This window comes from Glycine max, chromosome 18 (assembly GCF_000004515.6).
Source record: "Glycine max cultivar Williams 82 chromosome 18, Glycine_max_v4.0, whole genome shotgun sequence".
In the NCBI taxonomy this organism is placed as follows: domain Eukaryota; kingdom Viridiplantae; phylum Streptophyta; class Magnoliopsida; order Fabales; family Fabaceae; genus Glycine; species Glycine max.
Window position 1 is genome coordinate 40,525,601 of NC_038254.2, and position 72,089 is coordinate 40,597,689.

A 72,089-nucleotide genomic window follows, 5' to 3' on the forward strand; every position below is an offset into this window, starting at 1 on the left:
ATAACACAATTAAAGAGAGCTTAAGACTTATTTTGATTCACAAATCCAGCCACAACTCAGCACCACAACTCAACTTCATCATAGGCATCATGTAGGAAACTTAGAAAGCAAAAAAAAAAGTTCAAGAACAAGACTACTTCTAGGAATTGATTTAGAACATGTTATGAACTAAATAACATGCATGAATTAGACTCAAAATTCAAAAGATAGGCTAAGAATGACAAGAATACATGAACAAATGTATCTAGAATTCAATCAACAAAATAAAATTCAACACAAACTTAGAACATAATGTGACAATTACTATGACTAAACATGACTCTAAGACAACATGGATTAAGTGATTTACACTTAGATTTTTGTGTTTTTTTTTTAATCAATATTTTGGAAGAAAATTTAGATCTAAGGTTCAGCACAAGAATATTATGAATGAAAAATGATAGAACCTAAAATCAACACAAAAACAAGATTCAAGAGTAGATCTACAAAATTTGAACCATAGAAATGCAAGAACAAGTGTAGATCTAAGATTTAATCGGTTTATTTTTTTTTGAATCTACTCTAAACAGCACCAAACCACAAGACAATGGAGGATATACATGGAGAATAAGATGAAGAACAAGGAATTAAAGAGAATTCACCGAACAAAAAGATAGAGGAAGCAAAAGAACATCACCTAGATGAAGATGCTCTGATACCACATGATGCAAGCTCCATTGGAGCTTGTAGGCCTAGGATCTTCTTCATCAATGGATTCCTTTGCTTCTTGGAAGATAAATGGCAGCGGAATGGAGAAGGAAGAGAGAGAGGAGACGCCACTTCAAGGAGAAGATGAGTCTAGAAGAAGCTCACCACCATAGGAGGCCATGGATAAGAGCTTGGAGGAAGAAGGAGATGAATGAAGGGAGAGAGAGAGAAGAGCACGAAATTTTGTGCTCAAAAGGAGCTCTGAAATCTGAAGTTAATATTCAAATGATCAAAGTTCAAAAAAATGCACACACATGACCTCTATTTATAGCCTAAGTGTCACACAAAATTGGAGGGAAATTCAAATTTCACTTGAATTTGAAATTGAATTTGTGGAGCCAAACTTTGGAGCCAAAATTTCACTAATTATGATTAGTGAATTTTAGTTATGGTTCAGCCCACTAATCCAAGATCAATTCCAAGATTCTCCACTAAGTGTGCTTAGGTGTCATGAGGCATGAAAAGCATGAAGGACATGCACAAAGTGTGACTATATGATGTGGCAATGGGGTGTAGTAAGCAAATGCTCACCTCCCCCTCTAAAATTTAATTGGATTGGGCTTCTACCAATTCAATTAAATTTATTTCCAACCACACACATCAAATATCCACTTAGTGCATGTGAAATTACAAAACTACCCCTAATACAAAAACTAGTCTAGGTGCCCTAAAATACAAGGGCTGAAAAATCCTATATTTCTAGGGTACCCTACCTACATTATGGAGCCCTAAATACAAGGCCCAAAAATAATGAAACCTTAATCTAATATTTACAAAGATAAGCGGGCTCGTACTTAGCCCATGGGCCCAAAATCTACCCTAAGGCTCATAAGAACCCTAGGGCCTTCTCTTGCATCTCTGGCCCAATCTACTTGGAGTTTTTCTATCCAATGCCCTTGCGGAGTAGGATTGCATCAATTTTGATGTAAAACTACTCAAGGTGTATGGAGACTCAGCTTTGGTGATATGCCAGTTAAAAGGAGAATGGGAAACTAGGGATCCGAAGTTGATACCCTATCAAACTCACATCTTGAGATTAGCCAAGTACTTTGACTACATTTCCTTCCACCACATACCTCGGGAAGAGAATCAAATGGCTGATGCATTAGCCACCCTGGCATCCATGTTTCAACTTGCCCCACACGGGAATCTGCCGTACATCGAATTCAAATCTCAAGGCAGGCCGGCATATTGTTATGCAATAGAGGAAGAGCGGGATGGGAAACCATGGTATTTCGACATCAAGCAGTATGTCGAGAACAAGAAATACCCACCAGGGATTTCTGACAATGACAAAAGGACGTTGAGGAGATTGGCTACTGGTTTCTTTGTAAGTGGTACCATCCTGTACAAACGAAACCACGACATGACCCTCCTACAATGCGTAGATGCCAAAGAGGTGAACTTCATGATTGAGGAGATCCATGAGGGTTCTTTTGGGACACATGCCAATGGGCATGCTATGGCCAGAAAAATCCTTAGGGCCGGTTATTATTGGCTCACCATGGAAAGCGATTGCTGTGCTCATGTAAGGAAATGCCATAAATGTCAGGCATACGCGGACAATGTCAATGTTCTGCCACATCCTCTGAATGTTATGTCCGCCCCTTGGCCTTTTTCCATGTGGGGAATAGACGTCATTGGGGCCATCGAACCCAAAGCGTCGAATGGTCACCGCTTCATTCTTGTGGCGATAGATTACTTCACCAAATGGGTCGAAGCAGCTTCTTATACTAATGTCACAGGGAATGTGGTAGTTAGATTCATAAAGAAGGAGTTGATTTGTCGATACGGACTCCCCAGGAAGATCATTACTGACAATGGCACCAATCTGAACAATAAGATGATGCAGGAGATGTGCGAAGACTTCAAGATCCAGCATCATAACTCTACCCCTTATCGGCCAAAGATGAATGGAGCTGTAGAGGCTGCGAATAAGAATATTAAGATTGTTCAAAAGATGACAGTGTCATACAAAGATTGGCATGAGATGTTGCGTTTCGCCCTGCACGGATATAGAACCTCGGTACGAACTTCTACTGGGGCAACACCGTATTCCTTAGTTTATGGGATGGAAGCAGTACTCCCATTTGAGGTGGAAGTTCCTTCTCATAGGATAATAGCAGAATCCGGCCTAGAAGAGTCGGAATGGGCTCAAGCACGCTACGACCAACTCAACCTCATTGAAGGTAAGCGTTTGACAGCCATGAGCCGTGGGCGTCTGTATCAACGAAGAGTAAAGAACGCATTCGACAAGAAGGTACGTCCGCGCAAGTTCAATGAGGGGGACCTCGTGCTGAAAAAAATGTCCCACACTGTTAAGGATAGTCGAGGTAAGTGGGCCCCGAATTATGAAGGACCTTTCGTGGTGAAAAGAGCATTTTCTGGGGGTGCTCTGATACTCACCGACATGGATGACGAGGAGCTGCCCTCGCCCGTGAATTCCGATGTAGTTAAACGATATTACGCTTGAAGTCTGGGGCAATCGAGAGGACCGTTGCATGTTTTTTATTTCTGAGTTGTTCTCGTTCTTTTTGGTTTCCTCTAGGGATTCCCATTCACTGTATTTGTCTCGTTTCTTTAAAGATGGGCGAGGTTTCAGTCCTCCCTTTGTTTTCAAACCTTGTGTTTTAGATTTGTTATAACTTGAGCCCTCTTCGCTCGGTGTATGGGGTGCCCCAAACGCTTATTTAAAATTGAATCTAACCAGCCTTCACTAAAATAAAATCATCGCATTAGAAACATTCATACATGCACATACACATGCATATCTTGTGATAGCAAGGAGCAGAATTGTCTCAAGCCACGGCCAGAAGTCAAGACAAGTCAATGGCAGAAATCAACCAAGGTAAGACGATGACCGGTCACGATTGGTCGCATATTATTTGGCTCCTACTTGCAGGTACTTAGGGATGGAAGCGAATGGAGGATGGGATCGCAACCGACCAAGCGTCACCCCTTCCCGGCGCTGGGCCAGCGGAGAACATCGCTGCAAGGCAGCCCAGTATCCTTTGAATTCGTAGTATTTTACTACTAATGTTTGTTTTTTTTTAATCGACGCCTAATTCTAACTTAAGTAAGTTCAAGTAGGCAAAGCGCTAACCCATAAGAGGGGGGAGGCATGGTTAATGCACCCTTAAAAAAAATGGCAGGTTAGCTCGCCTGGGCGAGCAACCCCTACACCCAAATTATAAAAACGAGGGAGGGGAACGTTTTGGCATCCAAAAAAACTTCCCCCCCCCCCCCCCTTATTCAAAAGAAAGAACACGAAGGCTTGCAGTTCTTGCTCCCTCAAGCCACTTTCGGTTGCCTTTTGCTTTCATTTTTGGTGTTATTATTCACTCCAACAAGTAAGTATTCAATCCTTGATGTTTTTAGCTTCCCATTGGTATATTTTCTTCATCTTTTGGTGCTCCAAATTGTGAGAATGTGCTTATATTTGTGGGGCAGTTTTGGTTTGTTTTTATGCTTGTTTTCTTGAGTTGAGGATTTGAATGAGAAGGCCTTAGGCCTATGCTGTATTCTGAAGCAATGGGGCATGCCACATTGTCCCCATCCTCTTACAATTTATGTCCAAACATGCGCTCACCAAGTGCTCGGTAAAATGCCCCAATGATGTATGAATATGATTTTGTAAAATTGGGAGAGTGGGACTGTTTCTTATATGTAGGTACAACATAGGAGATTCAAAATAGGTGTCCAAATGCAATTCCAAGCTTAGGAACCCAAACTTGTAGCTTCAATGCAAGGAAACATGCTTATGGCTAGGAATCCAAAATTTGGTTTTAGAATTAGAAAAAACATGAAAATTAGGATTTGCTTGTGAGAGTTTTTGCTCGAATTTGGGCTGCCCCATGTTTGATACTTTACATAGAGGTAGTGTGGAAAACACCTTGCAATAGTGTGTATACATAGGTAAATATAAGGAGCATGAAATTCCTAGCAAAGTGTGAATGATTGTCTTCCTAAATGAATGTATGATAGTGTGGAATGCCTTTTTGAAATGCAAATATGTGCAGGATGTAATTTGCTTTCCAATATGCATATAAATAAATATGAGTGAAACCGTAAAAATTTGTATGGTGTACTTCAAATGTATGTAAGTAGTTTGTGATAGCAAATGTTTAGGATATAAATTAGGTGTAAAGTTTGACACAACACTTTGAGCATGAAAGTGTGTTTTCTTTTTTCATAATGTATATAGGTGTATGGCAATTAGAATATGTTTGATGCTCTTGTATGTTGACATGAGTAATAGGATATTTTCTACACATGCGCGTGTGCATAAATGGGTTACATAAGTTTGGTCTAAATCAGGGGGGTTAGCACGACATTTTTGCGTTAAGATAAGCATTATCTTGTAAAACTAACTTCCAAATGTTTGTTCTCGCAGGAAATGGCCCCGAGGAAACTTGCCTCAAAGAGATCCAGGAAGGATAAAGTGGCCGAAGGAACTAGTTCCGCTCCCGAGTATGACAGTCACCGCTTTAGGAGCGTTGAACACCAGCAGCACTTCGAGGCCATCAAGGGATGGTCATTTCTCCGGGAGTGACGCGTCCAGCTCAGGGACGATGAGTATACCGATTTCCAGGAGGAGATAGTTCGCCGGCGGTGGGCATCACTGGTTACCCCCATGGCCAAGTTCGATCCAGACATAGTCCTCGAATTTTATGCCAATGCTTGGCCTACAGAGGAGGGCGTGCGAGATATGAGGTCTTGGGTGAGGGGTCAGTGGATCCCATTTGATGCAGATGCTATCGGCCAGCTCCTGGGATATCCTTTAGTGCTGGAAGAGGGTCAGGAGTGCGAGTATGGCCAGAGGAGGAACCGGTCCGATGGGTTCGATGAGGAGGCCATCGCCCAGTTGCTATCTATACCGGGGCAAGATTTTGCCGAGACAGGTGCGGATCATGCGCACCATCATGACCACCCTGACTCAGATCTGGATGACTTTGCTGCTCAGCAACATCCAGCCCAGCGACCATAATTCCGACCTCCCCCTGCCGAAGTGTCAGCTGGTGTACGCCATCCTGACGTGGATGAGCATTCACGTGGCTCAGCTAATCGCTGATGCCATCTATATATTTGCAGGTATGGCGCCTACCAGGCACCCTCTGGACCCGGATAAGTCCAACAGGGCCCTGGGATTTCCCGCCTTGATCACAGGACTCTGCCAGTCGTTTGGAGTCCCTGTCGCACCTAGCAAGGTGATTCGGCCGCCCATCACCCGAGCTTTTATTGAGAAGTATTGCACGCAGAGACAGGCCCAGGGGGGATGCTCCGCAGGCCGCAGATGCGCCGCCACCTCATCAGGCCGATCCAGCCGGATCGTTTGATACAGAGCAGTATTTGTGGCATTTGGTTCGCCAGCAGGCGGCCAACCACCGGGCACATGTACAGACCCATGATTGTCTATATCAGATGAGCCTCAGCCTGCAGAGCCAGGGCTTTACTTCTTTTCCGTGCCCTACTCCGGACCAGTTCAGGGCAGAGGTCGCATGGCCTGGAGATTGGCCTGAGGCCCGGGCAGGAGAGGCACCTGCAGAGGCACCAGCAGAGGCTCCCGACGAGGCAGATGAGGCCCGCGAGGACGAGGAGATGGCCGATTTACTTGATTTCTTAGGAGGAAGCGGGGCCACATGATTGGGAGATCCCTTGGTCCATATTTCTTTTTGTTTCCATTTTTCTTGGTATATATCACCTTATTTTTGTTTGACTAAGGGACTAACGTTTGTTTCGTTTTGATTGACTTTTGTTTTGTGCATACATGTCGTTTGAATTGTTATGTTAGTATTTATTTCGTTGTTGTCAATAGTGTCTGTTGAAATTCCGGAATCGCGTAGAATTTTTCATTTAGGAACGTTGTCCTAAAAGTAAAATGAACCAAAAATCCTAATAAAAAGAAAGAAGCGTTGTGAATAAAAGTCATGTTCATAAAGAAAAGAAAAAGGTTTTTATTTATACATATGTGTAAAAAGAAGGTGTATAAAAGGTTTTTTTGTGTATAAAAAATACGTGTAGAGAAATTCTTGTGTGTGAACAACGAGTGTATATAAAGAAACTTTTGTATAAACCATAGGTGTGTGTTGGAGAAAAACGAAAAAGATATTTGAATGTAAATAGGGTTTGACCGTGTGACGTAAAGAGAGAGAGTTCCAATGCGTGTACAGAAAAAGTTTGTCATGTATGAAAATATAGATGTACAAAGAAAGGTTTTCCTCATAAAGGACCATAGGTGTATAATTTTGTGAATATATAAAAATGAAACAAAAAGGAAAAAGAAAGAAAGACCGCAAGTTCGACATGTTATAGTTAAGAAGTATAAATCATTCGTAAAGAGCAAACGTATCTTCTGGAAACAAGGGACTGATGCTAAGAGTTTATTTTCCGGAATGAACCGAGATAAGGATGGATGAATTCATTGAACTGATGAAAGAACATAACTTGGAAACGTTGGGTCTGTCTGTGTAAATTCCCAACCGTAGTATCACAATGCCATAAACAGGATGCTTGAGTGCCCACCTGGCTGTAGCCATGACTAATTTTGCACGTTGTTTTCAAATCATCATTGTCACGCGTGCCTTATGGAACAATATGGAAGTTCGGCCCGAGACCGACACCTTGACATCCAAATTTGTTTCGCCCCAGATATCAAGATTGGGTTCCCACGATAAAAGACCCCATTGAAACATAACCTTATACTTTTTTTAACCTTGGCCTATCAAAAGAATCCTCCTCCTTTTCCCCAAAGCAAAGGACAGCGGAATCTCCTCAAGGGAGAGCAAATAGAATGCTAAACCCGATTTCCCAAACAAAGGGATGGGAAAGGAGAAGTGAAAAGAAAGAAAAGGAAGAAATGGAAAGAAAGAAAAAGAAAAAAGATGAAAATAAAGAAAAGAACAAAAAAGAAGAGGAAAGATTCCCGGTCAAAGGTCGAAGGGAAGTGAAAAGGGAAAAGAAGCAATTCTCGATTAATGAAAGAAAGAGGACAGAAATTCTTCAAGCCAGATTGCCACTCGAAATCATTCTCGACTGGCAATATCCCACCCCACATGAACAAAGAGGAAAAGACCGAAACACCCAGCTTCCTCTCCAAAAAAACCACCCTCGAGAAAATCCTATTGGTCCGTGGTCGTACGTTTGATCTTTGATTCGATAGGAAGTCGTGTGCAAAATAGAGTCATGGTGCAGTTATGGTTTGGGAATAGGATAAAACACTTGCCTTGTGAGCTTTATACACTATGAGTGATTTATTTTCAGCTTAGCCCGATGTTTCCCCTGCATGCTCATTTAAAAGCTAAAAGTTGACATCCTACCCTTCATTCTCGATTACAACGAAGATTACCCTTAGCACAAGTATATTGTTTCTCTAAGATATGGTGCTCTCGCGAATGATTTATTTTTCTTTGCAAAAAGCATGTTTGCTTTTGTAGGTGGAAAGACCTGGTGGATCGTTCGGTCCTGCCGACCAATCTTTTTCGGAGCCCCATGAATTGCGTTTTCGTTCATGTGTCATCCACCTTCGAGTTTGGAGCCATGCGTAGTGATTGCTTAGTGCAATTCTCCATTCTCACCCCTTTTCCGGAGCCCCATGAATTGCGTTTTCGTTCATGTGTCCTCCACCTTCGAGTTTGGAGCCATGCGTAGTGATTGCTTAGTGCAATTCTCCATTCTCACCCCTTTTTCGGAGCCCCATGAATTGTGTTTTCGTTCATGTGTCCTCCACCTTCGAGTTTGGAGCCATGCGTAGTGATTGCTTAGTGCAATTCTCCATTCTCAACCCTTTTTCGGAGCCCCATGAATTGCGTTTTCGTTCATGTGTCATCCACCTTTGAGTTTGGAGCCATGCGTAGTGATTGCTTACTGCAATTCTCCATTCTCACCCCTTTTTCGGAGCCCCATGAATTGCGTTTTCGTTCATGTGTCCTCCACCTTCGAGTTTGGAGCCATGCGTAGTGATTGCTTAGTGCAATTCTCCATTCTCACCCCTTTTTCGGAGCCCCATGAATTGTGTTTTCGTTCATGTGTCCTCCACCTTCGAGTTTGGAGCCATGCGTAGTGATTGCTTAGTGCAATTCTCCATTCTCAACCCTTTTTCGGAGCCCCATGAATTGCGTTTTCGTTCATGTATCCTCCACCTTCGAGTTTGGAGCCATGCGTAGTGATTGCTTAGTGTAATTCTCCATTCTCACCCCTTTTTCGGAGCCCCATGAATTGCGTTTTCGTTCATGTGTCCTCCACCTTCGAGTTTGGAGCCATGCGTAGTGATTGCTTAGTGCAATTCTCCATTCTCAATCTTTTTCGGAGCCCCATGAATTGCGTTTTCGTTCATGTGTCCTCCACCTTTGAGTTTGGAGCCATGCATAGTGATTGCTTAGTGCAATTCTCCATTCTCAATCTTTTTCGGAGCCCCATGAATTGTGTTTTCGTTCATGTGTCCTCCACCTTCGAGTTTGGAGCCATGCGTAGTGATTGCTTAGTGCAATTCTCCATTCTCAACCTTTTTCGGAGCCCCATGAATTGCGTTTTCGTTCATGTGTCCTCCACCTTCGAGTTTGGAGCCATGCGTAGTGATTGCTTAGTGCAATTCTCCATTCTCAATCTTTTTCGGAGCCCCATGAATTGCGTTTTCGTTCATGTGTCCTCCACCTTCGAGTTTGGAGCCATGCGTAGTGATTGCTTAGTGCAATTCTCCATTCTCAATCTTTTTCGGAGCCCCATGAATTGTGTTTTCGTTCATGTGTCCTCCACCTTCGAGTTTGGAGCCATGCGTAGTGATTGCTTAGTGCAATTCTCCATTCTCAACCTTTTTCGGAGCCCCATGAATTGCATTTTCGTTCATGTGTCCTCCACTTTCGAGTTTGGATCCATGCGTAGTGATTGCTTAGTGCAATCCTCCATCCTCGCCTTTTATCCGGAGCCCCATGAATTGTGTTTTCGTTCATGCATCCTCCACCCAAAGAGTTTGGAGCCATACTTCATGATTGACTAGTGAGGACCCTCTAGTGCAATCCTCCATTCTCCAGAGTTTTTCATCGTCAAGGGCGGATCCTCTTGACTGGAAAATGTGATCTTTGTTATGTTCCCGATTGTTTCCTTTCCCAAATGTGTATATGTATAGTTTGTTGTTCTTGTTGTTGTTTGTATTTTGTTTTGTGTTGTGCAGAAAAGAAGAAGGAGTAGAGACGAGAGTCGTCATCATGAAAAGGGCAGGACGGACGAAATCAGTGTCTTATCTTTGTTTTCCTCTTATCTCCGATAAAAGGTAAGTAAAGAGGGGCAACTGTCATACCCTAATTTCGTCCGGGGATTATTACTTGATAACATGCAACCTTTGGTTAGCCGCTTTGAGATACTTGGCGTCCTTTGTTGCACAATAAATGAAGTCCCGAGACGTGTCAGGAATCAAAAGGAAGCAGGCTTGCGCGATCCGTGAAATTCCGTAATGTGGCGGAAATTGAAAGGAGGTGTTTTTGGGCAATGCGTGAGTTTCCGTAATTTCTTTGAAAGCTAAAAAAGAGTAAATACATAATCCGTAAGGATTCGTAACCTTGCGGAAGGAAAATAAGTATCGTTACGAAATTCGTAAAGTTTCGTAACGTTACGGAAAAAGAATTACGAAAAAAAAATAGAAGGGGGTGCATTTAGTAAAAAAAAGGGTACGAATAGCAATCTGGCCCACTTGGGCCTTCCAGATCCTTCCTCCAGAAGGCTGTTGCTTCTAGAGGAAGCAACCTTGCTCGCCTGGGCGAGCTGGGTGACAAGCTCCTCCCCTATTTTGCTATAAATAGGGGGAGGAGTGAAGAAGAAAAGGGTTCAACCTACTTGGCATTTCGTATTCTCTTAAATTTGCTGAGGAAAATTGTTTCCGTGAAGAAAATCCAAGCCGAGGCGCTTCAGTAACGTTTCCGTGAGTAATTACGCGAAGATTCTCGATCGTTCTTCAAATATTCATCGTTCGATCTTCGTTTTCTTCAGTCTTCAATGGGTAAGTACTTCAAACCAAGCTTTTCAATTCATTCTATATACCCGTGGTGGTCCACATTTTGTTTCATGTATTTTTATTCTCATTTTCATTCGCTTTTTATACCCCCTTTTGACGTGCTTAACCCATTTATTTAAGTCATTTCTCGCCTAATCTAAAAATAAAATAAATTTCCACCGATCGTTTGAATTGTATCATCCGTTAATTTCGGTTAAAATGAATTCCAACCGTTCGGTCATGCCGTAACCACGTTGGAAATCAGAAAAAGAGGTAAAATAATAATATAATAATCAAAAAATGCCTTTTAGTAAAATAAAAGCGAAAAAAAATAATCGGACGTTTTCTCTTTGGGATTTCTCATTCTTAATTGAATTGACTAATAACTAAAGTGAAACTAAGGTTAAAATCAACTCGCCTAGTCAAGCTCGTCCACAAAAATAGGGTTTTGAAAGTTTATCATTTCAGTTTCTTACCAAGTAAAATGGATCATTTTTAAGGTCCAACGCCTTAAAATGATCACCTTTCAAGTAAAAAGAATCGCTTGATTCACGCTTAAGAAAGAACTACGTAGGTCTGATTTCCTCTCCAAAGGAGGGTACGTAGGAGCAAAAGCCCCGCTTTTGTCGACCTCAAAAAATAAAAAGAAATAAAAGTTAAGGTAACACAATTTCCACAAATCTAAAAAATAGGCTGTTGTCCTTTGAGACAAACGTGAGAGGTGCTAATACCTTCCACAAGCGTAAATACAAATCCCGAACTTAGAATTTTCATTTTGACCAGTTTCCTTCGATTTTTCCGACGTTTTCCACAAATAAACGTTGGTGGCGACTCCGCGCATCTTTCCTCCTTTGGAAAGCGCACCCGTGAGCCTCGCCCTCGCTCGCCCGCAAAAGGGCACGTTGCGACACATAGTGACCATGAGTCCCTCAAATATATCAAGGGATAAGGCAAGCTTAACGAAAGGCATGCCAAGTAGGTGGAATTCCTAGAGCAATTCCCTTATGTTATCAAACATAAAAAGGGAAAAGGTAATATTGTAGCCGATACTCTTTCTCAGCGTCATGCATTACTTTCTATGCTTGAAACAAAATTGATTGGTCTTGAATGTTTGAAAAGCATGTATGATATGGAAGCAATGTCTTCCAAGGTTATTTTGATGATGCCAAAGAATCAAGAGTTAAGCAAAGTTTCAAGCAAAGATTCAAGATTCAAGAATCAAGTTTCAAGTTTCAAGATTCAAGATTCAAGATTTAAGAATCAAGATTCAAGAAAAATCAAGATCAAGATTCAAGAATCAAGAGAAGACTCAATCAAGATAAGTACTAAAAAGTTTTTCAAAACATTGAGTAGCACATGAAGTTTTCTCAAAATCTTTTACCAAAGAGTTTTACTCTCTGGTAATCAATTACTAAAAGGTAGTAATCGATTACAGTAGCCAACATTGTTTTTCAAACTGATTTACAAAGCTGTAATCGATTACCATAATCATGTAATCGATTACCAGTGTTTTAAAACGTTAAGATTTTCAAAATTCAAAATGAAGAATAACATCTGTTGATGTGTAATCGATTACACCTTAATGGTAATCGATTACCAGTGACTGTTTTCGAAAAATTCATTTCCAAAAGTCACAATTCTTCAAGTGACTTGTTTCTGAAGATTCTTTCAAAAGTCATAACTTTTTAAGTAATTAGTTTTAAAGGAATTGCCAAGAGTTACAAGTTTTGACTTGAGTCATCAAGAAATTATAAATATGTGACCTTGGCATGAAACAAAAAGATTGATCATAATCATCTATCTTTCAAACTATCTTTCAATCTTCTCTCAACATCATTCAATATCTTTCAACTTTGTCTATAGAATTTTCTGATTCTTTTTTCTCTTCATCTTTCTAAAAGTTTTTTGTTCAAAACTTTCTCTTCCAAGAAAAATTCTTTGTTCAAAAACTTGTGCTATTAATCTTTTTCATTCTCTTCTCCCTTTGCCAAAAGAATGAAGGACTAACCGCCTGAATTCTTTTGTGTCTCTCTTCTCCCTTTCCAAGAGAATTCAAAGGACCCCGCCTAAGAATTCTTTTCATTCTTCCCTTTCCCTTAAACAAAAGATCTAAAAGGACTAACCACCTGAGATATCTTTTGTTTCCCCTTTATAAAGATTCAATGGACTAACTGCCTGAGAATTCTTTGTCCCAACACATTGGAGGGTACGTCCTTTGTGGTACAAGTAAAGGGTACATCTACTTTGGGATTGTTATATTGAGAACAAGAAAGGATACATCTCTTGTGGGTCAGTTCAAGTGGAGGGTACATACTGTTAGACAAGTGGCCTCAGATATCTTAAGAAGGGGGGGGGGGTTGAATTAAGATATTCCAAACTGTTTCCCCTAATTAAAAATCTATTTCACTTTTTACTCAAGTTATGAATTCCCTTAATGACAATCTTCTTAAATATTAATTCAAATGAAACAATTTGAATATGAATATAAAGCAATAATAAATAAAGGAGATTAAGGGAAGAGAAAATGCAAACTCAGTTTTATACTGGTTCGGCCACACCCTTGTGCCTACGTCCAGTCCCCAAGCAACCCGCTTGAGAGTTCCACTATCTTGTAAATTCCTTTTACAAGTTCTAAACACACAAGGACAATCCTTCCTTTGTGTTTAGAGATCCTTTACAACAAGAGACTCACAGTCTCTTAATCCCTTAGAGAATGAGAAGAAGAAGAAGAACAAATCTCTCTAGAAAGAGATGGATTTTACAGATTGAGCACTCAAATAATTCCTTAATGAATTGCAATTGAATTGGCCAAGGAATTCTTAAGAGGATAAAATGAATTTGCTCTTTGAGAGGATAAACACTTTGTTGTTCTGAAAAATCTCTGAGCAATTTCGTGTTTAAGTCACATATATATAGACCATTGGTGGTCATGAGTAAAGCCTTTGAAAAGTTGTGACTCTTGAAATTATTTTTCTGAAAATCTTGTCTGGTAATCGATTACAGTAATTGTGTAATCGATTACAACTTTTAAAATTTGAATTAAAACGTTTACTAACTGCTGGTAATCGATTACCAAAATTGTGTAATCGATTACACAGTCTAAAATTTCGAATTCAAATTTTGTAGCTGTTATAAAACGTATTTGGCCACTGGTAATCGATTACATCCTCTGGTAATCGATTACCAGAGAGTAAAACCTTTTAGAAACACTTTTTAATATAAATCACTTGGCCAAACCTTTGCTAATTCAATTAGGAATTCCCTTCCTAATATTCTAGTGATCATCTTGATGTTGTGACTTGTAATCTTGAAGTATTGTCTTGAATTTTAATCTTGAAAAGCCCATTTGCATCAATTGCAACACATCATCATGATCATCATCAAAACATCAAAGCCAATTGTATCTACACATACACTTGGGTTTTCAAAGAGAACAAGGGAGGGTACATCCCTTGTGGATCTTTGGCTTGTAAAGGATTTTACAAGGTTGAAAGAAATCTCAAGAACCGCAGGTTGCTTGGGGATTGGATGTAGGCACGGGTTGTTGCCGAACTAGTATAAAATTCTTGTGCCTAAATGGTTTCTTTAGACATGAAGGCTTTCTTTTCAAAGAAAACAAATTGCGTGTGCCTAAATGTTCTACAAGAAACTTGCTTGTTTGTGAAGCACATGAAGGAGGTTTAATGAGGCATTTTGGGGTCCAAAAGACTCTAGAAACATTACAAGAACATTTTTATTGGCCTCATATGAAAAAGGATGTGCAAAAAATTTGTGAACATTGCATTGTATGTAAAAAGGCAAAGTCAAAGGTAAAGCCTCATGGATTGTATACTCCATTGCCAATTTCAGAGTATCCTTGGATTGATTTATCCATGGATTTTGTTTTGGGGCTGCCAAAAACAAGCAGTGGTAGAGACTCCATTTTTGTGGTCATTGATAGGTTTTCTAAAATGGCTCATTTTATTCCATGTAAAAAAAGTTGATGATGTTTCCCATGTGGCTGATTTGTTTTTCAAGGAGATTGTGAGATTCCATGGTTTGCCAAGGAGCATTGTTAGTGATAGGGACTCTAAGTTCCTAAGCCATTTTTGGAGGACTTTGTGGGGCAAGTTGGGCACTAAATTGTTATTTTCAACTACTTGTCACCCACAAACCGATGGACAAACGGAAATCAAAGGAAAGAGTGAAATCAAAGCTTCAACCAAGGGGAGATGGACCATTTCAAGTGCTTGAAAGAATCAATGACAATGCTTAAAAAGTTGAGCTACCCAGTGAGTATAATGTTAGTTCCACCTTCAATGTATCTGACTTATCTCTTTTTAATGCAGATGGAGAATCCGATTTGAGGACAAATCCTTCTCAAGGGGGAGAGAATGATGAGGACATGACCAAGAGCAAGGGCAAGGATCCACTTGAAGGACTTGGAGGACCTATGACAAGGGCTAAAGCAAGGAAAGCAAAGGAAGCTCTTCAACAAGTGTTGTCCATACTATTTGAATACAAGCCCAAGTTTCAAGGAGAAAAGTCCAAGGTTGTGAGTTGTATCATGGCCCAAATGGAGGAGGACTAAATGGCGCCACTTCATCTCAATTTTAGAGTGTTTAGTTTGTCTAAATAATGGCTCAATCCATGTAAAGTTGGCTGACCAAAAATATGTTTTGGGTTAATAAACTAAAGGGGCTTTAGTTTGGTTTAGTTCAAGTTGTAATAAGGGCCCAATTGGCAGCTTAGGCATCAGCCTTGGGGTGACTTTTGGTTGCCACAATTTCAGTTACACTCAGCCATTAAGTTCTTTTAATTCCCTAGGTTAGTGGATCATTACTAAATTTAAGTGGATTGTAATTGCCTTTAATGAAGCATATGTAAAATCTAATGGTAAAGCTTCTTTATAAGCTGAACCATTTTATCAATAAACACAAGTTGAGTTTTATTCAGAAAAATTAGAGTTTATCTCTTTTATCTTAGTGAGAGTGATTCTCCTAAGTTCTTGAGTGATTCATGAACACCCTGGCTATATCAAAGGTTTTTCACATCCTTTGTGTGTTGCCCTCGCTGGAAAGAGTGATTCTTTCCTTCCACCATTTCATCTTCAACCTTGTTCTTTCAAACCACAATTCCAGAAAATCCAATTCTGCCCAGAATTATCTTGTGTCCATAACTCTTGTTTTACTCGTTCAAATTAAGTGATTATTGGCCTAAATTGAAATTGAAAATGAGAGCTTTCACCTCGTTTTGGAATCACCTCATTTGGAGCCCTGTAGCTTGAGTTATAGCCATTTTTATATTTTTGTCCAGTCACCACTTAACCTACGTTTTTACCATCTCATTCATCCATTTTATGTCAAGATTCACCTTATTAAGTCCCAGGAAATTAGCCACTACCCAACCCTTGAATCTTGCCAATTTCCCATACTTTTCTTAATCAATTTTCTGAATTTTCCAACAAGGTTTAATCCTAGATGATCCTAAGTCAGCCCTTGTGCCATGAGGGTCATATTAGTTTCTTATGAAGAAATGGATGATAAATGGATGCAGTTCAGTGACTACATTGCACCTGTAGGACAAATCTGTGTAGTGCCTAGCCAGTGTTCGTCAGATTACATGGATTGGTTCTACATGATTTCACACCCATTCATGAGTCCGGCACAACCAAGGGATCTTCCTAGAGTTCGACTAGTTCAGCAATATGACACATTTGTTGAACCAGATGTCCATCAGCAACCGATGGCGGCAGTAGCACCTGATGAGGCAGGCGCTGATGTGCATCATCTTGGACATGCAGTGGTAATATATTTTTTTTGGTATTTTGTGTTTTTCTTTTCTTTTCTATTTTATTACTAACAATTTTTATATTTGTTTTTTTTCACTTGCTAGGTTGCTTTTGGGGAAATTATTGATAAGTTAGAGAGGCTATTGAACCTAAGGATCTTGACCGAAGGAACAAAAGCCTATATTGTTGTTGAAGAATGTGTGGGCATTGCAAGAAGATTCATTCACCAACCAGTTGTAGGTCACAGATCCAGGCGTAGGCGGCATATGGACGATCATTGAAGTTGTTTTTTTTATTTGCCTTATACATGTCATTTGTTATTTTTAGGATAATTTATTTATTTAGTACATTTATATATGGACAGTAACATTTGGTAGGTTTATAATTTTGGTGCCTTAACTACGGACACGTTTTTTACTATGCGATACAAATTTTTGTCATCCGTTTATCGTTAATTAGCTGTTAATGTTGATTTGAGGATTAAATTAATTCGTCCATAACCAATTATGAATGTATGTTTTTTGTTACATTAAAGCATTGTAAATCGTTCTCAAAGTTGACAACACACTGTGAATTGCATGCGTATGTTTAAAAAAAATGAATACTACATGTAGGTACTGACATAGAAATGACTACTCACTTGTTTTAGTTCTGATAATAGCAATGCATGTCTGATGCAAAATTAAAGCATGACACAATATTGTTGTACTTGACAACACAAACAAATTTGCACCCGTCTATTTTTAAAAAAATAATACAAGTAGTCTTAGTGAATACCATCTATATATACCATACCAACACTCTAAAAAATCACACATTCTCGCCCAATCCAACTTTAGAAACCAAATTTTAGAAGAAACTATGTCATTTTTGGGGGAAACAAGTAGTCAGACCATTGGTAACTCCAGATTAGGTTTTATTTTTCCAAATGGATCGATTATTCACAACGAATCTGGTGTTTATTTCCAAAGTTCCACTCTGATACCCATTTGAGTACCTAACGATTGTGGTTTTGAAACGCTAAAAAAAAGAAAGCACAATATCCTTCAACTAACTGACGATCAATATTTGGATGAAATTTACTACCGAAAGTCATTCATAGATGTAGGTAACCAATTTGGCATTCAATCTATGCAATTGAAAAATGATGATGATGTTAACACAATGTTAACGTGTAATGATCAATACTCATGTGTTGACCCGATTGAGTTATTATGCGTTATTGGTAGAACACCGAATGGTATATTAAACTTACTTCAAGCCACTATGACCCCTACTCATGATGCCCTGCTATATTGCAACGGGAGGTGGAACATGCCATGCCAGCACAACTTTGTGGGTTAATGTTCGCATCCTGGTACTACTTGTTTGTGGATGTGAAATCTAACCGACAAGTGCACCGGGTCGTCAAGTAAATAATTAAAACGGTGTGAACTGAGTATCGAACTTAGAGAACTTGTTTTACTTGACAGAGCATCATTCAGTAAATAAGCATTTGCATAAAGAATTGATTATCATGAAGTAAAAACAGAAGTAATTCTATTATAAGTAAAAGCAGTAATTGTGAGCAAGTGAGTGTGAAAACAGATATGTAAAAGCGTTGGGTCCTTCTACTGAGATACTTGATGCAATTAGGGTTTTTCTCTATTTGAAATTATTTCTGTGTTCCATGCTGAAGGCACAAATACCAAACACCAATGTCTCATGAGTTTGACCTAATTCAAATTAAACTTCGTTCACAGATGTCTCTTGTTGAACTTAGCCTAACCGAACAACATTACAATCACAACATGATAAAAACTAAATTACCGCACTCTGTGTTCGGCAATTCGATAACCTAGCCCTTCCTTATCCAGTTCTAAGGATGCAGTACATTTTCCAATGCTAAAGCTCCTAACCTTACACACAAATGGGTGATCAAGCCACAAGCATGCATAACATGAGCATAGATAGAAACATTGAACACATAAAAACAACTTCAAATAGATAGTAATAATATTTACAACAAGTACTCAGCGGAATTTCCCAACAAAGGATTCTAGCCCTCCATTACAAGGGAGTACCTTCCACAAATAGGAGAAGGGTTTAAGAGAAAATACCAGATTACAAAGCAATGGGGATGTCTCCTCCACCTCTAGGAACCTAGGAATCACTCCTAAACCTAAAATCTTCCTAAAAGTTAGGGCCTTTTTCTTCCTTGCTCATCTTTTCCTCTATTCTTCGTTCAGCACTAGACACACACAGTCTATTAAGACCTCCTCCCTCCATTCTCTGCAATTCAGGCTTAAAAAGGGATTTTTTTTTGCAAAGGCACCCTTAGCGCCAACTTTGCGCTTAGCACGAGTAAGTGAAATTTGGCTTAGCGCCATTATTGCGCTAAGCGCAGAAGAGACAATCTTCTCGCTCAATGAGCTAATGACACGCTGAGCGCATGATGACATGGAAGATTCTATTCAATATTCATCTCACTGGCTAAGCGGCTGATGTCTCGCTTAGCGGTTGAGTCTTGCTAAGCGCACGGTCCAGGCTTAGCGAGACAACAACTTTTGCACCTTCAAGTTTTCTCCTTTTTACCTGAAATTGAAGTGAAATTTACATTAAATTCATATGGAAAGCTTCCATTGAGCAAATATAAAAACTAAACAAGAAATATTTACAATCCTACCAAAAAGAACCTTAAATTGGGAGAAATATCTATATTTTTTGAAAAAATTTCTATACAAAAGTTAGTCGTAAAAGACGACTAACAAACTCCCCCAAATTTACAGATTCGCTTGTCCTCAAGCAAAGAAAAAACAATTCACTTATCCTCAAGTGGAAAACTCACAGTGGTTATTCACAAGGTGTTTGTTCCAAAGAATTCAATCACATGACATGAATGGTATACAATGTTTCAATCAACAGCTTCTCACAAGACATGCAGCTTTTCAAAGATATGAACATGATTATTAAGCATCACAACTAAAATACGCTAGCAAGAATGACAGGTATCAAGGAAGGATCATCAACCAAAGTCTCACGGTCATTGTTTCACTCAAGCACAAGTTTTAAGGCTTTCCATCAATCAACAAGCAACATAAGTCTCAATCTTTGTATTTCATCTCATGCCATATAGTCCAAAACACAAACTGAATCTGAAGGACTTCAATAGGCTTGTAATGAGGCTGGGCTGCAAATAAATCATGGTTTTGCTTGGATGCAAAGGCTCAAGTTCTATGAGAGCATTCATCCTTAGATAAACTCTTTTCCTTTTTATTTCCAGCTTCAATTACTTGCCTTAAAGCACTTAGCTTCACTTCTTCTTAGATAACAACACACACACTTTTATTTTGAAAACTTACAGTTTTTTTAGCAGCTCTTTACTTGCTGCTTATTGACTTATTGTGTGTGCTGATATTTTCTTATCATTAGAAGCTATCACCCAATAAACTCCTCCAAATTTGGGAAAAATTTTCTTTGAACCATAATGCTCTCCTACAACCTAAGACAAGGTAGATGGAGATGTAATCCAAAGGTTCAAGGTTCAATCAAACAATTCAGATTTTCAGCTCAATCATGGATGCAAAGGATATGTCATTCATTCACAAGGTAAGCTTTTTGGCTAAGTGGTTAATTCACACAAAACATGGCCTTCGTCATCTTCAAACTCATGCATTCATTCCATAATCAGAGATTCATGCAAAAATCATTACTTAATGCTAGTCGTTCTCTCACAATACAAGATCACACACTCACCAGGTTGTGGTTAATGAGTATCTTCACAATCAAACTGTTAAACTAACTAACATTTTCATTCATGATCCTAATCCATGTTTTTTCTCTTCTAATCACTGCATGCTTATTCAAAACATATGATTTACACATTCCAATTCACTCAAATCATGTAATCGATCAATTCAAACCAACAAACCCTGAATTTTTCAAAATCAAACATCAAACCACTGGATAAAATGAAATATACTGTTCAAACTAGCTTAAAGCAAGCTACCATGCAATCCAAAAACTAAAGTAAAACTATAAACTGAATTTTAAAAAAAAAAACTGAAACATAAATATAAAACCAAATTAAAAGTGTACTAAAAACAAAATAATAATAAAAGTGTTCAAAAGACAGGAAAGTATAAATCCTGTCACTGGTCCTGCGGTGGGTCCTGATCCATGGCCTCATCATCAGTCAAATGTAGCACAGGCGTGCCTGCTGATGATTCTTGCAGGGTGCTCAGCTCCAGCACTGGTGTCGATACTGGTGATGTTGTGGGCTGGCCTCCGCAATCACTGGATCTGCCTCTGGATCAGTTTTTGGTACAAATGACTCTGGGGGAGTGGTCTCTAACTCATCCTCCTGAGCAGCAGGTGTAGTCTTCGGATCTGGCTGTGGCTCCTGAGCTGTGGAGGCCTCACCTCCTCCATGAGAAGAAGGCTGGACTCTTGGCTGTAACGACCCACCTCGATGATTTCAATTTTTTTTATTAAAAGAACTTCCTTAATTTTTTATTATGAAAATAGAAGTGATTTTGTGACAACATAAATTCATCCAACAACATGCCATTACTTAAGTGAATATGCATAATTACATAGAAACAATAATTCGATACACGTCATACACATAACAAAAATTAAATCTATTCATAGATATAATTAAAATCTCAGTTTTACATCTTTAACTCAACAAAATAAAACTTAAAAACCAACTACGGAGGAGTTGATTACAAAACACAACTCTCTCCCAAAATAACGCCAACGTCATCACGTCGGCTCGGCGGCTCCTCACCAGAATCTTACTCCCTGCACCCTGCCACTGTCATTCTGCTCCCACGAACAAGGTTCGTGATCATCGCAGGTATCAACCACACGATACAAAATTGCAAGGGTGAGTTTATTATAAAAAGAACCAATACCAATTCCAAATAACCACAATTAGCAAGGAACATAGGCAAACATGATGAGCATACACAACAATCATTATTCAACACTCATATCCAACAAATATTCATCATCCACATCCAAGAATTACTCATCATCCATCCATGGACCCAATCAAGACTACACAGAATGATGCATGCACCTGACTCAACACTCAGATGCAATGTGGTACGTACCAATAACAACCAAATCTTAGGAAATAGCCTAAGCGTGTCCACACGACACTCTCACTTAGGGAACTGTGCTGAGTTTGTCAAGACCACCCGGTTGTGCACGTAACAGCCGCCCTCCCATAGGTGATCATCCTGGGAGCCCAAAGGTGTTCCCTACCAGGTGACAAGCCCCCTAGTACAAAGTAAACTTGGCGACAGTTACTCTATTTCTTGTGTCATATGAGCTATGATCACGGCCAAAAGTAAGTGCCAAAGACCATGGACCAATTAAAGCGCCTAAGCATCCCCTCAGAAAATGCTTAGATTCTTTAACCACGCTAGTTACCCACGTATGGGCCATCCGACAAGGTCAGTGCACTCTACCCCCCATGACATACACTCCGTACGATGTATGATCGTGACCAAAAGCTAGTGCCAAAGACCCTAGAAGGTCAGTGCACAATGCCCCCCACGATCATACACAACATCAAATGTATGAACGTGACCAAAAGCTAGTGCCAAAGACCCTGGAAGGTCAGTGCATAGTGCCCCCCATGAACATATACAACATGCACATACCAATGCATTTCCAACATCAATCAACATTCCATTTCCATGTCATTCACAACATAAATATCATCTCATCTCAATGACGTTATCAACAACAACAACAACCTCATTTCATATTCACATATTCATCAATAATAACAATTCATGTTGACATGGTCTTTATTAACAACGTCATCTCAAATCAATATCATCATAATTATCATTATCATCACATATCAATTAAAATCCTTAATAGCGACATCAACAACAAATCGCATTTCGCACACACACACACACACACACACACACACACACACACACACACACACACACACACACACATATATATATACACATATTGTCATCAAAGCTAGTATATCCGCAAACAGGACCCACTTCTCTTGGCTTGCGATATCCCTTGCCTTGCCTTCCAAGTATTTCCGCGGCAGGCCCACTACATCATTTCGAGTTTGCTTCATGCGATCCAACTCTTTTGCCGAATCTCCGACCACAGCTGCAATTTTTCTCAAGGAGGGAAGAAACCCGAAGAAAAGGTACGGTTTTCTTCCCCCAAGAGGGCATCCTAATATCTCCTCAAACTCTTCAACAGTTGGTACCATTTGCAAGTCCCCAAACGTGAAGCATCTCAACGACTGGTCATAGTATTGGGCGAGGGATACAACAGCTTCCGTAAATACCTCCGCTGCGGTCAAATCTAGAATCTTTCCGTACACTTTTCGGAAGGCTTGCCTTTGGAGAGGTCCCATCAATCATCCCAATTCCTTGAGGCTGGTGACATCTAGACCCTTAACCTTGACTTGATAAAATCTTTTTCCGTTTTGATTTGTCCCCATCATTTACCTAAAAAAGGGGTGGATCGAGACTCCGATATGAATGATGCAATGCGTATGCATGAAACAGAAAGAAAACAAAACAAAGGGGTAATTTACATATACGAGACCGCAAAGATCCATCTTTTTAATGCTACGTTTTAGGCATCAGGGTGCCTCAATGTAAGTATTAAAAAGTTACGTATTACTCTAAAGAAACAAAATATCACTAGCAAAACTATAATTTAGTGCTATTTGCAAAAAAAATGCATAAGAACAAATGGCACGGAGCGTGTTTGCTCTTTGCCCCTATTTGGGAACCTATAGGACAATATCTAGGGGTCTCTAATAACTATTCCTAACACTTCATAACTCACATGGTTGTTTTCTAGAGGTATCATCACTCAAGATAATAATATTGTGGCGGTATGGAATACCAGCGACAACATATTATAAAGAGAGAAAGCTCTAGACAAGGTTTCACTATTATCAAGCAAGTCGGAGACCTAGCATGATGATAGATTCACCTCCACTCCTTAGATTCCCATGAACCCGGGTATAGGGCCCCTTTTTTACTCAAACCCGTGGGTGCTTAGAATGCAGTGTAAAGAATGTGAAATAGACAACAACTATTTACATTTTACACAGTTCACCAAATGCGCACACAAAGTTTCACAATTCCACAATTTCTTAAAATAGGCCTAACTCACAAAAATTCCCCAGTGGAGTCGCCAACTGTCGCAACATGCCCTTTTGCGGGCGAGCGAGGCGAGGCTCACGGGTGCGCTTTCCAAAGGAGGAAAGATGCGCGGAGTCGCCACCAACATTTATTTGTGGAAAGCGTCAGAAAAACCGAAGGAAACCGGTCAAAACGAAAATTCTAAGTTCGGGAGTTGTATTTACGTTTGAGGAAGGTATTAGCACCTCTCACGTTTGTCTCAAAGGACAACAACCTATTTTTTAGAATTGTGAAATTGTGTTATCTTACCTTTTATTTCTTTTTTATTTTTGAGGTCAACAAAAGCGGGGCTTTTGCTCCTACGTATCCTCCATCGAAGAGGAAATCAGACCTACGTAGTTCTTTCTTAAGGGTGAATCACACGATTTCTTTTTACTTGAAAGGTGATCATTTAAAGGCGTTGGACCTTAAAAATGATCCATTTACTTGGTAAGAAAGATTGAGATAATAAACTTTCAAATCCTTTTTTAGTGATTTTATGTGGACGAGCTTGACTTGGCGGGTTGATTTTAGCCTTAGTTTCACTTTAGTTATTAGTCAATTCAATTAAGAATGAGAAATCCCAAAGAGAAAATGTCCGATTATTTTTTTGCTTTATTTTACTAAAAGGTATTATATTATTATTTTACCTCTTTTTTGATTTCCAACGTGGTTACGGCACGACCGAACGGTCAGAATTCATTTTAACAGAAATTAGCGGATATTACAAATCAAATGATCGGTGGAAATTTATTTTATTTTTTGATTAGGCGAGAAATGACTTAAATAAATGACTGAAGCACATCAAAAGGGGGTACGGAAATTAAATGAAAACGAGAATAAAAATACATGAAACAAATGGGGACCACCACGGGTACATAGAATGAATTGAAAAGCTCGGTTTGGGGTACTTACCAGTTGAAGACCGAAGAAAACGAAGAACGAACGATGAATGTCGAAGAACGGTTGAAAATCTTCGCGTAATTACCCACGGAAACGTTACGGAAGCGCCTCGGCTTGGATTTTCTTCACGGAAATAATTTTTCTCAGCAATTTCAAGAGAATACGAAGTGCCAAGAAGGCTGAACCCCTTCCTTCTTCATTCCTCCCCCTATTTATAGTAAAATAGGGGAGGAGCTTGCCACCCAGCTCGCTTCTTCATTCCTCCCCCTATTTATAGCAAAATAGGGGAGGAGCTTGCCACCCAGCTCGCCCAGGCGAGCCAGGTTGCTTCCTCCAGAAGCAATCGCCTTCTGGAGGAAGAATCTGGAAGGTCCAAGTGGGCCTGATTTCTATTTGCACCCCTTTTTTTACTAAATACACCCCCTTTGCTTTTTTTGGTGATTCTTTTCCCGTAACGTTACGAAACTTTACGAATTTCGTAACGATACGTATTTTCTTTCCGTAAGGCTACGGAACCTTACGGATCATGTATTTACTCTTTTTTAGCTTTCGAAGAAGTTACGAAAACTCACGAATTGCGTAACAATACTTCCTTTTGGTTTCTGCCACATTACGGAATTTCACGGATCACTTAACCATGCTTTCTTTTGATTTCCAGCACGTCTCGGGACTTCACATATTGTGCAACAAAGGGTGCTACGTACTTCGAAGCAGTCAATCAAAGGTTGCATGCCATCAAGCAATAGTCCCCGGACGAAATTAGGGTATGACACACACACACACACATTAGTTAAAACGTAATTTTCTTTGAAGAAAAATCAGCATGCAACAGGGATAGGAAGATATCCTCATAGCTAGGTTCCCTGACCCTAACTATGGTATTAAAACTGTAAATTTTATAATAAACTCCCCTTACCTATTGTGAGCTACCCCGTGGATTCCTCGTCGCGTCACTTGAAGATTCCTTTTAGTCCTTGCTCGTCGATTCCACGCAAGCCTCTACCATGCCAAAACGAAGGAAACTTAGTATGGATTTCAGAAAACAAAGCTAGTAACAGTGCTCTGGGTCAAACACCCACATCACTACATGAAAGAGCTGAGAGCATTTCGGGTTTTTACAAAGGAACATCATTTGGAAATTCGGACCACGCCAATGTGACCGGGGTTCAGTATAGGTTACGAAAATAACATGCATTACATGAAAGGATAACGTTTACAAAGTCTCTTTCTCTAAGGTTTTTCAAAGGAAGCATAAGACATGCAATGGTGGTTCCAAAGTCAGAAAAGATGCAAAGACAAGATGAAACTAACAAGAAACAAGCGTAGAACCATGGTTACCTCGAAAGAAAATGAAAGGTCAAATTAGGGTTTCGTTCTCTACCGAAACCGCAAGCCAAGTTGGAAGATTCCGCTTCGGTTGAAGGGTTCTTCTCGGTGTGGGGTTTCAATGGAGAACAACGATGGTTTGTGGCGGCTAATGGTGGCTGTGGGTGATGGAGAAAGTGCTTGGAACTTTAGAAATGGCTTTGGAAGAAAGAAAGAAGAAGAAATGACGTTTTTCCTAAGCTACATGAAAGCAAAGGCAGAAGTGCTTAAATAAGAAATGCTCTCGAGAACAGAAGCTTCGAGCACACTCCAGACATCTTCTCAAAGAGCCCAACGGTCAGATCATGGACAAGTGTCTTGTGAAGCTGCAGACCAAATTTCGAGAAGATCCAACGGTTAATGAAGGCTGGGTAGCGTTTTTACCGAGGCAGCTTCATGGAGCTTCCTCAAGAAGCTTCATTAAGAGGCTTCTTCAAGAAGCTTCCCCGTGGCTTCTTTGAGAAGTTTTCTCAAGAAGCTTCTTTGAGAAGCTAGATCCTTATCTACTCACACCCTTCTATTAAGTAAATTAACCTCCTTGAAAATAATTACGGATAAAAATAACATAACAAATAATCAAACATCAAACATAATTACTAATAATATATATATATATATATATATATATATATATATATATATATATATATATATATATATCAGGGTGTTACATTGGCCAGCCCACCTGCAAAGAAAACTCCTTCATGCTCATAATTGCTTGATGTTGAGCCAAACTATGCAAACTCTACATCACCAGGTATTGACCCTGGTGAATGCTCTATAGCATCACCATCATGAGGTCTGTGCTCTGAGCAGAAGGACCGAAAATAGCGGGAACTGGTTCTGAAGGAATAGAAGCTGATGCAGTAGATGTCTGGGGAATAGCAAAAGATGAACCCTCAGATCCTCTAGCCCTGGCTTTGTGGGTCCCTGGAAAGTTGACCGTGGGGTCGTCCAAGTTCCAGTAGTTTTTCTTTATGTAAGCCAAGTTAATGGCTGGGTTGAGGGACTCAAAAGTCAAGGAATCTGAGGTGACTCCTCGGGCCATGCATAAAGCAGTGATGAGGGTTGAAAATTCGAGCCTCGAGGAGTTGGACTGAGCCATAAGAGTGACCTGTCCAGAGATGAGGGCTCTAACATTCATGTCCATCTTCATCACTAATCCATATACCAACCTTGCACTATCCAAGTTTAGATCAAAGGTGTGTGATGTAGGGGCAAGGTTGAAATAAGACCGAATGCTCCAAGTCTACGCCAGAGTAGTGAGGTCCTTCCTCAGCAACTTCCATGGCAGGCCCTTAGCATTTAGAACAAATCCCCTACCAAGGATACAAAGTCGAGTAGCCAGCTCCTGAGGGTCTGGTCTTAGTCTGCAGAACTAGGAGTAAGTAGGAAGAGTCTCCCCTGGCTCTAGAATAACCGGAGTCTCCAGAAAAGTGTTGAGGGAATCCGCATCAAACTTAATTAAATGTCCTCTGACCCTAACTTGATTTGGAGGCTTATCCCCCGGGACATAAAGATTAGCGTAAAATTCCTTCACGAGAGCCACATCTATGCTCCCCTCCATGAGGTTGGTCAGCGTCCTATGCCAGTTTCTTCTGACTAGCTCTGTCCTGAACTCATCAAACTCTGTGAAAAAAACCTTCACATTCCTTTCTGGAAGGATGTTCCGGCCAAGAACGTTGTCAGCATAACGGTTCCAGGCATCCTCAGAGGTGAATCTGTGAATATCATAGTAAGGCTGGGGCCTAGAAGTTGCGGCTTTCCTTTTCCTAGAAGCCATCTACACAAAAGAAATGCAAAAACCAAGTTAAAACAGGTTTTATTTGAAATGACTAGTTGAAAAATAAAACTAAAATTCAGATTGGGCGCTTAGCGCGACAGCCACACGCTTAGCGAGTTGACACAAATTAGAATTTTCTACAGAATTGGCTTAGCAAGCAGGCTCGCTAAGCCTAATTCCACAACAGAAACCAAATTGCACTTAGCGCGGCCAGACACGCTTAGCATGACAATACTACTGGACATAAATGGCTTAGCGAGAAGGCTCGCTAAGCCCAATTCCAACAATTACAGAAAGATAGAGTAAATTGCGCTTAGCACGACAGGGCGCGCTTAGCGCATGGCAAAACATAAAGAAAATCACAAATGCCTTGGGCTTAGCGGGCAAGATCGCTTAGCCACGAACACAAAAGCAATGAAAAATTTTCTAAGTGTCTGAAACACATTACTCGCTTAGAGCACAGCCGCGCTTAGTGAGTTCATAAACATTCAATCATTCATCAGAAAAGATGAACTCACTTAGCAGAACAGGGTCGGGTTCATCTGGAAACCCAAATATTTATCAAAAAGTGATGAACTCGCTTAGCGCAGCAAGGCACGCTTAGCATGTTCATCGCCGTTTCCAGAAAAATTAGGGCTTTTCCAGCCCTTCAACTTAGGCCTCTATTAGACCATCAAATCCTAACCAAAACATGTCAAAATGACATACATTTTATGCAAATCAAAACCCCTAACACTATTCTAACTAACAATTAACCTAACATCATGCAATCAAAGCTTTAAAGTAGTAAACTAAGTTAACTAACCTAAGGTTTAAAACAAAAATTAAAAAACAAGGTTAAAGGAAGCTTACTTGGATCGCTGAAATTGGATGCAAAGAAGGAAGAAAGGAGAGCAAGCAAAGAGTGAGAGCACAGTGCAGAGAAGAAAAAAAACATCCACGAAATGCCAAAATGCAGTTTAAAAGCGCAAATGAAAATGTAAATGCCAAAGGCAGTTATGCCTTATTTTTGGTGGTTTTGAATGCCTCGCTTAGCGCATCAACTCGCTAAGCGAGCATACATGATGTTTAAGTTTCCAAACACACATGCTTAGCGGGAAAACTCGCTTAGCCCAATGCGAAAAAATCAAATTTTCTAGAGAAGATTTTGGGCTTAGTGCGAAGAGTTGCGCTTAGCAAGTTCTGTAGCTCTGATTGGCCTGCAACTCTCACTTAACGGGCAGTGGCTGCACTTAGCGAATAAACATGCTCCTTAAATGCAGTAGTGGGTTGTGCTTAGCGCAATTCGAAAGAATTAACATCCAGAGAAGTTTTTGCGCTTAGCGAGTCCGTGCGCTTAGCCCAATTCGAAAGAATTCAAATCCAGAGAAATCTTTGGGCTTAGCGCAAAGAACGCGCTTAGCGAGACCACAACAGCTAATGATCAGGGGTCAAGGTGCTTAGCACAAGCAAGAGCTAGCTCAACGCAGGAAGGAAAATTCGCTTAGCACGGGATGTGTGCTTAGCGAGTGGACTGCTAAAAAAAATTTCTAAGTTAATTTTTTTTTGTCCACTGCTTCAAAGAAGCTATTCAACCCTTTTTATGCAATACAAAACATGCTTAAAATGATTTCATGCAACCTCAAATAAACCAACTCTAAAAAAAAATGCAATGAAAATAGAATTAAAAAGGACTGGGTTGCCTCCCAGGAAGCGCTCTTTTCACGTCATTAGCTTGACGCATGATACCTTAAGGGTCTGGATCAAATTGGGTTCGTACCTTCAGAACCTTTTCCTCAAACTCCTTCACTTGCAAGCAGAAATTTTGGTCCAAAAGTTGTTTTTCTTCTTAAAATAGATCGAAACTGATCTTTTGATCTTCGATGCCCATTTCCAACTTTCTTCTTCCCATATCCACCACACAGCTTGCATTCAGCATGAACGGACGTCCCAAGATCAATGGAATATTAGCATCTTCCTCAATGTCCATGACCACAAAGTCGGTAGGGAAAGTGAAATGCTTTACTCGGACCAAAACATCTTCTATGACTCCATACAGTCTAGTGATGGAGAAATCAACTAACTGCAGAGTCATTCTGGTTGGCATTATCTCTAGCTCTCCCATCCTCTAACACATAGAGAGCGACATCAAATTTATGTTGGCTCCTAAGTCAATAAGAGCCTTACCAACTGAGACCGCACTGATCAAGCAAGGTATAGTGACATTGTCTGGATCTTTGTGCTTGGGTGGAAGGATGCATTGAATCACAACGCTACAGTTTCCCTCCACTACAATTGTGTCACTGTGGATATACTTGCTTTTTCGGGTTAGCATATCCTTCAGAAATTTAGAGTAAAGTGGCATATGCTGTAAGGCCTCTCCGAAGGGCATGGTGATCTCTAGCTTCTTGAAGATGTCAAGAAAACACGCAAGATGTCTTTGTTTGTCCTTCCTAGAAGGTACCAATGGATATGGCACTTTTTTCCCCTCAAATGGAGCTACCTTTTTCTTTTTTTCTCTAGACTGCTCACTCTTACTCTTTTTCTTTTCATCTCTTTTTTCATTTTTTTCAATTTTTTCATTATTTTCTTTTTCTTCTTTTTTTCTCTTTTTCTTTCTTTTTCTCATCATTTATTTCACTCTCATTCTTGCTTATTGTATTCTCATTCTCCTGGTCATCCTCTTCATCTTCTATCTCCTCAAGTTCACAAAAATTGTCCTTCGGTTCAGATGTTGGTTCAGTTACCAGCTGTTGTTTATCTCCATCCACTATCTTCTCATCCTTATCTTCTTCAGCCATGGTTGCCATTTTTCCATGGGTCATCACAGCTTTACACTCTTCCTTTGGATTATTTTTTGTGTTGGCTCCAAATTTTGAGGAAGAGTTGTCAGCTATTTGTTTAGCTAACTGTCCCACCTGGATCTCTAAATTTTTAATGGCGTCAGTACTCTTGTGATTTGACATTGAAACCTGCATTAATTGAGCAAGAGTCTCCTCCAGCTTTGTTGTCCTCTCATAGAGGTTAGGCCCTTGTTGTGGCGGCCTATTTGATGGTCCACCCTGGTCTTTGTTGAATTGATTACCATGATGAGTCCTCCACTGATTTTGCTGCTGGTTGTAATGCTAGCCCTATTGGAATCCAGAAAATCCACCTGCATTAAAATTCTACCTTGGTTGGTTCCCCATATAATTAACTTCATGTGTTGATTCTTCAGTGGGCATACAACAGCCTGATTCATGAGCTCCACCACAAAGTGTGCTACCTACAACCTGCAAAACAGAAGAAGGTGAAGGCTGACTAACATGTAATTGAGTTGGCAGCTTACTTGGTGTTTCTGTTAAAGTTTGAAGTTGCTTGGACAATAACTTATTCTGCGCCAACAGAGCATCTTGTGATGACAACTCTAATAAACTCTTCTTGGTGGGATAGTGTGTTCTATCATGCAAGATAGCGTGATCACTAGCAGCCATATTCTCAATTAGTTCCATGGCTTCTTCAAGAGTCTTAAGCTTTATTTTACCCCCTGTAGAAGCATCTAAGAGCTACTTAGATTGTGGCCTCAACCCGTCAATAAAAATATTCAGCTATATGGGATCAGAGAATCCATGAGTAGGAGTTTTCCGCAGCAAGTTACAGAATCTTTCTAGAGCTTCACTCAAAGATTCATCTGGGAACTGGTGAAAGGAAGAGATGGCAGCCTTTCCATCTGCAGTCTTGGACTCTGGGAAATATTTATTCAGAAACTTTTCCACAACATCATCCCAAGTCCTCAAGCTATTACCTTTGAATGAATGCAGCCACCTCTTGGCTTCTCTAGATAGTGAGAATGAAAATAAGTTGAGCCTAACAACATCTTCTGGTTCTCCAGCAATTCTGACTATGTTACAAATTTCAATGTAAGTTGCTAGATGTGCATAAGGATCTTCATTGGGCAAACCATGAAATTTATTACCTTTTATAAGTTGAATCAAAGAATGTGGATATGTGATATTCTGAGCTTGAACCTCCGGCCGCGCAATACTAGTTAAAAATTGTGGCACACTTGTACTTGAGTAGTCAGTCTTCAAGGGTTACTCGTCTAGGTTGAACCTCCGGCCATTGTGATGTTCTTTTGCTTCCTCTATCTTTTTATTCGGTGAATTCTCTTTAATTCCTTGTTCTTCATCTTATTCTCCATGTATATCCTCCATTGTCTTGTGGTTTGGTGCTGTTTAGAGTAGATTCAAAAAAAATAAACTGATTAAATCTTAGATCTACACTTGTTCTTGCATTTCTATGGTTCAAATTTTGTAGATCTACTCTTGAATCATGTTTTTGTATTGATTTTAGGTTCTATCATTTTTTATTCATAATATTATTGTGCTGAACCTTTAGATCTAAATTTTCTTCCAAAATATTGATTAGAAAAAAAACACAAAAATCTAAGTGTAAATCACTTAATCCATGTTGTCTTAGAATCATGTTTAGTCATAGTAATTGTCACATTATGTTCTAAGTTTGTGTTGAATTTTTATTTTATTTATTGAATTCTAGATACATTTGTTTATGTATTCTTGTAATTCTTAGCCTATCTTTTGAATTTTGAGTCTAATTCATGCATGTTATTTATTTCATAACATGTTCTAAATCAATTCCTAGAAGTAGTCTTGTTGTTGAACTCTTTTTTTTTCTAAGTTTCCTACATGATGCCTATGATGAAGTTGAGTTATGGTGTTGAGTTGTGGCTGGATTTGTGAATCAAAATAAGTCTTAAGATCTCTTGAATTTTGTTATTCAAGATAATTGAGCATAAGCAAACACAAATTGTAACTATCCAAGCCTTAAGCTACGTAAACACTACTCTTGATTTCTAGGTTGAAATCGCTAGTGCTGGCAGCTTGTACATATGAACTTGAATAAATTACTGGGAATTGGTAACTACGTCTTTTGAGCTGAAATATTTACTGAATTTTCTAGACATCTGGAAGAACCAAGCGATTTAGATTAAATGAAAAAATAAGAAAAATCACACAAGTTGGCAGAAAAATCAGTGTCCAGGAAAAAAAAAGTGAAAGGGAAGTGTGCTTGTTGTTTTGGCTCAAAATTTGTTCTATAATTGGTGTATATTTTATATCAATCCTAGTTCTTAAATTTCAATTGAAAATTAGTGTGAAAATAAAAATTTCCAAAACTAGAGGTTTCTTGAGTCTTTTTATTTTAGTTTTTTTACTCTACTCTAGAGCCATTCTAAGTTTCTCTTTGAGTCCTAGCTTGCTTTTATGTGCTTTTCATTTCTTTAATTGTTGAAAAATCCCTGAAAATTTGTCTTGTTAAAAATATATTGGTTTAGCTTTCATTTTTTGGGTCTTTGGTTATTGCTTGTCTCTTTGTTTCCTTGTTTGTGAGTTGCTATATAGGGAATTGGAAAGGAGGATTGGTGTCATCCCTTGAAGAATTTGAGTCAAGAAGCAAGGGAAAAACCACCTTAAGAGCTATTGGACTAAGAAGCACTCCAAATTGAGTGAATCACCAAAGAGAGAACAACCACCAAAATTGAGTACCTTGTTGTAATTTTGTAATTGACAATTTACTTACTTTCATTGGAAGTAAGTTGGGAGCCTCCAATAGGTCACCCTACTTCCATTTGTGTGTAATAATTTTAGGCAATTTTCCCTTAGGATTGTGAGTGTTTTGTTGGGAACCTTAAATGTGTTCATCCAATCACTCTTAGGATTCACCTAGTTTACATTTCTTGCTTACTTTCATATCTTATTTCCTTTACACTCCATTGTCAAACCACCTAGATAGCTTGCCTTTTACCAATTAGTTTTTACCTTATCTTTCACACCTCTTTTAGTGTTTATTTTGGCTAGTTTCAACCATAGTTTCTTTTACCTTTTGTTTTCAAACCCTCAACAAGAAAAAACCATAACTTAGGAACCAATATGAGTTTTCATTCTTCATCTAGTGTTAATGGTAAGGGTTCTACTCCTAAGGACCCCTTGTATAAGATATTAGATGAGTTGAAATCCCTTAAGTTGTGGAAAGAAAAACAAGAGGCACTAAATTTTGTGCTTTTCTCTTCCTTTCCCTTCATTCATCTTCTTCTACCTTCAAGCTCTTATCCATGGCTTCCTATGGTGGTGAGCTTCTTCTAGACTCATCTTTTAGTTGAAGTGACGTCTCCATTCATCTTTCTCCTTCTCCATTCCACTGCAATCAGACCTCAAGAGGCAAAGGAATCGATTGATGAAGAAGATCCAAGTCCTACAAGCTCCACATGGAGCTATATCATACCGTCCACTTTCACATCCACAATGTTGTCAATGAAACCCTGTATAAATGGCTCAAATTGATCCAACATTGAGATGATCCTTGTTAGCTTCGGCGGGTCAGAAGATGATGCACTACGTTTCACTAAAGAGTTACTATTTTGAACAAAATGGAAAGCATCAACATACTCCCAATAAGACGGATCACGCTTTGTGGATCTTTGATTTCTATTCATCGTTTTCTTCGGTGCACCTTTAGTGTTGACCTTTGACGGAGGAGGACACATAGAGTTTTGATCAGGGTATGCAATTTCTCGAAGTTTACTCTTCAGAGTAACTTTACCACAAACATCAAGTTCCTTAAATCTTTTAGATATGGTCTCGATCTCTTCCTTGATGGTGACTTCGGCCTCACATAACCCTTGGTCTGAAAAACTAAATCTCCTCCAAAACATATGGAATGAATCGAGTGGGATGCTGCCAACAGCATACCTAGATAGCTCACATGCACAAGGAAGACCGTACATGGTTCTCATCACACAACCACAAGAAGAGGGATTCTTTCCAGCATAATCTTGTATAAGGTTTTTTTTAAATACATGTCCAACCACATGTGTACTTGTTTCAAAGGATGCTTTAATTTGAGTGTGCTGCAGCGTGATCATGTTGTTCATGGCATCCCAAACACTACACAAGTCTCCAAGGCTATTATGTAATACTCTTTTTAAAGCCCAATGAGCAGATTCAACCCTACATTTGAAATAAACAAAAAATAGTAAAAATATACAATAATTAAATACCATGAATTAATAAACATTACTAGAAAAACTGAAACATTTTAATACTTGTTTGTTGTTGTGTTGCCTAGGTGCATCACATTATTCGTCTAGGTTGTAATAAATTTTTCCTTGTATGGGATTATCCATGTTCCGTTAATATAGTCAACGAACATTGGCCAAGGTGAACAAAGCCATTTGAAACTTCTAAAGGCACTCAGCGAACTGCTGTTCGGAAGGACAATCGACCAGACTACCCCAGGCATCCATGACATACTCCCAAGCATTTTTTTGACCGGTTAAAGATTTGCACTTGGCCTTGACGTTCTTGTCGATGTGAAACCTACACAACAAGTTTGTACACTTGAGGAACACAGTTTTCACTGCATTCATCAATGTTAGGTCTCTGTTAGTGACAATAACTACAGAGAGGCAATCGTGTCTTAAAAATAAACCTCAAAACCGTTCCAAAGCCCATACAACATTATTAACACGTTCACCCTCTAGATATGCAAACCCAGCAGAGAATGTCATCCTCGTTGGTGTCACCACAACAAAGTCAAGTAGTGGGAGTCTGTACCTGTTTGTTTTGTAGGTACTGTCTATCAAAAACACCAAATGACATGCATTGCATAACTTCACTGCATCTGGGTAACACCAAAACAGATCACATACCATAAATTCATCCTTTAATCTATGCCAATCAATATATTAATCACGTTCAAGAAGCTTCATTAGATGTTGCATTTCAGTATCACTTCCTCTAATAGAAGAACGATATGCACTTCTTGCATTGTATATTTGTTTGATTGTGGTGCAACTGTTGGCATTGTGCTCCTTCGAAGTTAGTAGGATGTTTCTTGGTTTCACCATTGACTTTGTCATATTAGCAATAATATTCTTCTCATCCTTAGTCAATCGCCCAGCGTATGAATGTCCAACTAAGGACTTGGCCAATTCATGATTGTGAATCCCACAGATCAACTTCACCATCCAACCTTCCCCTCCAATCACTGGTTTCCCACGAAGCTTGAAGGGACAACCACATTTCCTACTCCCAGTGTCTCTTTTAACAAATTCTTTCTTCCTACACTTATAATGATCGCTCCTTTCACAACCAATTAACACAAATGAACTTCTTCCTCTACTACCAGTATGTGTGTCAAACCTCATAATGACTACACAAATCCATTTTCATGGGCAACCTGCAGAAGCAAACTTCATTGCTTCATGATGATGAATCAAGATTGATTCAAGGTTTTTTGATGATAACAAAGATGATGACAAAAAGCCCAAGAGAATGATTTCAAGATTGAGTCAAGAACAATTCAAGAATCAAGAGAAAGATTCAAGAGAAAGTTTCATCAAGAAGATTCAAGATTCAAGATTCAAGAATAATCAAGATCAAGATTCAAGACTTAAAGATTCAAGAATCAAGAGAAGACTTAATCAAGATAAGTATTAAAAAGTTTTTCAAAACATTGAGTAGCACAAGAAGTTTTCACAAAATCATTACCAAAGAGTTTTACTCTCTAGTAATCGATTACCATATTGTAGTAATCGATTACTAGTGTTTTAAAACGTTAAGATTTTCAAAATTCAAAATGAAGAGTCACATTTGTTGATGTGTAATCGATTACACCTTTGTGGTAATCGATTACCAGTGACTATTTTCGAAAAATTCATTTCCAAAAGTCATAATTCTTCAAGTGACTTATTTCTGAAGATTCTTTCAAAAGTCATAACTTTTTAAGTAATTAGTTTTAAAGGAATTTCCAAGAGTTACAAGTTTTGACTTGAGTCATCAAGAAACTATAAATATGTGACCTTGGCATGAAACATTAATATATATCAATCATCTATTTCAATCATTCTATCTTTCAATCTATCTTTCAACATCTTCTTTCATTTCTTTTAGAACTTTCTGGTTTCATCTTTCAAAAAGTTTTTGTTCAAAACTTTCTCTTCCAAGAAAAGTTCTTTGTTCAAAAACTTGTGTGCTATTCATCTTTTTCATTCCCTTCTCCCTTTGCCAAAAAGAATTCGCCAAGGACTAACCGCCTGAATTCTTTTTGTGTCTCTCTTCTCCCTTTTCCAAAAGAACGAAGGACTAACCGCCTGAATTCTTTTGTGTCTCCCTTCTCCCTTGTTAAAGAATTCAAAACGACACAGTCTGAGAATTCTTTTGATTCTTCCTTTTCCCATAAACAAAAGATTTCAAAGGACTAACCGCTTGAGAATTCTTTTGTTTCCCCCTTCACAAAGTTTCGAAGGACTAACCGTCTGAGAACTTTGTCTTAACACATTGGAGGGTACATCCTTTGTGGTACAAATAGAGGGTACATCTACTTGGGTTGTTGTGACTGAGAACAAGAGAAGGTACATCTCTTGTGGATCAGTTCTAGTGGAGGGTACATCCACTAGGTTGTTCAAAGAGAACAAGGAAGGGTACATCCCTTGTGGATCTTTGCTTGTAAAAGGATTTTTACAAGGTTGAAAAGAAATCTCAAGGACCGTAGGTCGCTTGGGGACTGGATGTAGGTACGGGTTATTGTCGAACCAGTATAAATCTCTTGTGTTTGTCTTCTTCTTGCCTACTCTTTTAATTTCCGTTGTGCACTTTAATTATTGTTTTTACTTTTGGTAATATTAAGAAGGATAGATTTTTAATTAGTAAAGGTTCATTAATATTTAATTCAACACCCCCTTCTTAATTATTCTGAGGCCACTTGATCCAACACAACCGATTGAGCCCACTGCAAAACATCATCTCGGGTACCAAAGACCTACAACGCAACCCCGACAATTTATTTTTTATACAAAACATACATTCAACCAAATGACTCAAACTAATGAACATGATTACCTGAGAAGTATTAAAAGTATCCAAACAATCAACATGTGGTTCATTCTCACCACATTCTTGTTCATTTTCATAATCCATATTAACTTCTTCAGACATTGTATTGTCATATGTCCATTGATCTTCGTCCATCTTAACAACAAATCAAAAAATTATACATCATACACAACTCTACATAATCTTTTAGTGCACACCATATTAGCAAAACTAAAATTAGTCCCTCGTAGTGCTTTTTATTTAGCCCTTAACATCATAATTTGATAAATATCATAAAAAAAAATAATAACTACATACATATTACCAACTAATACAACTACATTCAAAATTTATAACTAAATAATTTACTTAAACTAAATAGAAATTTTGGACCTATATAATTTCAATTTTGACTTATACTATATTTAATTTGTAATAACTAACTAATTTTTAATTTCTACAACAAATTACACCATGCGGACTACAAAAACACAATAATAATAAATTTTACGAAACATCTAATTTAACATAAAAATACTTCAAATAAATACAAATTTTGCACCCTAGTTAACAATAAAAATATTTAAAACTATAACTAACAACTAATTTAACATTTTACTACTACAACAAAATACAATTATTATACCTAAATTATTTAATCTTTTACATACATTATAAATAATTTGTAATAAAGAAATTATCCACAATTTCAAAAATATGTAATAAAAAATATAACATATTAATAATATTATTAAATATAAATTATTCACAAATTTAAAAATAATCTAAAAAAATTAAAACAAAAAAGCTTACGGAAGAACTTCTTTCGTAAGCTTTTTTGTGAACAATTTCTTCCGTATGAGTCATACGGAATAACTTCTTTCGTAAAAAGCTTACAAAAGAAGTTCTTCTGTATGAGTTATACAGAAGAATTTCTTTCGTAAGTGTGCATTACTAAATACAGAAGAAGTTCATCCGTAAAAATCATACGGATGAACTACTTCAGTATGTTACAATTTATGAATTTAACAGATCTACTAAAATACCAGTTACCCTGAAAATCCAGAAAATGTGTACCTCCGCCGAAATAAAAACATCACCAGTAAGAGTTTCACCTTTACCAAACTGCTACCTCTCTCAATACTTGCAAAAACCACCACCAACGATAGAAACCGCACCGCAATGAAAAAAACAAAGCTCTAAATGCAAAAGAAAACACATGACCGGTGCCAATTTAAAGAAAAATCAGGAAGGGAAAGAATTAGAATTTTTAAAAAGTGCTGGGTGCACCAGCAATAATGCTGGGTGCACCTAGCAACGCCCTTATTATCCTTATGATAGGTAAGCAGGCCAGACTCCAGCCTAAGAAAATCCGGTCTGCCCCATATCCACCTCTACATTGTTTGTCTCTATTCATTTTATTACAAAAATGTCTAATTGATGTCCATGCCTATTGCTCTTAACTTTGTGCCATCTTCCCTCTGCTTATTGACCACCATCAGATGCCACAGTCATTTCTTGTGTGGATTATATTAGGTTAAGTATGTGTCTCAGCCCAAAGAGGATGAAACCCTAGGCATTGAAACTACTCTCTCTCACCCCCTTTCATTGCAACAGTGGAACTCAACTTCTCAGGTTCTTCTCCCTTGAACTCCTCTTTGCCCAGTTGCATTTTTCTGCCACTGCTCTTCCCTTTTTGTCTTTCTTTATTACTGGTCCTCTTAGTGAGTGTTTGGTTATGGATCAGCAACGTGGTTTTTCATGTTCATCCGAAAGCTTCCTATTGTAGTTTTATGTCATCCTCTCAATGGATGTGATTTATTCACTACAGAATGTGTTTCCAAACACGTTAATGTGCTATTGTGTGTCGATCCCTACCCAAACTCAAGAAAAATGTACAATCTTTGGTCCCATTCAATTCTTGAGATGCCATGTTGCCTTTTTGATTGCTGAACCTAATCATATAAATAAGATTATTCATGCTTTTCAGTCTTTTTTTTCCTCTTTTGTTAAGTGATTGGTTGAGAAATTTTAAGACTTAGGAGTATACAATTATGTCAGCAATGCATAGTGGTCAAATAAGACTATTTTTTTTTTCTCGAGACATTTTACTTTTTTTCACCATGTGTGGGGTGGAAAGAAATGTTTGTATTCAGCTATGTATTGCAATGCTGTCAAAATTGCGAGTAAGATCATAATATCGCACGATCTTTAAGATCCAAGCTGAAACGGAGTTGTGATTGTAAATTGGTGTGATAGGAGTGAATCACCATCTTGCTCATAGGATCTTGGGATTAGAGATTTTTTACAAGCCAATTTTGGCTTATGCAGATGGGTTGTGCAGGTTGGGTTTAGCAACCTGATAATCTTATGATTCCCTTGTTTGTGTCCTACTCTCTGTCTCTCCCTCTTCCCACTCTCAAATCTCTCCCACTCCTTGTTCTCTCTCTACTCCTCTGCCTTGTGTTTGTGCATTGTGGACTTTGGCTCTCTCTCTACTCTCTTCCTTCTTTTTTGTGCATTGTGACTTCGGCCACTCACATTCTGATCTCTCTGCCTTGGGTTCGGGCTGTTTGGCCATCTGCATCTCTGCCTTGTGTTCTGATTTTGGCTATCTGCAACTGCAATCTGGTCTCTTCCTTGGGTTCTATACTTCTGAATTCAGCCACTTTCATCTCTGCCTTGTGTTCTAATTTTGTCATTTTCTTGTCTCTACTCCACTCTCTAGTCTCTATGTTTTAGTACTTTCAGTTCATATTATGACTTATATGTGAACTTAAGGGTATGAAATTTCAATTTAAGTTTACTAGTTTAGTTAAATGGTTGTTATTTATACGTTGTTTTTATTCACCAAAAAAATTAGTTATTTTTATTATCTATGTTATTTTGTATGCATTTCAAAATAATTATAATTTCTCATTTTCAGTAAGATCTGACAATCTGAGTTACAATCCTACTATTTACAATCTTCCACCCCCTTCCCAATCCTTGGTAGGATTTCAATGTTGACAATATTGGTGGCTTGCTTTTTGTTGATTTGTATAATATATTTTTGATCATGCTTTCAATGGTTGAAGGCCAGCTATCACATCGGTAAGGTGGTTTCCCTCATCATGAATCATATGTTAAACTTCTATGTAGTTACACTACTCAAAATTTACTTGCATCCACCATTTGTTCATGAATGAGCAAATTGAAATTTAGGACATCTTTATTCTGAATTAAATATAATACATATTGGATGTGCCTTTGTATGTGGTTTAGATGTTCTTGTAGGAGTTGAATCTTGATTAGCAAGTGCAAAATAAAATCTTTTCTCCTTTTGCTTGTATATACTGTGTGAAATGTCGTAATGTGGGAGCTGCCGAGAAGTCGACAATAGGGGTGCTACATTCTTCATCTGTCTTCTCGAATATGTGATACTTAAAATGTCAAATGTTTGTGCAGTTTCTTTAAATAATTGATATCTGGAACTGTACGAGCAGAGGACATGGCAAATCTGCCAAAAGAAAACCAGCAAGTAACAAGTTCCACACCATCCATCCAGAAAAGTGAGGAGGATCAAGCAGCCAGCACTGCTATGGGCTTTAAAGATTCATTGGAAAAACAATATCTAAAAGTCAAAGAGCATGCAGAAACATACCCTTATGTTTGGGCTTCTTATATTGTTGTATATGGTGGCTTTGCTCTCTGGACTACCTATAGATGGAGAAAGCTTCGCAAGACAGAGGACAGAGTAAAAACTCTCCAAGAAAGACTACGTAAGCACGTTGAAGCTGAAGAATCTTCTAGTTCTACCAAAGTGGTTGAAAAGGGTTCTACATCTTCTGATACCAAAGCTATTGGAAAGGGTTCTGCATCTTCTGATACCAAAGTAGTTGAAAAGGGTTCTACATCTTCTGATAAGTCTTCCAAGTAGCTTACAGTAAGATAATCCTTATGATGGTCAGGTTGTCTAGTTTACTTCCATCAATATCACCTCTCTTCTCTTTAACATTGTAGTTGCCTAGGGCATGAAATAAGTTTTTTTTTTTTTTTTTGCTTTGCTGATCAACTGATTCATTAGAGGAATTCCTCATATTGAGCTTTGTAGAAAATTGTTAAAAATGATCTGATATTTTTCTTCCTAAAGTTGTGACAATATTATTGCACTGAATACTGTTTACACATAATTGTATAAATTAACCTAATAAGACATTTTTTATATTATCTATGTTTACTATCAGTGTTTTAATATGTGGTTTGCTATAGGTCTCACGGGTCCTAATATAGTAGACTCAGATCACATATTGCATAACAAAATATTGTAATCATCCTTTATGTTGTTTATTGGTGTATGGCATATTTTTAACCTTTTGGTTGAATAATGCAGCTTCAGAAATTCACTGCTAGTGTTAACAAATTTGTGGATGGACTGTGTTGAAGGTGTCTGCCAGCGGCAGAGGGAACAAGGTGGACCACTGGTCCCATGTTCACCCCCAGTTATTTTTTTTATAATTTTTTTAAACTATAAAAAATTCTAGCACCCCTCTCCTTCACACCCTATAACTTAAATAATACATTTTGAGAAGTTTTTGAATTTATGATCTTAAGGGTGGGGAAACTTAGCTCCTCTCTCCAGAGGAAACCCTCTCAGCACAGTAAAACAGAAACAATGATTGGAAAATAACAATGGAGATTCTGTATTGAACAAAATGCTTCAACCCTTCCCCAATAATATACCCCTATTGCTTCATTCAAAAAGCTTCCTAGCAGCCAACACCTATGCTGGTTGAGGTTGCCATTCTAACTCTTCCAACAAAACATTCGGCATGGAATAGTTGCCCTAGTGGCTCTACTAAGTTGAAAAACATTGAAAATAGGATGAATATGAGGGTAAACCAATAGACCAAAAGTTAGATGCAGTTTCTTATGTGTTGGTGTTTTTTCCCAAATCAGAATTAGAATTTCACCTTAGTAATTTGCTTAATAAAGGCATGTATTAAAGGATTACGGCAGCACATAAGGAATTGTATCTAAGTGTTGTTCAAAACTGATTTGTAAGCCACTGGTCAAAGCCTTGAAGGTGGCATTTGCCTTGAAGCATTATAATTAGTGCAAACTAAAATTAGGCCCAAGAAACCCACTTATCCCATTGGCGAGGGTGAGCATTGACACAGCATCTTAAGGAAGTTTGAAGAGTTAAATTAGTCACCTCAGTTGGTAAGCTAAGCTAAACTGCAGTATAGTTCTTGCCTGCTTGAATAACTCCCCCAAAATTGACCAACAAATATCCTGTCCTGATCTGATACAACAGAAGTAGGGAAACAAATAGGTCCTTATTAAGTTGATTCATTGAGTAAGGGTATTCATTAAATCCAAGTCATTAGTATGTTTAGCCTGGAGGAAAGAAAGCCAATGTTTTTCAAATATTGATCAATTCCATTTGAGGCATTTGGATTTTATTTTATAAAATTCATTGGATTTAATTTAAATACATTGAAACTATATCATGTTTGATAAGATTATTGACTTTTATAATAATTACTTTAAAAAGTGATGCTCATGATAATACTTAATCGGTTGACAACATAGTTTTTTTGTTTTTCTTTTTTAACAATGAATGAAAATGAAGCTCTAATTAATTTTCTTTTTTAGAAGATATCAAATTCTAGCAATGGTCATCAATGTGAGACTATTTTTTTTTTTTTTTTTTTACTTTAGTCAGGAACAAATGGAAAAAGTTGGATTGATAGGGACAAAATGGATACTAGAGAATTTTTTAGGTCGGATATTAAAGCATTTTAACAAAAAAAAAATGTTGATAAAATATTCTGATATTTTCTTTTTACACTTTTTATTATTAGATGTAATCTTACATATCTGACTCGATTGACCTAGTGGTGAGAATTCGATAATATACAAGAGATGGTTGGTTGTAACATTAGTATGACAATTAGAAAATATGTAATCTTGTACAGACCTACAAAATTACCTGGCTCACTCATTTGATGGGGCAAAGTGAGACTTCAACTAATCGACAACGATTGTGGTGTTAATATTTGTTTGGTATTTGAGAACGATTTAAAAAACCAAATGTGACAAGTATCCAATGTGAATTAACAGATCCTAAGGATATTCTGAAAATAAAACGTTTATGCAAGATTCATTTTGCTACTATCCATTAGTTATTTAATTTTCAGTTTTGCTTTTGTGGTTCGTATCATGAATATTTTAACGTATTTGATAACCTAAGTGTGACAGAAATTTTTCGGCATTTTAACTCAGCAAAACTTCAAAGACTAGAACATGACTATGGCGATAAGTGTCGCAGCAATGTCTACGTCGACATCATAGTCAAAACTCAACAAGTTTAGAAAAAGGCTTTGGAATCCTTCCTTCAACTTCATTTTAATCGCTGTTATTTTTTTTAATCTATCAAAATCAAAGCATCAAGAAATTAGTATATCTGTTATCAATTAAAAAATAATTTGTCATTTAAAGAAATATGATAAAAATAAATTTACAGAATCACCAAAGTCAGAAATATGATAAAAATAAATTTACAGAATCACCAAAGTCAGAAATATGATAAAAATAAATTTACAGAATCACCAAAGTCATGTTTATGATTGATTGACAATACAATGTTTTTTTTAACATTAGTATATGAAAATTAGATAACCGAAATATATTAACCTTTATGTTTTCTCTTTTCCGTAACGCCATCACATTCCTTTAGCTTTGGGGCTTTGGAAGGCGGGTTTGTCCAATGAACGTGACTTTAACCGCTTAATCAAACACATTCTGATTGTCAGGCATCTTAAAAGTTTGAATCCCTTCGCTGACATTAAGACATTCATTAAGATGGTCCCCAAGGTTAAAACTTCAGTAAGCCAAATTTCCAGCATGAAGAACTAAGATGGATGAGTACTACCTCTCTACAAGAACATCATGTCTAATCCCCGCTGAATTATATAAACAGAAGGTAATGAAATTACATTAAAGATGACTTAGAAACTAGATATACCATATACCCCCCCTACACCCTACAGATCAGAAAGACACTACTAAACTACTAATCGGATATTGGAAATTTCTAAACAGATCCTTTCCCTTGTAGCTTGTTAAACAAGAGCCTCAAGCAATCTAAATGGTTAGTCAAAGCTTCTTCTAGTTGTTAAAATTAAAATACAAGTCTAATGGCTCTTGAAATCCCATATTATCACCATATGACACTCCTAGTGGAGTACTGGGACCCACTCGTACCGTCCAGGCAGAGGTACTTCATTGACAATGTCGAAATTGTACCTGCATAATACAGACAGTTTAGACATAAGCACGTTACATAATTACATTAATAAATGAGGAAGAAATCTAAATACAAATACCCATATGTTAGAAACAAAAAAAAGGACTTGTGGAATATAAGAGTATACACACTTGTCCATAAATATTGTTTGTTGCTGCTTCTCGGCATAAGCAAAGAACTCCTCCATCTCATAAGCCGTTGGAATGTTTCTTTGGATGTGCTCATGGATTATTTGGCGAGTCCTTGGCCTTGTGGTTGAACCAGGGGTATGAATGGCATTTGAGTCCCTTATAAAACTACAAGGGGTGCTTTCCCTGGTGCTCCTGTTATTAAAACACAACAAAATTTTAATGAAGATAGAAGCTTATAGAAATTATAAAAAGAAAAAAATAGCAGTCATATATAAATACAAAAAATGCTGACTTGGTATGAAAAGTTTCTACACCAGAAGTTGCATGCTAACCGCTGACAGCAAAATAAGTGAGAAGAAACAGCTCATTTTTTTCCTCCCACAATCTCCTACTACAGCTCAGTGTGGAACTAAAGACAAATTTTGCTACTATAAAAAAGTAACTGGCATTTAATGGGACAAGTTCTGACTCAGTGGGCTCATGCACTAAAAAAATACAAAGAAAGAGACGGCCAAATCTTTCTCACTTCACCGCAAACCCAAATAGGAATCCAAAAAAAACATCAATCTGCAAACTAGGCCCCATGTACGTGACACCTCGTTGCTAACACGAGTCATAAGAGTTATGGCTGCTCCTATTACTAAAATCCATTTTTTTTTCAACTTGACCATTTACGGAGTGCTAAGCTTCAGGGTCATGCAGGTGTCTTGCAGATCAAAAGTAAACAAGGACAATCAAGGGTAAATGCATTTTGGATTCATGACAAAAACATTTCTAAATACTAAGATTTTAAGTTCATCAAAATTTGAGAGAAATGAACTTGAAATGACAAAGGGCCGCGAATTATAACTGAATGAAAATTGTCAAATCACACAATTTGTCAACTACTGGATCTCCAGAGAGACAATTAATGCACATCAATTCATTCAATTTGGACTTGGAGATGTTCTTCCTTTTTTTGAACCAAGTTACAAAACTTGTTTAACATTTAGTTGGTTCTATTTACTTGAAAAAACATCAACTCTCTACAGTATTGGTTATAACCCATTTATGTAAAATGATAATTACAGCAAATAGGATTTCTAAGAACAAATTTATAGAGTATGTGTCTGACATGCAAACATTAATACCACAGAAAAATACAAATTGCAGTAAATAACTATCCTGAGGGCATGCAAGGTGCAGAACCTATCACAAGTCACACACAAGTCACAAATCTGAGCAACCCTTTGTACTAACAGAGCTTTTATCACAGTACACGGATTTGACAGAGTGAAAAATCAACACAAATCACATGAAAGTTAAAACACATAATAACCAAAAAGTCAAGGGACTAAAACCTCACGAGGTTCAACAACAACGGTTAGTAATGACACCAACAATAGAAAAAGGCATGAGAATCAAATGAGCGGTGACTTTCAAGAGAGAATATCAAAACCCTTTCCTTCCACAAACTTACATGGCTGTCACTCCACTGAAAAATGCAACAATTTTAGCAAAACACAAACAATCACAAGAAAATGAAAACGCATAAACAGAAGAAAATTCTGAAACTAAAAATTAAATAATACAAAATAAAAGAACATAAAAAACTTGTGAGAATTCTCAAAATCACGGTAAACACTTACCTGTAACAACAACAAAAAGTTGACTAAAATTTTATTCAATATTCACTTTTAGCCCCTCACAAATAAAAGGTCTTTTGCCCCCGTCTTTCACGAAAATATGTCATCATGTGATTTTTATTTTCATAAAAGAGACCAAAACGAAACAATTTTTTGAGAAAGACAAAAAACCACATATGACCCATTTCATAAACAAGAGAAAAGAATGAGAATTTATTTGATAGGGACTAAAAATAAAAATTGCACAATTAGAAGGAATTAAAAATACATCAAATCCAACAAAAAATACACACATGCATGAAGCAAGGAAAAACAGCAAGAACTTACAGTAGAGCCCTAAATAACCGGCAAATAACCCCATAAAATGGCTAATTTAAACAAAATAAATAAATAAATAAATAAACAAGAGAAACAGAGACACAAAGGGAGAAAGGAATAAAAACACAAGAAAAATGATTGAAAAACAGAGAAATTGAAGAAAGGGAATAATTATTTATAATTATATATACCTTTCCTCCCTGGGTTCGGCGTCTAAGAAATTTTCGCCGAAAGAGCATTCGGTATTGTTGTCGTCATCGAAAGATGCGAACTTTTCGGCGTTACGGGACGACGTCGTTTTGGCGAGGCGGGAATTGGCGGCGGTTTCGGCGGCGGAGCGGCGGGGATTTTCCGGCGGGGTAGGGGGGAGCTTGAGGAGGCGGCGGCTGCGGAGCTGGAGGTAGGCGGAGGAGTCCGGGGAGGTATTCTGGAGGGCGAGAGTCTTGGCGCGGGTGCGGACGCCGAGGTGGGAGTGCGGCGGCGGAGCCTCCATGATCACGGCGGCGACGTCACCGGCGATTTTGGACTTCTTCATGTACTTCCCCATGTGTGGGTTGTCGGGTTTTGGGTGAATCTAAAAAAAAAATTAGAAAAGAGAGGGAAAGGAGTGAAGGGTTTTTTGAGGGAGAGAAAATTTGAGAGAGAGAGGGAAAATTTGATAGAATGGGCAAAGGGAAGGAGTTTTATTAGGGTTGGATTGGGGCTTACTTTGGGGTTTTAGCGAGGACAGGTGCAGTACTACTACTGTGTCACTCTCACTATCTCTTTGTTGCCTCATGTATTTATTATTTTTTAATGTAATAATATTTTTTTTATTTAAAGGAGGCAATTTTTCCTTTAAAATTTTGAAAGAAATACTTTTTTACATTAAAAAGTTTAAGTGAGTCGAATATGGATGGCTCACGTTCATGGGAGATTCAGGAGGATTATGATAAACTTTAAAGTTCCTAAATAAGTCGGTGAAATCGAATTTATGTTCTTTTGATATATAAGTTTTTTTTCCTTCCTTACGAACTGAACAAATATTTGATGTAATATAATATTTCTCATTAATAGAATTAGTTTTTTTTGTAATGTGTGTTTTTGTTTTTATGTTAGTACTTATTTCTTTATTTTTTATTAATTTTTTTATGCTTTCTAAAAGTTCTTAAAATTTTAAAAATAATACTTAATTTTTTTTAAAAAAAAATCTTTTTTAAGGTTACCGAAAATCTTAATATTACATATTTTTAATGATTTTGTCCTAAAACTTCATTACATACATGTATTTTTCAATCATTTTTCTTATATTTAAGCCATTTTTATTTAATATATATATAGTACACTATACATATTTGCTAATTATAAGTAAATGGTTTATTAAATGAGTGAATTAAATAACATAAATGTAAATTATTATCCGTTAACTCAGAGTGATTTGATTTTTTTTAAATTGTAGTTTTATTTGATCTTGAGATTTTTTTTCTGACAGCGATCTTGGGATTCTTATAATTATTTTAAAAATTAAATAAAAAATAAAAATTATCAGTTTAATGTTCATGTAATAAGTTTAATGATAATATGCAATTGGATAACTAAGCAAAATTATCGCATAACTTATTTTTCAAAAAAAAAAAATAGTCTGACTCCAGTCTATAATCATATCGAAATAACTTAATACTACATTCTTTTACAAGAAAGATTACAAAATAGACAGGGTTCTATTTTAGTAACTTATACGGCATGTTTTAAACTCTTTGATTTTAGTCCTTGTAAGTTGGTATTTTTCAATTTTGATTGTCATATGTTCTTTGTTCAATTTTAGTCATTGTAAGTTTGTATTTTTTTTAATTTAGTCTCTTTAATAATCCAATTTTTATTTATAATTCCATAAGTTTGCATTACAAGCATCAAAATTGAAAAAACACAAACTTATAGGACTAAAATTAAGCAAAATATTTTGAGTAAATTACACTCATATCCTTGTATTTTTTCCAAATTACACTTGATACCTTTTTTTTTACATTACTTTTATCCCTTATGTTAACGTCGTTAACTGAAGCCAATTAAAATATGCAAACAAACGAAATTGTCCTAACATCTTGGTTACACTCGCACCTTCCGTATTTTTCTCAAATTGCACCTGATACCTTTATCTTTATTTACATTACTTTACCCCCTTTTGTTAACGTCATTAACTAAAGTCAATTAAAATATGTGAGCAGATAAAATTGTCCTAAGATATTTGATAAATACTCAATAACAAATTAACAATTGACCCTCTGAATAAAATTATCCTAAGATATTCTTACTTCATTGTTGGTGACACTTGGAGAAGATGCAGCTCTTGATTGAGATATTATATCAAACACCTAGTCACACAAAATAAATATTTCAAAGAAACGAGTTAAAAACATAAATGCAAGAACAAAACAATAAAATTTGAAGCAAAATACCATATTTAATCAATAGGCATTGCTTGAGCTCACGTCCAACAAAAACGCAACAATAAAATGGCACAACACGCACAAAAAAATTGAACTAAAAAGAAGAAGAAGAAGGAGGAGGAGGAGGAGGAAAAGTGTTAACACATGCGTACCAATAAGGTAAGTTCATGTCCAATTAGAGAAAAAAGAAAAAGAAGGAAGAATGTTAAAATATTTTCAGGTTTAAAATGGTGTCATATCTTTTATGGAGTTAAGAGGAAGGCTATGAAGATATTTTAGATATCAATTTTCATTCAATTTTCATTAAAAGTCATGTAACCAGTATGTGCTTACTTTTTGTTAGATTATTAAACAATGTTTAAGAGGGAGGGGGTTTGGGTGTAATGTGAGTTAAACAATTAAGAGATATTTTATAAGGTGCAAAAAATAGGAATGTCGAGTATAATTTGAAAAAAATACATGGGGTTCAAGTGGGAGAAAAAAGATGAGAGTATTTTAGACATAAATTTTCATTAGAAATCATGTGACCAACATGTGTCTACTTACTGTCAAATTATTAAACGATGTTTAGGAGGGAGAGAGTTTGGGTGTAATGTGAACTAAGCAATTAAGAAGTTTTTTGTAGAGTGCAAAAAATGAAAGGTGTGAGGTGCAATTTGGAAACAACACAAGAGATATAAGTGTAATTTACTCAAATATTTTACAGAGATAAAAATTAAAAAAGTATAAACTTACATGAACTAAAAATAAACAATTTAAAAATAAACAATTTTTTTTACCAGGATCAAATTTGATTAAGACCAAAAACATATTTAAGCTTAATTTACACATATAATGCATTATGTTAAACTTGATTATTTAATTTTAAATGAATGTTTGAAAAGCATAGATATGTTTGGCAATATATTTTAGTTAGTTTTAAATTTTTTTATTAGTTGAATAATTTGTTTAACTATTTGATAAATAAGTTTTTTAATAGTTTTGACTATTTATATTTTTTTTCCTTGAACAATTATTATATTTTCTTTTTAGTCTTTTTTATTTAACGTAAAATTTTATTATTTTTACTTTTTTTTTTACATATGACAGGATTTCTCATTATACTTTTTTATTATATATGATATTAATAATAATATATAATAAGTCTATTTTATTTTTATTAATTTTTTAGATATTATATAAATAAAAAACTGCATGTGTTTAAAATTAATTTAAAACTAAAATTATAAATACTTCAAAATATATTTTTATCAAGAAAATCAAATTAAAATATAAAAATATTAGATAAATATGTCAATTTTTGTTGTTTCATATTTTTCAGATAGTTTAACATATATTTTTATCAAATAATTATGATTTAATAAGTTTATCAAATGTTTTTTAGTCAATAATTAAATTTCAAATTTTTAAACATAATCTGAAAAGTGATAAGAGAAAACTACTATATAAATAAATGTGTAACTGAATTAATTTAAGTTAATATTAACATAAATTATTATATAAATTTTGAATTTAATTAAAATACATTAATATATATTTACATTTTTCATCTAATTATAAATTAATATATATGATAAAATTATTAATTTTGTAACAATTATTTAAATAAATTACACTGCTACTTCTACAATTTCTTGGAATTACACATAATCTCCATTTTTTTTTATCGTGTACAACAATATGTCTTCCAAGGTACACATTACAATATTTTTCAATCAATTAAAGAAATAAGCATAAGAGTGAAAAAAGAATATCAGAATAGGTTATTCTAATTATTTTAAAATTTTTATATAGAACGATTTCTATAGTTAGTAATATAAAAAAAATTACATTGGTTGTTGTAAAATTTTCTAGTGATCTCATGATGACATAATGCATGATTAATTAAATAGTTTTAATATGTGTGTAAATTAATTAATTTTGTGAAATTGTATAAATGCATTATATTGTTGATTGGTTACGCATAATTATCTTAAACGAAATACAAATAATATACTCTTTAATGTGTTTTTAACATTTTTATTATTGAGTAAAATTTATACCAACCAACAAAATTATATAAGTTAAAATCTCTATTTAATGAGATTTTGTAAAATTCAATTAATATTAAAAATATATTAGAAGTATGTACTACTAATTTCATTCTTAATATTTTTTTTAACATTGTTCTTTCTGAAATAATATGTAAAGTTGGCCTTATTTTTGGTACCAAAAGTTGGTAAATTTAGAATGCATTTTACCAGAGTGCTTTATTTCGACGTTAAAATTTGTATTTTGGGTCACACACTTTTGAACTCTTTTTTCCTTCGGTTACAAACAAAAAGTGTATCCCGTTCTTTTCATAAGTTCAATAAGTATTGCCTTTTTCAACTTTTAATAATTCTTTTCTTAAGCTCTTTTTTCTATAGTGAAACCCGTGCTAGTTCTATTCAAAAACTTTTTTGATACACATTTCTTGTATCTTGTTAGTTCCTCACAAATATCTTATCTCAGTTGTCTGTCTACAACATAAATACAATTATTTTCAACGTATTTCAAATTAATGATCTCAATTTAGACCGTACAAAAATTACCTCAATTTAGTGTTTTTGCATTAAAGTTTAATTCAAATTCATCTTAATTATATGCATGGGATGTATCTTTGAGTTAACATGATACCGGCCGTCTCCATTATGTGGGAAAAGAAATCCAACTATATTTGGTCTATCCAGAATTATCAGATAATATTTACCTTTTGGAATAGAAAAATGATTCTCTACCTTCGAAATAGTTTCTAAAATAATTCTTGAATTATTTGTTGATCCTTCTCAACCAACTATAAAAAATATAAACTTCATATCAAAATAGCAACAACACATTGATAGTAGTTTCGATTTTTTTTCCTAGGACATAAAATCTGTTCATTTTTTAAAATACATGCTAAAATATAAGTACCATCAATAGTTTATACACAATCTTTTTCAAAAATAAAAAAAAATTATTAATCATATTCTTGAATAGTATTTTTTTCTCTCACTCAACATGTATTCTTGCATATTTACTTTTTTTCCTACTCATTTTTTTATCATCATTCATAGTAGATTGGAGTGAAAGTAGTCTATTTAAATTTATTTTTTTCTTTTTTAGTTTCTCTAACATCATGATGATGTTACACGGTAATGTGACATTATATTGATGTTGTGTATGATGATACGTTATGATGATGTTATTTTTAACATTTTTTTAAGGAGCCTTGAAGATAGGGATCAAAATGAAATTTTTTGAGAGAAATTGAAAAAAACTTAAATTACAAGGATTAGAAATGAGAGAAGAAACATTAAATTACAAGAACAAAAATTATATTTAAGTCAATGTAAATATAATATTAAGTATCAATATTTGAGATTAATTGTAGGATCAACAAAATTAAGTTAAAGACTCATTTTAATAATTTTACCATTGAAATAAATTTATGTAAAATTATTAAGCTCATGTATATAGCATTGTAGAGCTTACAAATTTAACATAAATAACTCAACGATTACATATTATAGATACTTCAAGAAAGGTAATGGATTTGAGGGTTGAAATTGTTTCGAATGACAAATTTGTTATTGTTCAGATTCTTAGTGATTGCAAATTTGGAGAAAAGGTTAACAACTCATGAGTTCAATTCCCTATGGATATATATGGGCAAATTGTCTAAAAGGGGGTACTTTTGCAAACTTATTCCCGAAATAGGGTCGTTTTAAAACTAATTCTACAATGGTGTTCTATTTTACGTAACCTGCATGCAAAAATCACACAAACCGCCAGCGCTACTGGCGCATTCGCTGCGGATGTGACACGTGACACGCAAACCACCAGCGCCACTGGCGCCTTCGCTGCGATGAGACACGTGACATGTCGCCACTTCCACTGGCGACACAGCCAGTGGTTGTGAACCCGCTGGTTTGACTGGCGACTTGAGTGAGGGCAGCAATCAGCGCAGGGGTAGGGGTGCAAGAGCTCCAGGGGTAGGGTGCATGCGCAAGGAGCTGGGAGCTACAACCTTTGACTTCTTGGGCTTCGGATATCACCATCACTGCTGGCAATTTAAGCATGGTGGATTATAAAATCCACTTCAACGAAGGCGCTAGTGTTGAGTAAATTAGTACTTGGTAAAAGTGAGCTTTGAGCTTTGACGGAGAAAACTTTGTGGCGAGAACGAGAGCTTCATCTTTTTTTCCTTCGTGTTCTTCCAATTTCTCAAAACCTTAGTAAGTTATTTATTTAATATTTTGTGTCTTTTATTTATTTAGATGTTTCTATTAAATTAATTTTGTATAGTTTAGTTTTAGTTCTTATATATAATGAAATAGTTTTAGATACTGTAACTTACTAATTTTGTATAGTTTAGTTTTAGTTCTTATTAATTAGTTTTAGTTATTATAGTTTAGGTTTAGTTAAAATTTTATATATTAGGTTAGTTTTAGTTATTGTAAGTTATTAGTATGTTAATTAGTTAGAATGTTAATATTAATTAGTTTTAGTTATTGTATAGTTTAGATTTAGTTTAAATTTTATATAGTACGTTAGTGTTAGTTTTAGTTATTGTAAGTTATTAGTATGTTAATTAGTTAGAATGTTAATATTATTTAGTTTACTTATTTTAAGTTTTTATTGAAATATATGATACATTATGGGTATGGTACTTATTTTTAGTTAGAATGTTTGTATGGTACTTATTTAGTTTGTATGGTATTATTGATGTTATATATATTGCTTAAATTTTGGTTTCCATAGTAATTTTTTGATTTATTTTAATTTATTTGAATAATATATGTTATTTAATTTAAATTTTATTAATTGGAAAAAAATTTGGTCATTTATTTAAATTTATGTATGTATTTTAATTTTTAATTTTGTTATTTGTAGAGTATTTTAGTTAGTATTTTAAGTTTTGCATGTATTTTAATTTATTTGGATAGTATATTTAAATTTTATTATTTGTATCATATATTTTGTTGTTCAAATTTATGTATTTTGTTATTTATTCAGATTTTAATTATTTGGTATGTATATTTAATTAATTTTTTGTAAGTGTACTTAATTTTTTTAATGTAAACTTTTTGTATTATATTTTATTTTACAGTATCAATGACATCTTCGTCGTCATGTTCATCAAGTATACAAATTAAGTCTGGTCCAATAGATGGAGACGTTTTATGGATGCAAGCTAAGCATGTGTTCAGAACATGTTTGGAATGGGAAGCAGACAGAAAATTACACATCAGACGAGATGTCCCCATTTATCAAGGTCAAGAAGAAATACTAGAGGAAATTATTCCTCTACTTCGGCAATCTAGTTTTTATTGGATAATGAAGATGACATACCTAAAAATAAATGCGTCATTAATTACTGCCTTGATTGACAGATGGAGGCCCGAAACACATACATTTCACATGAGATGCGGAGAATGTACGATTACTCTTTAAGATGTCTCTGTATTATTAGGTCTGCGTGTTGATGGGGCACCATTAATTGGTCCAACAAATCTTGATTGGGTTGATTTATGTGAAGAATTGTTGGGAGTCAGACCACAGGAAGGTGAACTTCAAGACAATATGGTTAAATTAAGTTGGTTGGCTCACCATTTTTCACAAATAAATAACTATGACGGTAACGTAGAACAACTACAAAGGTTTACCCGTGCATGGATCCTAGATTTATAGGAGGTGTCCTATTTGTTGACAAAAGCTTTAACAAAGTTTCGCTAAGGTACCTGCAATTTTTACGTGACTTTGAACAGTGTAGCACGTATGCATGGGGGCCTGCCGTGCTTGCTTTTTTATAAAGAGAGATGTGCAGCGCCACTGATTACAAAATTAAATCAATCGGATGTATGTGCATCTTAATCCAAATGTGGGCATGGGAATGATGCACGACTTTGGCTCCAAAGAGGACTCCTCCCGTAATAGAAAATAAACCACTCGGACACAGGTTAGTTGTTTAAAAAATAAGATTTCATTTGAAAATAATTAATAATGTAACGCGTCGCCACTGATGATTTCATATTTTTTTGTAGGTGGCTGCGACGTGAAAATCAGCATATTGGCAATGATGATCTGATAGTTTTTCGTCGCAAATTGGATATCATGAAACGACATGAGGTAAGAAGATCGTAATGTATTGGTTAAATAATAAATAATATGTCATATTTCAGTGAAAATTAACAATTGTGTTGTTGTATGCAGTTTCTGTGGAAGTCTTACACAACAACTGTTATGTCAGCGTTGCCTCCAATTTGTTTGGTTGGAAGTGTAGCATGGTGCGCGGTGGTGCCACTCATTTGTTTCCATGTTGTTGAGTGGCACCAACCCGATAGAGTGTTGCGACAATTTGGAATGCAATAACCTATTCTCGAGTGTCCTTCGCAACCACTGAATTTCCATGGCATAACGCTGAAAGGCAAACAAGATGAAAATTGGTTCCAACTGTTGGCCCCAATGATCAGTCAATGGAACAATCTAAGTTTAGGGTCGACGTTTATCCTCGACAGGAGGGCCTATTGAGTTTTAACTCCGACTACATGGTCTGGTATAGGCGAAAAACGAAGATGTTTGTCGACCCGAAGAATGCAAACACAGCTACATTGGTATTTATTTCTTTTTGAATATTTAACTTCAAATTATTTTTTAAAGCATAGGCATTAATTTCCTCACCTTAATAATTGCAGGCTGAAGTTGCGGAGACATTATAGTATATGGTGTCACCACAAGGGAGGAACATGTGGACAGTTGATGATCTCGTGCCTTATGTGGAGAAGATAACGATTTTATCCGAAGAGCAAGAGATAATCATTGAGCCTGTGGCACATGGTCCATCATCTGAGCGTCGATTTCCACCACAAGAGTTTCACATGCTTCAGTCAAGTGTTGAAACTCGGGGTTTTGGCAGATGAAGGGAGGTTGTTGAAGTAGAAGAATTTTTCCAACAAATAGAGGAGCGTGGCTATGGAATGTATTACACGCCACCAACATTTTCTCAGTATCCTTCACAAATATATCAATATCCTTTCGAAGGTCATGACACTGATATGTTTGCAAGCATACATTCGTTTGGTGGTGTTGCGGAAACACATCCTTATTTTTCATGGCCGACTATGACCCTTTCACAGCAACATGATGCCCTAATGGCAACACCTAATGCCCCATTAGCTTCGCAATAGAATGTACCCAGAGAAATACCTAATATGGGTGACTTATTAGGTGTTGATTTGCGTCACGAGTTTTCTGCTGAGGCTGAGCAATTAGAAGCGGGGAGACATCGCGGCAGAAGAAATCCTGATCGTCAAGCGCGAAGATGGGATCGACCATGTGGCACATCCTCACGTCATCACGGATATCATAATGAATGATTTTCATGTCTCTGTTTAAATATGTTGTTGTATGTTTGTCATTTGAATTTGACACTTAATCTATCGTATCTCATTTATTAATCCTTACAATGGATACAATTTATGTCGCGCATCAAACTATAATAATAAATAAAGTTTTAAAAAAAACTAAAGTAGACAAACGAAAATGAGTAATGGTACTAACTAACGATGAACACCAATGTCATATGTGCACTATGATCCAGATACTTCGTTGGACTCCTCACTCTCTCAACCTGGATTGTTCGAAAGAATTTATTTCAACTTCTAAATGTAATTTTATTTCATTAGATGCATTAGTTTGGACTTTTTCCACCTACCTATTTGCTCAAATTATAAGGTTCATCATTAGAAGTTGCATAGATTTCAAGGGTTAGCGCTTACGATTTATGGGTTACGGCTTAGGTTTAGGGGTTACGTGATTAGGGTTCAGGGGTGAGGGTATAGGGTTTAGGGGGTGGGGTGAGGGTTAGGGTTTAGGGGTTAAGGTTAGGGTTTAGGGTTTAATGTAAGGGTTATGGTTTAGGGTTTAGGGTTCATGGTTTTAGTTTTAGGGTTTAGGGTTTAGGCCGTAGGGTTTAGGGTTTAGGCCGTAGAGTTTAGGGTTTTTGGTTTATGGTGTATGGTTTAGGGTTTTCTGCGTATGGCTTAGGGTTAAACTACAGATGCTATTAAGAGACTGCTACATTCCAAAATAAGTAATGTTAAAAAAATAACTAAACTACACAAATCAAAATAAGTAATGTTTCTATCTAACGATTTCATTGAAGTCCACAAAGTAAATTCATTCAAGACAACTTAAACCAATACGAGTCATTCGTGTAGCATACATAAATCAATTAAATGAACAACTTCCATGGTCAGACTGCATTGAACATCGACGCTTGTTGTGCCCTTCTGCTCCACATCTACTACATTTTTTTTGGTGCTCAGATGATTCGAGCCAATCCATTTCATTCCTTATCCTTGTTGATTTTGGTCGACCTTTTGCATGAATTGTAGTTGGGTCAGGGATAAGTGTTCATGCGTCATCAGAAGGAGGAATAGCCGCTTCATTCCCAAGTGGTCACCATTGTGCAGAGTAAGCTTTTAAGATGTGCTCATTTGTGTAAACAACATCTATATATTGGTAGTAGTTAATGTTCACGTAACCACAAGTTGCAATAATGTGTGAACATGGATAGTGAAGCGCAAAATACCTTCCGCATTGACAATGATGACCATTCAAGTTAACTGCCCACTTTTGTTCGCCACATTGCGTTATAGGATTGAAGGTCTCCTCTACTTCAAACCTTGTGGAATGGATATCATACACGCGAACGATGTGCGAACAAGCTTGTTCTTGATTTTTTCTAAGTTCTTTAACAAGCTTAGAACAATATACTTGTCCTTCATTTAACTGTCTTTGGGCTTAGGGGCCACGATCAACAAAGTACTTTCGACACCTACTGTATGTTGATTTGACCAACACTGTTATGGGTATGTTGTGACAATCCTTCAAAACCTTATTGATACATTCTGAGAGGTTGGTTGTCATGTGGCCATATCGACGTGCTTCTCTATCATAAGTCATCGTCCATTTTTCCTTTGAAATGTGATCAATTCATGTTGCTATGGCTAGACTCAGTTGACGAAATTTTTCTAAATTTTGATAAAAAAATGTGCTTGCAAGGAGTGTAGCGTGCATAAAATTAGTTAGCAACAACAATTTTAAGTATATATGAAACTTAAATTAACGTGACCATCATAAATGAAATCTTACCCAATTTCTTCAACATTTCTTTTTATTTGGCATTATTGAATTTGCGATTGAAATTGCTTGCTATGTGTCGGACGCAGTAAACATGATAACCGTGGGGAGGTTGCCAACCAAGTGCTTCATTAGCCACAACAGACTTTATACTCGCGTGACGATCAGATATGAGACAAATACCATTTTTATCTGTGACGTGTTCACGCAAGTGTGCCAAAAACCATGACCACGTTGTTAATGTCTCACCTTCGACCACGACGAATGCTAAAGGAAGGACACCACCATTTCCATCTTGTGATGTGGCCATTAAGAGGGTCCCACGGTATTTTCCGTACAAATGTGTGCCGCCAACTTGTATGATTGGCTTACAATACTTGAAAGCCTCTTTACATTGATCAAAAGTCCAAAACACTCTATGAAACTGATGGTGTTTGCGACTAACCGTATTCCTAATAATAAAATCGTCATGTAGTATTTGAAAATATGATCCAGGAGAATGATTTTGCATGTGTGTTAGTGTCGCAACCTACCCTTCGGCGGGAGGGCGACGCGTGACTCGCGGGATGCGTGTTCCACGAAAGGAATACGCGCGGAGTCACCACCAACGTTTATTTGAGGAAAACGTCGGAAAAACCGGAAAAGACGCGATCTACGAACTTTTAAGTGAAAGGTTCGGGAGTTGTATTTACGCACGGGGAAGGTATTAGCACCCCACACGTCTGTCCCAAGGGACGGCAGCCTTTAATCGAATGTGCAAACATGACTTTGATTTTTTATGTTCCCTTTTTATGTCTCTATATCCTTTATACCCTTTTTATATTTTCTCTTTTTGTGGTCGACAAGGGTGTTTCCCTTTGCTCCTACGTATTCCTCAATTTGGGATGAGAAAATCAGACCTACGTAGTTCTTTCTTATCAAGTGATTCTTTTTTACTTAAGAGGTGATCATTTTAAGGCGTTGGACCTTGAAGATGATCCATTTTACTTAATGAGAATTTGGAATGACAAATTTCAAAAACCTATTTTTGTGGACGAGCTTGACTAGGCGAGTTGATTTTAGCCTTAGTTTCACTTTAGTTATTAGTCGATTCGATTAAGAATGAGAAATCCCAAAGAGAAAACGTCCGATTGATTTTCCGCTTTATTTTGCTAAAAGATGTTTTTTTTTATTATATTATTTTTTACCTCTTTTTTTTTTTATTTGCAACGTGGTTACGGCACGACCAAACGGTCGGAATTCATTTTAACCGAAGTTAACGGATAATACAATTCAAACGTTCGGTGGAAATTTATTTTATTTTTAAGTTAAGCGAGAAATGACTTAAGTAAAATGGCTTAAGCACGTCAAGAGGGGGTATAAAAAGTAAACAAAACGAGAATAAAAATGCACGAAACACAATGTGGACCACTACGGGTACATGAATGAATCAAAAAGCTTGGTTCGAGGTACTTACCCGTTGAAGATCGAAGAACGATGAAGAACGAATGAAGAACGTCGAAGAACGGTTGAAACCTTTGCGAAATTCCTCACGGAAAACGTTACGGAAACGTTTCGGAAGCGCCTCGGCTTAGATTTTCTTCACGGAAACAATTTTTCCAAGCACATTCGAAAGAGAGAGAAGTGCCAAAGGGGCTGAACCCTTTTCTTCTTCACTTCCTCCCCTATTTATAGCAAAATAGGGGAGGTGGTTGCCGCCCAGCTCGCCCAGGCGAGCTCAGCTCGCCCAGGCGAGCCAGGTTGCTTCCTCCAGAAGCAACAGCCTTCTGGAGGAAGTGGGCCTGGGTGCTATTTGCACCCCCATTTTTACTAAGTACACCCCCTCTGCTTTTTTTTGGTGATTCTTTTTTCGTAAAGTTACGGAAACTTACGAATTTCGTAACGATACTTGTTTTCTTTCCGTAATGTTACGGAACCTTGCGGATTACATAATCATCCCCTTTTTGACTTACGGAATGTTACGGAATCTCACTTAATTATGCAACGATGCTTCCATTTGATTTCCGGTGTGTCACGGAAACTTACGGATTGTGCATCAATATTTTTTTGGTTTTTCGGCATGTCCTGGAATTTCACAAATTGCCTAATGATGGATGCCAAGCACCTCACAAGGACCAAAGAAAGGTCGCATGTCATCAAGCAAAGGTCCCCGGACGAAATTAGGGTATGACAGTTGCCCCTCTTTACTTGTCTTTTATTGGAGATAAAAGGAAAGTAAAGATAAGACACTAATTTCGTTCCTCTCGATTTGACGAGAGTCGCGGGTGACCATAAAATCTCCACATGCAAATGACTTGTTGTTCCCGGATTTTCACAAATTGCCTAATGATGGGTGCCAAGCACCTCACAAGGACCAAAGAAAGGTCGCATGTCATCAAGCAAAGGTCCCGGACGAAAATTAGGGTATGACACTAATTTCGCTCCTCTCGGTTGACGAGAGTCGCGGGTGACCATGACTTGTCGTTCTCGGAATTTCTCAAATCGCCTAATGATGGGTGCCAAGCACCTCACAAGGACCAAAGAAAGGTCGCATGTCATCAAGCAAAGGTCCCCGGACGAAAATTAGGTATGACACTAATTTCGCTCCTCTTGGTTGACGAGAGTCGCGGGTGACCATGACTTGTCATTCCCGGAATTTCACAAATCGCCTAATGATGGGTGCCAAGCACCTCACAAGGACCAAAGAAAGGTCGCATGTCATCAAGCAAAGGTCCCGGACGAAAATTAGGGTATGACACTAATTTCCCTCCTCTCGGTTGAGAGTCGCGGGTGACCATAAAATTTCCGCATGTAAATGACTTGTTGTTCCCGGAGGAACAAAAGGTGCAGAAGACTATATCAGTCTCTGCATGCTATCAAGCGTTCTGTCTTACAGATAGCAAAAGAATGTTTATACGGATAACCACTCGGGTATTTCCGCGTATCATCGGGCCCACCGCCTCTGGATGACACAAGGGTGCAGAATGACCAAATTTTGTCTCTGCTTGTCATCGGGCCCGTCGCTTCTGGATGACAAAAGGGTGCGGATAACCGTAAGGTATCTCCGCGTATCATCGGGCCCGCCGCCTCTGGATGACACAAGGGTGCAGAATGACCAAATTTTGTCTCTGCTTGTCATCGGGCCCGCCGCCTCTGGATGACAAAAGGGTGCGGATAACCGTAAGGTATCTCCGCGTATCATCGGGCCCGCCGCCTCTGGATGATACAAGGGTGCAGAATGACCAAATTTTGTCTCTGCTTGTCATCGGGCCCGCCGCCTCTGGATGACAAAAGGGTGTGGATAACCGTAAGGTATCTTCGCGTATCATCGGGCCCGCCGCCTCTGGATGATACAAGGGTGCAGAATGACCAAATTTTGTCTCTGCTTGTCATCGGGCCCGCCGCCTCTGGATGATACAAGGGTGCAGAATGACCAAATTTTGTCTCTGCTTGTCATCGGGCCCGCCGCCTCTGGATGACAAAAGGGTGCGGATAACCGTAAGGTACCTCCGCGTATCATCGGGCCCGCCGCCTCTGGATGATACAAGGGTGCAGAATGACCAAATTGTCTCTGCTTGTCATCGGGCCCGCCGCCTCTGGATGACAAAAGGGTGCGGATAACCGTAAGGTACTCCGCGTATCATCGGGCCCGCCGCCTCTGGATGATACAAGGGTGCATGTCACGTGACCTCAGGGTCAGTATGACAAAGATTATGGGGCGGCCGACAAAAGCAAGACTCTTGCTCCTACGTATCCTCCAATGAGAACTCAGACCTACGTAGTTCTGGATAACTTGTGAGACTTGAAAAGTCTCCATCGGAAAATGCTGACATCTCCGGAAAGGGCGCAGATGACCACATTGGCCTCTGCTCGTCAATCACACTTGGGGTCACTGAATGACGAGGTGCGGATAACCGTAAGGTGTCTCCGCGGGCTACCAGCTCTTGGGTCATGGCAACAAAAGGCGGTGTGGTCGACAAAAGCTAGGCTCTTGCTCCTACGTATCCTCCAACGAGGAACTCAGACCTACATAGTTCTGGATAACTTGTGAGACTTGAAAAAGTCTCGGTGTTTTCTCCACTAAAATGCAAACATGCTTTAGCAAAGAGACAAATATTCCAACTGATTTAGAGCAGCATATGCTTTTTTTGAGTGAAAAACAATGCGTCTACCGGGGAAGGAGAGTCTGCTGATGAAATCTCCCATAACCATAAATGAGATTTTGGATGTTAGCATTTCGTTTCTAAATGACCATTTAGAGGAAACACTGGGTTCGACAAAAATAGAAGAAAATCACTCAAAGTGTATCAATCTCGCACAGGTAGGTGTTTCATCCTAATTCCGAACCATAGATATGTCATGACTTGACTTTACAAATTATTTCCTATCAAATCAAAAATTACATGCGTGATCATGAATCAATAGGGCTTCCCTTGGGAATGGGTTCTTTTGGTGGTTTTTTTTCGGCTTTTGTGTGTTTTTGGCTTTTGATTTTTTTGTTGGCTTTTTCTTTTTCTGTTTTTGTTTAGTGCGGGGCGAAAAAGTCGCTAGCGCACGGGATTTTGGTTGGTAATCAAAAGGAGAAGACCATTTTAGGTCGTGGTTTCCTTTCCTTCTTTTTGTTCATTTGGTGACGATTCTGTATTGTTCAGATATTGTCTGGTCAAAAGACCTTTCTGCACATTTCTTCTAGTTTCTTTGATCAAGAACTTTCTTTCCTTCCTTTTTTACTTTCTCCCATTCTTTGGTTGGGAATTTTCTTTCTTTTCTTTTTGCTTTCTCCCACTCTTTGATTGGGAATTTCCTTTCTTTCCTTTTTGCTTTCTCCCACTCTTTGATTGGGAATTTCCTTTCTTTTCTTTTTTTTCTTCCGAGGGTAAGGATTATAGTGAGTCATGATTTTGGCTCAAGGTTTGTAGAATGGCTAGACATGATACATGTCGGGGTTTGGTTTGGCTCAAGGATAAAAGGGGTGCCCCACATTATTTCCATGACACAAATGCAAAAATGATGATTTGGAAACTTTATGCAAAACTGGTCATGCATGCACCTATGCGGACACTCAAGTGTCAAATTTTTATGGTCATGTGATGCTAGGGCTCAGGATTCATCTCCTCTATTTTAGTCAACCCAAAGTTTCCAAAATATGTTCTTTTATCCATTTGTGCATTCATCCAAGTCCATTTCGGGCGTCCGGGGAAATTTCACAGCATTCACCCTTCAGGTGTACACACATTTTTTCAAAAACTGGTTATGATCAGTGAAATTTTTTCATAGAAAAGTTGGAAATCATCTCTTTTCAAAAGCATGTCGGTTTTTTAGCTAGACAACTTATTTTCTCTTTTTCCACCTTTTTTCTTACTTGCTTTCTTTTTCCTTATTTGCTCTCTTTTTCTTTACTTGCTCTCTTCTTTCCCTTTTGTTCTCTTTTCCATTTACATTCATTTCATTTTTTCTTTTCTATTTTTATTTTTATCATGATTCCTTTTTTGTTTATTTTACATATATATTTTTTTGGACGATGTTCCTAAACGAAGAACTCTACACGGTTCCAGAATTTCAAACATCACCGATAGTAATGATATATAAACACTAACGCAGCAATCTAAAAAAAGTATGCGCTGTACAAATGACAATCGAAACAACAAAAACAAACATTAGTCTCTCAAGTCAAAACAATAACATAGAATAAAAATGATAAAAGAAATATGAAAGAAAACATGAATCTGGGGATCTCCCAGTCACGTATCTCCACTCCCTCCCAAGAAGTCAAGCAAATCGGCCATCTCCTCGTCCTCATGGGCCTCTTCTCCATCGCCGGGAGCTTCTGGGGGTGCCTCTCCTGCTTGGGCCTCGGGCCAATCTCCGGGCCATGCAACCTCTGCCCTGAACTGGTCTGGGGTAGGGCATGAAAAAGAAGCGAAGCCCTGGCTCTGCATGCTAAGGCTCATCTGGTACAGACAATCATGGGTCTGTACATGTGCTCGGTGGTTGGCCGCCTGCTGGCGAACCAAATGCCGTAAATACTGCTCCATGTCAAATGCCCCAGCCTGGCCAGCCTGATGAGGTGGTGGTGGCGCGCCTGCGGCCTGTGGAGCATCACCCTGAGCCTGTCTCTGGGTACAGTACTTCTCAATAAAAGCCCGGGTGATGGGCGGCCGAATCACTTTAGTAGGTGCAACGGGGACTCCGAACGACTGGCAGAGTCCTGTGATCAGTGTGGGAAATCCCAGGGCCCTGTTGGACTTATCTGGGTTCAAAGGGTGCCTAGTGGGCGCCATACCTGCAAAAATATAGATGGCATCAGCGATCAACTGAGCCACATGGATGCTCATCCGTGTCAGGATGGCGTACACCAGCTGACACTTCGGCATGGGAAGGTCGGAATTATGATCGGTGGGCAGGATGTTGCTGAGGAGCAACGTCATCCATATCTGGGTCAGGGTGGTCATGTTGGTGCGCATGATTCGCACTCGCCTCCCTGTAGCAGTCCGGGCAAAATCCTGCCCCGGTATACATAGCAGCTGGGCGATGGCCTCCTCATCGAACCCATCAGACCGGTTCCTCCTCTGGCCATACTCACATTCCTGGCCCTCTTCCAACACCAACGGATATCCTAGGAGTTGGCCGATAGCGTCGGCATCAAACGGGATCCACTGACCCCTTACCCAGGATCTCATGTCACGCACGCCCTCCTCTGTTGGCCAAGCATTGGCATAAAACTCAAGGACTATTTCTGGATCAAACTTGGCCATGGGAGTAACCAGTGATGCCCACCGCCGGCGCCCTATTTCCTCCTGGAAATCAGTATACTCGTCGTCCCTGAGCTAGACGCGTCGCTCCCGGAGAAACGACCATCCCTTGATGGCCTCGAAGCGCTGCTGGTGTACAGCGCTCCTAAAGCGGTGACTGTCATACTCCGGAGCGGAACTAGTTCCTTCGGCTGCCTTGTCCTTCCTGGACCTCTTTGAGGCAAGCTTCCTCGGGGCCATTTCCTGCGAAGGCAAACATTTGGAAAGTTAGTTTTACCAGTGGGACACTACTCTTAAAACAAAAATGGCATACAACCTCCTCCCATAAATACAAACATCAATGTAAATTTAGAGCAAGCTTATGCGCATATTTCCTTACGAACGTTCACTTGCACAAGACATTCTATTAACTAAGAAAAATGCACCCATATACAATCAAGGCAACTTCGTTACCTAGATTATTTACATGTACTTCCAAGGTGTATTTGTTACTTACATCACACACATCTCCTTGGCTAAATTTACATACATGCATACTCAAAGCATTTTGGGGTACCAAAAATTGCACATGTGCACATCTTGGTATTTTTAATACCTATACATACACAAACTTCATGATGAATCTTGACTATCTACACAATAAGGCGCTACATTTCATGCTCTTTTCAAGTTTTTGCTACCTAAAGCCGCATGCAAATTCAAGTATATTTTCCTTTGCTGACTAAAATTGTATTCAAATTAAAAGGTATATATTTTTTGTAATGTATTTTCTTTACATAACATGCAACATATTTATAGATTTTTGTGAGACATTTTGATTACCAAAAATTATATGTACATACATCCAAGTATCTTACTACCATACCCAAAGTGTAAATTGCCGAAGGTATTTTGCTACCTATTCTAAACCTACACATTTATGATGAGCAAAATTCCTAACCATCTAGGCATAGGGAAAATATTGTAGCGTGGCCCATAGTTGATTGCTGGCCAAAAAGGGTAACTTTACCCAACATGCACCTCCTCTTGTGTTCTTTTGCATAAAAACTTTGGTTCCTAGGCCTAGGATATATGTGAGGCAATTACTCTAGCTTTTCTCGGGAACGAATACATGTCCCAAAAAAATAGAAAACATGTACAAACCAAAAATGCCCCATGGGTTGTTTCCTTACAAAAGTCACGCGCTAATGCCACTGAGGCATTTCACCGAACACCTGGTGGGCGCGCGTTTAGGTAACAATAGAAAGAGAACGGGGACAATGTGGCATGTCCCATTGTTTCAAAATGCATTATAGGCCTAGGGCCATCCCATACAAACCCCTAATTCAACCTAATCAAGCAAGAAAACAAACCAAAATTGCCCCACATATTTGAGCACATTCCCACAATTTAGAGCACCAAAAGGAGATCAAAATACACCAATGAAAAGCTAGAAAGCTCAGGGATGGAACACTTACTTGTTGGTGATGAACAAAAGCGCAAAGCGGAATAAAAAAAAAAGCGAAAAATGATGACCCTAGGGCTGCAAACTCGTCAATCCCGTGGGTATGGCTTTTGAAAGGGGGGAAAAGAAGTTTTTGAATGCAAAAACGCCCCCCCTTTCGTCATTCTTATAATTTGGTGCAGGGGTGGCTCGCCCAGGCGAGCTAACCTGCATTTTTTTTTTTTTGAGGGGAACATTAACCATGCCCCCTCCCTTCTCATGGATTAGCATCTTGCCTAACTTGAACTTACTTAGGTTAGAATTAGGTGTTGATTACTTATTTTTTTACCCTTTTTTTTTTAAAACAAACAAATAGTAAAAGAAAGCTGCAAAATACAAAGGATACGGGGCTGCCTTGCAGCGACATTCTCTGCTTGTTTCGCGCAGAGAAGGGGCATCGATCGGTCGGTCGTGACCCCATCCCCACTTGCATCCGTCCTTAAGTACCTGCAAGTAATAAACAACCAGGTATGGCCAATCTTGACCGCGTCATTACCTTACCTTGATTGGTTTCTGCCGTTCATGTTTTGTCTCTACCCCAGAAGGTAGCCCAAGATGATCCTGCCCCTGTTTTACCACAACAATATACATGCGTATGTGTATGCGTATGCATGAATGTTTTCAAATGCAGCAAATTTAGGGAAAGTTGGTTCAGGTTCAATTCTAATTAAGCGCTTGGGGCATCCCATGAACTGAGCGGAAGGGCTCAGGTGATCACAGATTAACGCAAGGTTTGAAACTAACGTGAGGACTAAAGCCTCGAATCCACGTTCATTTCTTTGAAAGATTGTAACGAGAAATACAACAGACAGGAAATCCCTGGGGGAAATCCAGAAAACGCATAAAGATAAAGAACATGCAGCGACATCCTTAATTGCCCCAGCTTCTAAGCATAATATTGTTTGACGACATCAGAGTTCACGGGTGAAGGTAGCTCTTCGCCATCCATGTTGGTAAGCACCAGGGCTCCTCCGGAAAAAGCCCTCTTCACAACAAAAGGCCCTTCGTAGTTCGGGGCCCATTTCCCTCGATGGTCCTTGACAGCATGGGACATTTTCTTTAGCACAAGGTCTCCCTCATGGAACTTGCGTAAGCGTACTTTCTTGTCGAATGCACTCTTCATTCTTTGCTGGTATAAGCGCCCATGACTCATGGCCGTTAAGCGCTTACCCTCAATGAGGTTGAGCTGATCATAGCGTGTTTGAGCCCACTCTGATTCCTTTAATCCGGATTCTGCCAAGATCCTTAATGACGGGACTTCTACCTCAAACGGTAACACAGCCTCCATCCCATATACCAATGAGAACGGCGTTGCCCCAGTTGACGTTCGCACTGAAGTCCGGTAACCGTGTAACGCGAAGGGGAGCATCTCGTGCCAATCCTTGTATGACACGGTCATCTTTTGGATAATCTTTTTGATATTCTTATTGGCCGCTTCCACGGCTCCATTCATCTTTGGCCGGTAGGGCGTGGAATTGTGATGCTGGATTTTAAACTCCTCGCACATTTCCGCCATCATCTTATTATTAAGGTTGGTGCCGTTGTCTGTGATAATCTTCCTTGGCAAACCATATCGGCAGATGATCTCTTTCTTAATGAACCTGACCACCACATTCCTCGTGACATTGGTATATGAAGCCGCCTCGACCCACTTGGTGAAATAATCTATCGCTACGAGGATGAAGCGATGACCATTCGAGGCCTTGGGCTCAATGGCCCCGATGACATCTATTCCCCACATGGAGAAAGGCCAAGGGGCGGACATGACATTCAGAGGATGTGGTGGGGCATTGACATTATCTGCGAATGCTTGACATTTGTGGCACTTCCTCACATGGACACAACAATCACTTTCCATGGTAAGCCAGTAATAACCTGCTCTTAGGATCTTCCTGGCCATAGCATGCCCGTTGGCGTGCGTTCCAAACGAGCCCTCATGGACTTCCTCGATCATGTGATTTGCCTCCCTGGCATCCACACACCACAGGAGTGTCATGTCGTGATTTCTCTTATACAGTATGCTTCCGCTCATGAAGAAACCGGCTGCCAACCTCCTCAATGTCCTTTTATCGTTGTCGGCAATCTCTGGCGGGTATTCTTTGCTTACGACATATCGCTTGATGTCGAAATACCAAGGCTTTCCGTCCTGTTACTCTTCCACTTGGCAACAATGCGCGGGTTTGCCACGACACCAAAATTCAATGTAGGGTAGATCCCCGTGCGGTGTTAGCTGGAACATAGACGCCAACGTAGCAAGTGCATCCGCCATTTGATTTTCCTCGCGGGGAACATGATGGAAGGAGATCTCATCGAAGGTCTTAGCCAATTCCTTGATATAGGCTTTGTAGGGTATCAGCTTGGGATCTCTAGTTTCCCATTCCCCTCTCAGCTGATGGATTACCAACGCTGAGTCGCCGTACACCTTGAGTAGTTTGACATTGGAGTCAATTGCTGCCTGGACGGCTAGGGCACATGCTTCATATTCGGCCATGTTGTTGGTGCAGTCGAATCCTAGCCTGGCTGTGAAAGGTACACATTGATTGTCCGGAGAGACCAACACTGCCCCAACGCCATGACCTAGAATGTTTGACGCTCCGTCAAACCATACAGTCCATTTGTCCTGATCTTCGTCCAATTTTTCCTCGAACAAGGCCATGATGTCCTCATCCGGGAATTCAGGATGCATGGGCTGGTAGTCGTTAAGAGGCTGTTGAGCCAAATAATCTGCTAAAGCGCTTCCTTTTATTGCCTTTTGGGTGACGTAGACTATATCAAACTCAGATAGCAGGACTTGCCACCGGGCGATTCGTCCCGTGAGAGTTGGCTTTTCAAAGATGTACTTAACTGGGTCCATTTTGGATATCAACCAGGTAGTATGGCTCAGCATGTACTGCCTTAGGCGATGGGATGCCCATACTAAAGCACAACACGTTCTTTCGAGCAAGGAGTAATTCATCTCACATGTCGTGAACTTCTTACTTAGGTAGTAAACAGCGCGTTCTTTCTTCCCGAATTCGTCATGTTGCCCCAGCATACACCCCATCGACTCGTCCAAGATTGCCATGTACAAAATGAGAGGCCTTTCAGGTACTGGTGGCATAAGCACGGAAGGATTCATTAGGCACTTTTTGATCCTTCCAAAAGCCTCTTGGCAATCCTCATTCCAGCGATCAGTTTGGTTTTTGCGCAAGAGTTTGAACAACGGCTCACAAATGGCGGTGAGCTGCGATATGAATCTGGCAATATAATTCAAGCGCCCCAGGAAACCTCGGACTTGCCTCTCTGTACGGGGTTCTGGCATCTCAAGGATAGCCTTCACTTTTTCGGGGTCTACCTCTATCCCTTTCTGGCTTACAATGAAACCAAGCAATTTCCCTGATTTGACCCCAAAGGTACACTTAGCGGGGTTCAACCTTAATTGATATTTCTTAAGCCTTTCGAACAACTTCTGCAGGTTGACAAGGTGTTCTTCCTCGGATTTAGATTTAGCGATTATGTCGTCCACGTAGACCTCGATCTCTTGATGCATCATATCATGGAACAAAGCTACCATGGCCCGTTGATAAGTTGCCCCGGCATTCTTGAGTCCAAAGGACATCACCTTGTAACAGAACGTCCCCCACAGGGTGACGAAAGTAGTCTTTTCCATATCCTCGGGCGCCATCTTTATCTGATTGTAACCAGAGAAACCGTCCATGAAGGAAAATAAAGCGAAATTGGCCGTGTTATCTACGAGGATATCGATGTGTGGTAAAGGAAAATTGTCCTTGGGACTGGCCCGATTCAGGTCCCGATAATCCACACACATTCGTACTTTCCCATCTCTCTTAGGAACTGGTACGATGTTGGCAACCCATTCTGGATACCGAGCGACGGCCAAAAATCCAGCGTCAAATTGCTTCTTCACTTCTTCTTTTATCTTCAAGGATGTTTCGGGCTTCATCCTTCTCAGTTTCTGTTTTACCGGGGAACACTCGGGATTTAGAGGTAATCGGTGCTGTACAATGTCAGAACTCAAACCGGGCATATCTTGGTATGACCAAGAAAAGATGTCTTGGTAGTCTTTTAGCAGGATTATTAATTCTTCACGGATAGGTGCGGTAATACCTGTACCTATCTTTACTTCCCTCTTTCCACTGCCAATTCCTAAGTCTACTAGCTCTGTTTCTTCTTGATGAGGCCCCGTTTCTTGGTCCTCATGGGCGACCATTCTTTCTAGTTCTGGGGGAAGTCCCACATCCTCATTTCCTTCATCTTCCGTTTGATTCATTTCTTGCTCGAAGTCGATAGGCGGGTCCCAGGTATTAGTACCTTCGGGGGACTCGTCATCGGATCTGCCGTTTCAGAAAAAGAAGTAAACATGCAAATGAATGAGAATGGGTAGAGACCAGGAACAGATGAAGAAAGATCCTTGTATTATAAATTCAAAAACAAAAGACACAAAGCCTTAACAAAAGGAAAAACTCTAAAGCCTAGGCCCAACTATAGATCTTTTAAAACCGTAAAGGTTTACATTATGCTCGTTGCGTAAATGCCGGGGCGTTCCTCCACTCGCCAATTTCCCAGCTGGAAATCAGGAGGGCATGGTCGTACCAAATCCAAAGTACTCGGAACATCATCTTCGCATATCGCGAACACTTGACCTTTGTCTCCCAGACCCGCGCTTATAAAGCTTCTACTTATGTGGCAGGGCGGGCTTCCTTCACTTTCTTGTCTCCAATGCGAGCTTTGACCACTGTTCTTCCTTCCCGCGATGCTTCTTTTCATGTCCGCCTGAGTGGGCTTATAGCCTAAACCATACTTCCCACGATTTCCTTGGGTATTTATCAGGCTAGTTATGCCGCCGTTGTCTTTGCCTAAACCCATCCCGGGTTCATAACCGTTCCCCAACATAACTCGGGCCATCATTACCGCTGCATCGGACAGACAAGGCTGCCCAAAGAGGGAGTCCACGGAGGAAATGCTGACCACCTCAAAAGACTGGAAAGCAGTTTCTAACGATTCTTCTGCGGCTTCCACATAAGGCATGGAGGATGGGCAGCTTACCAAGATATCTTCCTCGCCTGACACGATGACCAAGTGCCCCTCCACTACGAATTTCAGCTTTTGGTGGAGTGTAGAAGGCACAACTCCCACTGAGTGGATCCACGGGCGCCCCAACAGGCAGCTGTAGGGGGGGTTAATATCCATTATTTGGAAGGTGACTTGACAGGTGTGAGGGCCTATTTGTACTGGGAGATCGATCTCTCCCCTAACCTCTCGGCGAGTGCCGTCAAAGGCCCAAACCACCATTGAACTTGGTTTTAAGTGGGAAGCATTGAATGGTAACTTCTCCAAAGTGCTCTTAGGCATCATGTTTAAACTGGA

General features: G+C 38.3%; 2 protein-coding genes across 3 annotated transcripts; one reads left to right on the top strand and one right to left on the bottom strand.

The window, feature by feature from the left end:
• The first annotated feature begins 38,947 nt into the window (after positions 1-38,947).
• On the top strand, positions 38,948-43,368 carry LOC100527522 (uncharacterized). 2 transcript variants are annotated; one of them, XM_006601718.4, is made up of 2 exons: positions 38,948-40,663; positions 41,018-43,368. In XM_006601718.4, exon 2 carries the CDS (start codon positions 41,061-41,063, stop codon positions 41,487-41,489), a length of 429 nt encoding a protein of 142 aa, XP_006601781.1. In that variant the 5' UTR covers positions 38,948-40,663; positions 41,018-41,060; the 3' UTR covers positions 41,490-43,368. The 2 variants fall into 2 exon arrangements, with proteins under 2 accessions (XP_006601781.1, NP_001237252.1); NM_001250323.2 differs by having other exon boundaries at positions 39,133-39,205; positions 41,018-41,672.
• A 1,136-nt stretch (positions 43,369-44,504) lies between these two features.
• Positions 44,505-47,684, bottom strand: LOC100782379 (cyclin-dependent kinase inhibitor 4). Its single transcript, XM_006602463.4, has 3 exons — positions 47,127-47,684; positions 44,993-45,184; positions 44,505-44,860 (listed from the first exon to the last, which is right to left on the bottom strand). The coding sequence occupies exons 1-3, from the start codon at positions 47,480-47,482 to the stop codon at positions 44,791-44,793; spliced, it is 618 nt and encodes a 205-aa protein (XP_006602526.1). The 5' UTR covers positions 47,483-47,684; the 3' UTR covers positions 44,505-44,790.
• Between the last annotated feature and the right edge of the window lie 24,405 nt (positions 47,685-72,089).

Bases quoted from the DNA above. Each gene is read 5' to 3' on its own strand.
- LOC100527522 (XM_006601718.4), top strand. From the start codon at position 41,061: ATGGCAAATCTGCCAAAAGAAAACCAGCAAGTAACAAGTTCCACACCA.
- LOC100782379 (XM_006602463.4), bottom strand. From the start codon at position 47,482: ATGGGGAAGTACATGAAGAAGTCCAAAATCGCCGGTGACGTCGCCGCC. The intron at 45,185-47,126 runs GTATATATAATT...TTTTAATAACAG, and splicing joins GCCGAACCCAGGGAGGAAAG to GAGCACCAGGGAAAGCACCC. The intron at 44,861-44,992 runs GTGTGTATACTC...TGTATTATGCAG, and splicing joins CAAACAATATTTATGGACAA to GTACAATTTCGACATTGTCA.